Source organism: Capricornis sumatraensis, chromosome 15 (assembly GCF_032405125.1).
Source record: "Capricornis sumatraensis isolate serow.1 chromosome 15, serow.2, whole genome shotgun sequence".
Taxonomy (NCBI): domain Eukaryota; kingdom Metazoa; phylum Chordata; class Mammalia; order Artiodactyla; family Bovidae; genus Capricornis; species Capricornis sumatraensis.
The window spans coordinates 62,625,955-62,696,968 of record NC_091083.1 but is presented as its reverse complement, the minus strand read 5'-3'; the positions used below and the strand labels follow the sequence as shown (position 1 = coordinate 62,696,968).

At 45.5% G+C, this 71,014-nt stretch overlaps 3 protein-coding genes across 3 annotated transcripts; 2 read left to right on the top strand and 1 right to left on the bottom strand.

Moving 5' to 3' along the window:
• The first annotated feature begins 28,307 nt into the window (after window positions 1-28,307).
• FAM210B (family with sequence similarity 210 member B) lies at window positions 28,308-39,000 on the top strand. Its single transcript, XM_068987306.1, has 3 exons — window positions 28,308-28,493; window positions 36,262-36,437; window positions 36,662-39,000. The coding sequence occupies exons 1-3, from the start codon at window positions 28,308-28,310 to the stop codon at window positions 36,876-36,878; spliced, it is 579 nt and encodes a 192-aa protein (XP_068843407.1). The 3' UTR covers window positions 36,879-39,000.
• A 2,008-nt stretch (window positions 39,001-41,008) lies between these two features.
• On the bottom strand, window positions 41,009-58,596 carry AURKA (aurora kinase A). The gene is made up of 9 exons (XM_068987350.1): window positions 58,545-58,596; window positions 55,379-55,422; window positions 54,126-54,405; window positions 52,645-52,699; window positions 51,451-51,642; window positions 50,547-50,685; window positions 43,924-44,072; window positions 41,648-41,822; window positions 41,009-41,507 (listed from the first exon to the last, which is right to left on the bottom strand). The coding sequence occupies exons 2-9, from the start codon at window positions 55,415-55,417 to the stop codon at window positions 41,328-41,330; spliced, it is 1,209 nt and encodes a 402-aa protein (XP_068843451.1). The 5' UTR covers window positions 55,418-55,422; window positions 58,545-58,596; the 3' UTR covers window positions 41,009-41,327.
• A 463-nt stretch (window positions 58,597-59,059) lies between these two features.
• Window positions 59,060-69,553, top strand: CSTF1 (cleavage stimulation factor subunit 1). The gene is made up of 6 exons (XM_068987606.1): window positions 59,060-59,106; window positions 62,768-62,968; window positions 64,367-64,644; window positions 64,748-64,945; window positions 66,314-66,704; window positions 69,294-69,553. The coding sequence occupies exons 2-6, from the start codon at window positions 62,800-62,802 to the stop codon at window positions 69,551-69,553; spliced, it is 1,296 nt and encodes a 431-aa protein (XP_068843707.1). The 5' UTR covers window positions 59,060-59,106; window positions 62,768-62,799.
• Window positions 69,554-71,014: the final 1,461 nt, after the last annotated feature.

Sequence of the window (71,014 nt, the reverse complement as noted above, 5' to 3'; positions counted from 1 at the left end):
GGATGAATAAAATGGCACACTCGGGAGAGAACATTGAAGAGAATTTAATAAATGATCAACCTACAGGAGCATAGGCATAACTAAAAGAAATCAATAAGAAGAAGCTGGTAACTGCAGAAAGCAGTCATCAGCCCAGATCAGAGGGGCCAGGGGAGTGGGTGGGGGCCAGAATCCGGGGAGACCCCCAGCTGGAGGAGAGGACCACTTGCCAGGAACTGTGGCTTAGGTGAGGAACTCAGCCTCTGCGCTCCTTTGGCATTATGACTTAACCTTCAGTTCCCAATGGCTCCACTGGACAAACCCAGCTGGAATCTGGAGGACAAAGGAGCATGGTGGATACAGCTTCACAGACCATCCTGCCAGGGCACCAAGTGTGGTAAAGAAGACCTGAAGGGCACACAGAAAATCTAGCACAGCCCATCTGTACAACCAGGATAATAATTGCACTTTTGTTGCAGAACTATTTTGATGATTTTATATATGTATATATAAAACATACATGGACTTCCCTGGTGGTACAGTGGATAGGAATTTGCCTGCTAATACAGGGCACATGGATTCAGTCCTTGGTCCAGGAGGATTCCACAGCCTTAGAGCAATGAGCCTGTGAGCGACGACTAATGAGCCTACATGCTGCAGGTACTGAAATCCGTGTGCCTAGAGCCTGTGCTCCACAACGAGAGAAGCCCGGGCACCGCAGCTAGAGGGTGCTGCTTGCTCTCCGCCTCTAGAGAAAGTCCGTGTGCAGCAACAGAGACCCAGTGCAGCCAAAAATAAATAACAAATAAAATTTAAAAAAACATACAAAGGACAGTTTCTGGCACACGTAAAGGCTCCATAAATGTTACCTTATAGCAGGATTATGAATTACTCCATATAATCAAACTGCCCCTGAAGTACTGAATATGCCTACTGATGTAAAATAACTATAGGAGTGAATTCTTTCTGAAAACCCATCTTATCAGAGTCTGGCAGGTTTGCCTTCATTTATTTATATGTTTACTTGTCTACTTATGTAGTTGCAGCAAGAAATTTGCCAGAGAAGTCATTTCCAAGCTGAATGTTTTCACCACACACTCAAAAAGAAAATCTTTATTTGTATTCACAAGGTCTGTGCCCCTCAGGAAAAAAAAAAAAAAGCTCTTACAAAATGGAAATGATTTTTCTTCAAAGAAACAGCCACTCCAGATTAGTTGAAAGTGACTCAATATTCGATTCAATATTTATCCCCACACCTGTGTCAAAATCTGGTCAAAAGAGTTCAGATTTAACTATGGCCTGAGGAATGTGCTGCTGAGAAGCAATTCAGTATAAAGGATTCCTGCAGAAGTTTCACTCAGTCCTCTCCCCTTGAAAGCCAAGGATGAGTTTTCAAAAACCAAAATACTGATCAAAATCCAAACTCTAAAATCCAAAATGGAAGATTGCTATCAATACCAATATACTATGCTATATTATCTATAATATATAAAATCTATAATCCAGTATTTATTATATCTTGTTGTCTTAGTCGCTAAGTCATATCTGACTCTTTGTGACCCCGTGGACTGTGGCCCATCAGGCTTCTCCATCCATGGAATTTTTTTCCATGCAAGAATACTGGAGTGGATTGCCATTTCCTCCTCCAGGGAATCTTCCTGACCCAAAGATCGAACCCACATCTCCTGCACCGGGGCAGGCAGATTCTTTACCAACTGAGCCACTGGGGAAGCCCATATATAATACAAAATCCATTATTAAATACTGGAGGTTTTTCATTTCTTGTGGTCAGTACCTTTGTACTAGGGATAACCAGTGATTTGCGTAGTTCAGTTCAGTTCAGTCACTCAGTCGTGTCCGACTCTTTGCGACCCCATGAATCGCAGTACACCAGGCCTCTCTGTCCATCACCAACTCCTGGAGTTCACTCAGACTCATGTCCATCAAGTCAGTGATGCCATCCAGCCATCTCATCCTCTGTCGTCCCCTTCTCCTCCTGCCCCCAATCCCTCCCAGCTTCAAAGTCTTTTCCAATGAGTCAACTCTTCGCATGAGGTGGCCAAAGTACTGGAATAGTGATTTGTGTGAGACTTTGGCAGTTCTAGTTATACAGCAGGAGCGTGAGAGCAATTCTTAGCACTCAAACTCTAGTTGTATAACTTTCCTAAGTCTGTAGTTGTCCTTGGGCAGACCACCTTGACTCCCTCCAGATCAGGGGGCCCACTTCAAACTGTAGCTCTACCACTTATTAACTAAGTGACCTAGAAAATTATTTAGATTTGAAATGTGCATGAAAGAATTGGCAGGATTCTGGGGGCTTTGTCTTGAATAAGTAAAAGGATGGTGCTGCCCTTTCCTGGGTCAATGAGTCAGAGGCCTGTCCTTTTTTATTAGCTTACAGTGAAAAATTTCAAGCCTTGATCTGGACTCTCATCTAATGCCAAAGCCAGTGCACTTTGGTTCTTGATAGTCCAGTGGGGGCTTCAGTAGATGTGGTGGACAGGGTTAGTTGCCCTGCAGCTTGTGGAATCTTCCTGGACAAGGGATCAAACCCATGTCTCCTGCCTTGGCAGGTGGATTTTTAACCACTGGATCAGCAGGGAAGTCCAAAGGAATTTTTAATCTTTTCCCGTAAAGAAAACACTGCCCTGGATAACCTTGAGCATCCCTGTTTGTGCTCACTTCAGCGTATACCTGTAGTGAAAGCTATTGGAAGTGGGATTGAGAGCCCAAGGGCATGTGCATTATTACTTTACTAGATTTTCCAAGTTGCCCTCCAAAGGGATTTTACCAATTCAGTCTTACCCATCAAATCACCAAGTATTTTAATAACACTGCCACATTTTCCCCAGGACTGGAAGTATTAATTTTTCAATTTAAAAAGGAAATCCAGGACATGAGATGCTTCCTGGCTTCTCTTGAAGAGTTCAAGTTATTCCACAAATTATTGTCAAGAACAAAACAAATAATCTAACCCATATGTTCACATTTAGTTTAGGCCAAAAAGCAAAGGCAAGCCACAGATAAGCCTTCAGAGCCCTTACCTATTAATGTGGGACTCTTTTTTGATAACAACCCTTCCATCCCATAACTAGCAGATAGACAGAGCCGATGTCTTATCAGAATCAGTCTGTTTCAGCTCCAAAGGAAGCTCATATGAACAACTCAGAACAGAGTGAAAAGTTGAAAAGATCAAAATCCCCAGGGAAATTAAACAAAAAAAGTTCAAGGCCAGACTCCATTCTCATTTCAATTAGTTTCAGCAAAGAACGACTGAATCAGAGTTCCCAGCACTGAGAAGGAATTGCTCATTAAGGCAAATTGAGAGGAGGCTTAACCTTGCCTATTTCCCCTTCATTCCGAGCAGACTGTCCCCTGCTTTCAGAACTGGACACACGGTACCAACTACATTTAAAAATGAACAAGAAATTCTTTTAAAGTACAAGATGGGGGAAAAAATGAACTGGAAACTGAATATATGGGCCAAGATTCTGTCCATGAGGTGGAAGGGACTGAAGCATATACTGGAGAAAAAGTTTAAAAACTCAGAAAGAGAATGCAACTTTCAACCCTTCATTAAGGCCCTCTGACACTGCATTGTTCCCCAGTGGGGTTTATGACCTCCTGTCTTGTCACGAGTTTCCTTCCCTGGGATCCCTTCCCCTGGGTGCCAGCTTGGTGGGACACTTGCTCAGCTACCTTGTGCAGCCTCTTCTTGACCCACTGTCAATCTGCACTGAGTTCCTCCATGCTTAGCCAATACAGACATCTTCCTCAGCTGCCCTTTCTCCCCACCTCCCTGCCACTTGGAGTTGCTCTAGGCAGCCCCTGCCTTCAGGCTCCTCCAGACCAGCAAGGCACACCAGTCCACATATCCAAAAGCCCACATGACAAGCTCTCCCAAACTCTCAGTCATGTTCTGCTCCAGCAGCATTCTGGAAGTTGGGGGGAATGAGGGTGGTATACAGGTTTGATTTTCTTAGGCTCCAAAATTGCTGTGAACAGTGAGTGCAGTCCTGAAATTAAAAGATGCTTGCTCTCTGGAAGGAAATCTATGACAAAGCTAGGCAGTGTATTAAAAAGTAGATATATCACTTTGCCAACAAAGGTCTGTATAGTCAAAGCTATTGTTTTTTCCAGTAGTCATGTATGGATATGAAAGTTGGACCGTAAAGAAGGCTGAGCACTGAAGAATGGATGTTTTTGAACTGTGGTGTTGGAGAAGACTGTTGAGAGTCCCTTGGACAGCAAGGAGATGAAACCAGTCAATCCTAAAGGAAATCAACCCTGAACATTCACTGGAAGGCCTGATACTGAAGCTGAAGCCTGCATACTCTGGCCACCTGAAGTGAAGAGCCAACTCATTGGAAAAGACCCTGAAGGTGGCAAAGATTTAGGGCAGGAAGAGAAGAGTGTGACAGAGGATGAGATGGTTTGATGGCATTACTGACTCAATGGACATGAGTTTGAGCAAACTCTAGGACATAGTGAAGGACAAGGGAGCCTGGCATGCTGCAGTGGGTGAGGTCGCAGAGTCGGACATGACTTAGTAACTCAACGAAACAATAGGTTTGAAAGCTCAGCAAGCATCCAATGAAGATGAGATGCCTCCGGCTTCCCCCAGGATGCACCATTTGGCAGCTACGGTCAGTGTCTTGCATACTGCCACCCGCCCCAGCCTTCCCAGCTCTATGCTCTCTGGCATGACTTTCAATGACACACATGCAACTCTATTCTGTGGCTATCAGAGCTTGCTGAGCCTGCACGTGGCATGCTGGAAACTTATTGAAGAATTAACATCTCCAGCCTGGATCCAGGAAGGGAATTTGGCTTGGCACTGGGGCGGGGGGTAGGGTGGGGAGGCAGTGATGGGGCTAGACAGCATGAATGGAGACATGTATACGTATGGCTGAGTCCCTTTGCTGTCCATCTAAAACTATCACAACATTGTTAATTGGCTATACCTCAATATAAAATAAAAAGTTAAAAAAAAAAAAAAAGAATTAACACTCCCAGGAAGCAGACTCCAAACAATGACTGATAGGGGTTGGTGGATAAATACCGCAGTCCCCTCAACCCTTGGGTGCTTAACTGTGAGCTGCATAGTCTGGACTATCTTTCCCACACTGGCCCGGGGGGTGACCTGATTGATGATACACCCTGTGTTGACTGTCTTTTCTTCCTTGCTCTACCTCCCACCCCCCTACCAGTGTTTTCTGAAATCACTTCTCAAACAAACTACTTGCACTTGAATCTGTGCCTGGGGGTCTTCCTCTAGTAGAGCTGAAGCCAGGAAATAAAAACTTTCCCAGAAGACTTCATAGATAGAATTCTGCTGATAGTATCTGTGTGCTTACAGTAGCCAGTCCCTGCCCAGCCTGGGTGGAGGAGCAGAGGGTCAGAGAAATCTGGCTGGAAAAACCTGAGGAGGTTCCAACAGGCAGAGGAGTTCCCACCAAAGAAAAGTGCTCCCTGGAGACCGTGGGCTCCACACAGACACCAGCTTGGTCTTGTTCATGGCTGAGCCTTCAAACCTAAGAATAGCGCCTGATATGTGGTGAAAGTGTTAGTCGCTCAGTCGTGTCTGACTCTTTGCGACCTCATGGACGTTAGCCTGCCAGGCTCCTCAGTTCATGTTATTCTCCAGGCAAGAATAATGGAGCGGGTGGCCATTCCCTTCTCCAGGGCATCTTCCCGACTCAGGGATCAAACCCAGGTCTCCTGCACTGCAGGTGGATTCTTTACCGTCTGAGCCACCAGAGTATGTGGTGGACATTAAATAAACACAGTTGAAAGAATTTTAAATGCTGATTTCAAAATGTCATAGGAGTTCACAGATAGATACATAGCAAGGGTCTCAACTTGAGTTGAGCAGGCTTGACAAACATCTCAGCTGTGTCGGGGTTTCTCAACCTGGACACTGTGGGCATATGGATCATTGTCTGAAGTGGAGGCTGCCCTGTGCACTATAGGAAGCTGGCAGCATCCCTGGCCTCTATGTTAGAGGCCAGCATCCCTCCCCCATCTAGCTGTAACAACCACAATGTCTCCAGACGTTCCGAAACATCCCCTCAGTGGGCATAACCACCTTCCTAACTCATGAGAACCACTGAGTCATATGCAGCTGAGCCTAAGCCTTATTGAAATGTGGGCTCAGAATCTCAGAGGTTTTTGCCAGAACAAGAAAATAAGCTACCAGGGTGCTCAGCTTGCCTTTCTTTCTTGTGTAAAACTGACAAACTCTGTTACAGGAGAAATAAGGGGATGGAATTCAGAAGACCCTGCAGGTCACCATGAGGCAGTTCTGACTCCAGACACTGCTGGGACTGGTAGGGGGGCTTGGAGCTGCAATCACGTTGATTCCTGCAGAAGCTGCCAAGTTTAATTTTCCAAGTGTATGGCTAGGTAACATCTGGACTTGATGTGAAATGAGATTTAACTGCCTTCACTCACCTTGGGATTTTCAGCCCAAATTGGAGCATCTAACACTTCAAATGAGAGATTCTGGAACAAGAATGTCACACCACAACCACAAAAAGATACTGGGGTGGTAGTGGATTTTCCAGGCGGTCCAGTGGTTAAGACTCTGTGCTTCAATTCAGGGGGCACGGTTTGATCCCTGGTCAGGGAACTAAGGTCCCACATGCCACACAGTATGGCCAAAAAATTAAAAAATAAAATATGATGTAATTTTTAAAAGATACTGGGAGGGAGATACTTCCTCCATTGGAAATGCGGCTGAATTAAACAAAACTACAGATCACAGCCTCTCTTACTTTGGGTGTGCAATCTTTCTAGGAATAAGCAGTGCAGAAAACAGACATAAGTTAGAGAATTTTCCAAGTGGCACAATAAAAGGCCTATACACTAAGCATCTCATTCCCCCAAGAGTTTCTAATCTAAAATTTTAAATACACTAATCAGTCTAGCAGAACTGACACCACCTTCTTAGTGAGCCTTGAGTTACAGCACAGAATTTGAATCCCAGACAGACTTTCCCATCTGCCCTTCCTCTACTCTTTCAACACAAAGAGGAATGAAGATGTTTTCATCTTAAATGTCAGGCCTGCTCCATGGGGGCATCTCCTCGCAGGACATCTGGGGAAAGGCCAATCACAGAAGGGTTTTCTATTCCCTGCTGTGGAAGAAAAGTTCAGGTTGGAGTTCAGGGCTCATTTTGCTTAAATATGACCTATTACTTACAGATAAGGGAGCAAGTGGAGGTTAGAAGGCTCTAGAGTGATTTTTAAAATAGGCTTCTAATACCTGGAACATTTTCTTCTGGTAAAATCTTAAGGAGGTTCTTGATAAGAAGCAGATACAAGAGGAGACTTTGGGACTTCCTGGTGGTCCAGTGGTTAGGACTCCATGTTTCCAATACAGGGACCATGGGTCTGATCCCTGTTTGGGGAGGAAATGAGCCTTTTTCAGATAAATGAAAGGTTTAGAAATCCACCCAAGCAACACTCTGCCCTTGAAACTGCCCCAGAACCTCACCATGACCTGTCTAGACAACCTGGAGCTCTCTGCTCTAGGGGACTGGGCTTTCCCTTTGCTCCAAAAACTTCCACTGAACTCTCCTTGCAGCTTCTCTGTCCCCGTGCTTGGTCTCCTGGGAGGTGATTCGAGGGACTGGCTTCCCAAAGCCCCTTTGCTGTGGCCAATGGGAGCACCTATAGGAAGTCCAAGGGCAGGAGGAGCGAGCAGTCAGAACATTTCTTCACCATGGGCTCCCAGGATCGGTCAGCTAGGGCTGGGATCGAAGCCTAACTTTCTGAGTCTGTTTCCATTTCACACAGCCTGGTTCGGACTCAGGGCTGAGAAATGTGGTGCCTAATATGTGTGTGTGTGCCATGGACTGAAGCCTGCCAGGCTTCTCTGTCCATGGAATTTTCCAGCAAGAATACTGGAATGGATTGCCATTTCCTCCTCCAGGAGATCTTCCTGACTCAGGGATTGCAATTGCATCTCTTGTGTCTCCTGTATTGGAAGGTGAATTCTTTACTACTGCCCCACTCGGGATGCCCCTGATATAAAGGTCCCTGATACAAATGTGCCTTAAGTTCATTCCTTCCCTAAAGAACAGTCACATTTTTTTTTTAAACCAGGAAGTGGAGTCTAGTTTGTTGGTTGCCTGAGAGACAAAATGCACTGCTTTGTACCATTTAAATGTTAAGAGGGCTCAGATATTTTTCCGCAAAAAAGCCTGTTTAGCCGGCACTGAGTTCCCCGGTTCTCACGGTTTCACAGGTTAGGGAGTTCTCTTTCATTAGAAAGTTCTTTAGAAAATGTTAGGGTTCGATTTCATTTTTATCAATTTCTTGCTGTATTTTCTACTAAATTCCAAATTAATGCCAGCCCTGGGTTTAATAGATCAGATCCCCGAGGTCACTGTGACTTTATAGCCTACATTAAGCCTGAGTGCTATTAACTGAGCACTAGTTTTGTGTTAGGCATGTTCTGTTCATCATCTCTAATCCTCTTAAAGCCCCCAAGGTAAGCAGCATTCTTCTCAATGGAAAAACCGAGGCTTCGGAATAAGTGAAGTCACTTAGAAGAGCTAGAATTTGAACATTTATGGTCCCAGAGCCCAAACCTTCGTGCATCTGGAGAATGTCTGTAAAAGAGTATGAGGGTTCTTTAGAGGGTGATGAAAATTATCTGAAATCAGATCATGATAATGACTGTACAACTTTCTACATAGATGAAAACCACTGAATTATATACTTTAAAAGACTAAAGTTTATGGCATATGAATTATATCTGAAAAAATATTTTAAACAGCACTTAGAATAATGCTTGGCTAAGTGCTAAAGAGTGGTCATTAAACAAATTAAAATAAACTGAAAAGTAGTAAATTATTATGTCATATTTTTTCATCTTTATTCATCAAATCCTTTGGCCATCCCACCACATGAGCTTTTTCACAACCCTCTTCAATCCTGCAGAGCCCTCATCGTCTTCCCCAATTTTCCATATTTTCTCTTATCCCTCCCCTCCCAGTTGCCTCCTTTCCAATCCAAATTTCCCTCATTCTATTACATAAATAAATTCTCCTTTATGTAAGTTGGTGCAGCCACTGCGGAAAATAGTATGGATGTTCCTCAGGACTCTGATAGCAACAATACACGTCTTTTTCTTTTTTTCCTAAGAATTCAACTAGCCAATCTGATCACATGGACCACAGCCTTGTCTAACTCAGTGAAACTAAGCCATGCCATGTGGGACCACCCAAGACAGGTGGGTCATGGTGGAGAGGTCTGACAGAATGTGGTTCACTGGAGAAGGGAATGGCAAACCACTTCACTATTCTTGCCTTGAGAACCTCATGAACAGTATGAAAAATAAAAAAGATAGGACACTGAAAAATGAACTCCCCAGGTCGATAGGTGCCCAGTATGCTACTGGAGACCAGTGGAGAAATAACTTCAAATAGAAGGGAGGGATGGAGCCAAAGCAAAAACAACTCCCAGTTATGGATGAGACTGGTGATAGAAGCAAGGCTTGATGCTGTAAAGAGCAATATTGCATTAGAACCTGGAATGTTAGGTCCATGAATCAAGGTAAATTGGAAGTGGTCAAACAGGAGATGGCAAGAGTGAACATGGGCATTATAGGAATCAGTGAACTAAAATGGACTGGAATGGGTGAATTTAACTCAGATGACCATTATATCTACTACTGTGGGCAGGAATCCCTTAGAAGAAATAGAGTATCCATCATAGTCAACAAAAGAGTCTGAAATGTAGTACTTGGATACAATCTCAAAAACGACAGAATAATCTCTATTTGTTTCCAAGGCAAACCATTCAATATCACAGTAATCCAAGTCTATGCCCCAACCAGTAACACTGAAGAAGCTGAAGTTGAACAGTTCTATGAAGACCTACAAGACCTTCTAGAACTAATGCCCCCAAAAGAAGCCCTTTTCATTATAAGAGATTGGAATGCAAAAGTAGGAAGTCAAGAAACACCTCGAGTAACAGGCAAATTTGGCCTTGGAGTACAGAATGAAGCAGGACAAAGGCTAATAGAGTTCTGCCAAGAGAATGAACTGGTCATAGCAAACACCCTCTTCCAACAGCACAAGAGAAGACTCTACACACGGACATCACCAGATGGTTGACACCAAAATCAGATTGATTATATTCTTTGCACCAAAGATGGAGAAGCTCTATACAGTCAGCAAAAACAAAGACTGGGAGCTGACTGTGGCTCAGATCATGAACTTCTTATTGCCAAATTCAGACTGAAATTGAAGAAAGTGGAGAAAACTACTAGACCATTTAGGTATGATCTAAATCAAATCCTTTGTGTCTATACAGTGGAAGTGAGAAATAAATTTAAGGGACTAGATCTGATGGACAGAGTGCCTGATAAACTGTGGATGGAGGTTCGTGATACTGTACAGGAGACAAGAATCAAGACCATCCCCAAGAAAAAGAAATGCAAAAAAGCAAAATGGCTGTCTGAGGACGCCTTACAAATAGCTGTGAAAAGAAGAGAAGTGAAAAGCAAAGGAGAAAAGGAAAGATATACTCATTTGAATGCGGAGTTCCAAAGACTAGCAAGGAGAGACAAGAAAGCCTTCCTCAGTGATCAATGGAAAGAAATAGAGGTAAACAATAGAATGGTAAAGACTAGAGATTTCTTCAAGAAAATTAGAGATACCAAGGGAAATTTTCATGCAAAGATGGACACAATAAAGGACAGAAATGGTAGGGACCTAACAGAAGCAGAAGATATTAAGAAGAGGTGGCAAGGATACACAGAAGAACTGTACAGAAAAGATCTTCACGACCAAGATAACCATGATGGTGTGATCACTCATCTAGAGCCAAACATCCTGGAATGTGAAGTCAAGTGGGCCTTAGGAAGCATCACTACGAACAAAGCTAGTGGAGGTGATGGAATTTCAGTGGAGCTATTTCAAATCCTGAAAAGATGATGCTGTGAAAGTGCTGCACTCAATATGCCAGCAATTTTGGAAAACTCAGCAGTGGCCACAGGACTGGAAAAGGTCAGTTTTCATTCCAATCCCAAAGAAAGGCAATGCCAAAGAATGCTCAAACTCCCGCACAATTGGACTCATCTCACATGCTAGTAAAGTGATGCTTAAAATTCTCCAAGCCAGACTTCAGCAATACGTGAACTGTGAACTTCCAGATGTTCAAGCTGGTTTTAGAAAAGGCAGAGGAACCAGAGATCAGATTGCCAACATCCACTGGATCATGGAAAACACAAGAGAGTTCCAGAAAAACATCTATTTCTGCTTTATTGACTATGCCAAAGCCTTTGACTGTGTGGATCACAATAAACTGTGGAAAATTCTGAAGGAGATGGGAATACCAGACCACCTAACCTGCCTCTTGAGAAATCTGTATGCAGGTCAGGAAGCAACAGTTAGAACTGGACATGGAACAACAGACTGGTTCCAAATAGGAAAAGGAGTACGTCAAGGCTGTATATGGTCACTCTGCTTATGTAACTTCTATGCAGAGTACATCATGAGAAATGCTGGGCTAGAGGAAGCACAAGCTGGAATCAAGATTGCCGGGAGAAATATCAATAACCTCAGATATGCAGATGACACCACCCTTATGGCAGAAAGTGAAGAAGAACTAAATAGCCTCTTGATGAAAGTGAAAGAGGAGAGTGAAAAAGTTGGCTTAAAGCTCAACATTAAAGAAAACTAAGATCATGGCATCCAGTCCCATCACTTCATGACAAATAGATGGGGAAACAGTGGAAACAGTGGCTGACTTTATTTTTCTGGGCTCCAAAATCACTGCAGATGGTGATTGCAGCCATGAAATTAAATGATGCTTATTCCTTGGAAGGAAAGTTATGACCAACCTAGACAGCATATTCAAAAGCAGAGACATTACTTTGCCAACAAAGGTTCATCTAGTCAAGGCTATGGTTTTTCCAGTAGTCATGTATGGATGTGAGAGTTGGACAATAAAGAAGGCTGAGCACCGAAGAATTATGCTTTTGAACTGTGGTGTTGGAGAAGACTCTTGAGAGTCCCTTGGACTGCAAGGAGATCCAACCAGTCCATCATAAAGGAGATCAGTCCTGGGTGTTCGTTGGAGGGACTGATGTTGAAGCTGAAACTCCAATACTTAGGCCAGCTGATGTGAAGAGTTGACTCATTGGAAAAGACCCTGATGCTGGAAAAGATTGACGGCAGGGGGAGAAGGGGACGACAAAGGATGAGATGTTTGGATGGCATCACCAACTCAATGCACATTGGTTTGGGTGGACTCTGGGAGCTGGTGATTGTGGACAGGGAGGCCTGGCGTGCTACAGTTCATGGGGTTGCAAAGAGTTGGACATGACTGAGCAACTGAACTGAACTGAACCAAACTGAAGAATTCAGAGGATAGAGTAGTCAAGTTAAAAATTGGTCAGTAAGCCAACCCTATCTTTCCTCTCCATCAATGACAAATTTCAGAGACTTTGGCCTCAGGTCTTTGAATATACTCTACCCAGATCTGCATTACAGGTGAATTTTTTACCATCTGAGACACCAGGGAAGTCCCTGGTGTATATACTGTTCCCTTTAAATAGAATGGACTTCCCAGGTGGCATAGTGGTAAAGAATTCGCCTGCCAGTGCAGGAGACACAGGAGACCCAGGTTAGATCCTTGGGTCAAGATCCCCTGGAGAAGGAAATGGCAACCCATTTCAGTATTCTTGCCTGGAAAATCCCATGGACAGAGGAGCCTGGTGGGCTACAGTCCCTGGGACTGCAAAGAGTCAGACACGAGCACAGTCAGACACGGGAGTCAAGGCTCCCGTGCACAGGGCCTGTGCACAGAGCACATCCAATGTTCTACATAGAATGCTTTTCCAGAAGGAAGCCACCTGCTTCATTACCATACTTCACTCAGATCTCTGATCAAATGTCCCCACTTTGTGACATTCCCAGGGTTCCCTGACTCCCAAGTGTTACATTGCATCTCATCCCTGACTCCCATACTCCCTCTTACCTGCCTTCTTTCCTCTCCATATCTTGTATTATCATTTGTCCTCCCATATATTTCAGTATTTACTTGTCTAGGGTCTTCTCCCCACTAAAAATCAGCTCCGTCAAGGCAGTCTTTTGTCTTTCATATTCACAGCAGCATCCCCAGCACCTAGAACACTGTCTGGTACACAGCAAGATGCCCAGTAAATATTTGTTGGGTGAATGAATGAAGGAACAAATAACTGAACAACACAAGAAACTAATTTTCGGCAGGTGGTCTAGACAAGGGGTCATATTTTGCATAGATGACAGGTATTACTCTAATCTGGGTGGTATTCCAATTCATCTCTATTATTTCCTTGGGTACCATGGAGACTTCTAAGAAGCCATTGTTCTGAAATAAAATCACAGGAGAAAATTAGTCATTTAATTCAAAAGCATTCATGCTTCTGCATAATAGTTCGTTGTGAAAAGAAAGATGTGGAAAGATATTAGTCCCATTGTCAGCAGCCTTTTTTTCTTTTAGGTTTATAGAAATCAAGCCTCCTCTGTACTTGTCTTGTCACTTCATCCATCTGTTTGAGAATTTCCCAAGGAAAAGACCTAGGGGGCAAGGGGCTTCAGGACAATCCTGAATGTCTGGGGAGGGGGTGGATGTCAGGGTTCCCTGAGTTCTAGGAATTGTTCCAGCAGGTTGTCAAACCCTAGGTGGAGGTCACGGGAGCCTTGAATTATAGCTACTTGGTCAGAAGCACAAGTGACAACCTGGGTCTTGCGATTTGGCTTCTGAAGTAGGGTCAATCTTTTTTTAAAAAACTTTTTATTTTATATTGGAGTATAGGGGATTAACAATGTGATAGTTTCAGGTGGACAGCAAAGGGACTCAGCCATATGTACACATGTATCCATTCTCCCCCAAGTCCCCTCCTGATCAGGCTGCCACACAACATTGAACCTGGACCCCCTGCTTTGTAAGGTGCTCCTTAGCGCCCATCCTTTCCCCTCCCAGTCTCCTCCCTCCAATCTACTCCACAGCTTCTGCCCAAGACTCCTTTACTTGTTGTGTTTCTAGACAAATCTTATTTACAGTTCCTTCTGAACTTATAAGCTAAGTCTAAATATTGAACACTGGACTTCCCTGGTGGTCCAGTGGTTGAGAATCCATCTGCCAATGCAGGGGACACCAGTTCAGTTCCTGGTCGGGGAAGATCCCACATGCCACGGGGCAACTAAGCCCATGCAGCACGGTTACTGAGCCTGCACGCTCTAGAGCCCATGCTTCACAACAAGAGAAGCCACTGAAATGAAAAGTCTAAGCACAACTAGGGAACGGTCCCCGCTTGCCACAACTAGAGAACAGCCAAGCACAGCAACAAAGACCCAGAGCAGCCAAAAATAAGTAAATAAAAATTTAAATACTGAAAACCAATAAAAAGACTTTATATAGTACTATGAGATTATATATCTAAAGAGCATGGTACAGTGTTTAGCACAGAGTAAGCCCTCCAGCCATAGTTATTATTATTCTCATGGCAAATATGATTCCTGTCAGTAGCCAGCCTCCAAAGGGGTCCCCAATGAGTCTCACCTCCTGCTTTAATCGCCTCCTGCACTCAATAGGGCTGACCTGTTTGACAAATGGGATGTTGCAGAAGTGATAGCGTGGAGGACTTCCCTGGCGGTCCAATGGTTAAGAGTCCGCCTTGCAGTGCAGGGAATGGGGTTTTGGTCCCTGGTTGCGGAACTAAGATCTTACACGCTGTGGAGCAGCTAAACCTGTGTGCTGCAACTGGAGAGGCTGTGTGCCGCAACTAGGACCCAGTGAAGTCAAATGAATGAATATTTTTTTAAAAAAGAAGAGACTGGGTGTGATTTCCAAAGGCAGGCTGCAAAGAGTATCGTAACGCCTGCCTTGTTCTCCCAGGATTTCTTGGGCTGGGGAAAGCCAGCCATCATGTTGGGAGGACCCTCAAGCTGCTCTGTGGAGAAGCCCTGTGGAGAGGAACTGCCGGCTACATACAGCTGGGCTGCTGTGTGAGTGAGTTACTTCGGAAGTGGATCACCCAGTCCCAGTCAAATCTTCACATCCCGATAGCCCTGGCCCATATGTTGACAGTGACCTCATGCAAAATTTTAAGCCAGAACCACCCATTTATGAATTCCTAGTCCACAGAAACTGTAAATGATATTAAGAGTTTATTATTCTTTTAAGCCGCTAGGTGTCAGGGTCATTTGTTATGCAGTAACAGATAATTACTAAACTCTACAATGGTAGTCAGCCATTGTACTGAAGGACCACATTTCACAGTACATGACTAGTCCCAAAGGGCACTATCCTAACTCAGATAAAAAGACGGGTCTCTCTCAACCAGAGGTCATTCTTGTAGCCTATGCTAAGACATGGTTTTAATTATCTACAAAATTCTTCCTTGATTCTAGTGGCAAAAATCAAAGCCAGTTTTCTATTCTAAGCTACAGGTCAGCATCTCACTGAGGGCCTTCAGCTTTGATATTTTAACAAAGAGGAAGGCTGTGTAGAGCTCAGCCTTGCACCATACTCTAATGCTCCCTCCCATCTCCAATGCACTGCAGAAAATCACCTAAGCAGCTTGCTAAACTATAGATCCCTGGATCTCACCCCCAGGGATTCTGAATTAGTGGTTTTATTCTGGAGCCAGGAATCTGCTTTATAAGGAAGCCATTCCCAGGTAATCCCAATGCAGGTAGTCCCACATCTACACTTGGAAAAGAGATGCTCTAAAGTCTGGTGCCTCCTCTCCCGTCCCCTACTGCCCCAATCCATTAGCTGAGTGATCAGTTTATGCGATGGGAATTTGCCAGCATCATCGAGTCAGACCTTCTCCAAGTCTGAAGTTGGGGGACGGCAAGCTGAGCTTCATTGTGTAAAACATATACAATCACAATCCTTTCTCTGTCTCACAAAAAAAAATCTGCCAGTAAACAACTCAGAGAAAAATCCCTGTGAAAGAATCAGTGGCCATTCCTACCTCCCACAGGATTTTTATTTTCCTTCCCCGTTTTGCAAATCTGAAAGAACTACATCTGTTTCACTCTATCAGGTGTTCAGGACCAAGACTGCTTTTCAAGTGCTCCTTCGAGTCTCATGGATTTCCACGTAGGCAAAATGACTCAGAAACCTTGAGAATCTGACCTGTGAAAGAAGAGCGTTTCTTTCCTGCTCCCTCACTTACCTTTCTCAGGGATGTTGATTCAAAATAGTCGTTTCCTAGCCCTGGTCAATAGGCATTGATTATTCAGTGCTGCAGTTATTAGAGAAGCTTGATGTGCAGAAGCTAGAGCTCAGCTGGTGGCCAGGTTCACCACACAGGGTAATGAGATGAGGACTTTGTGCGCACCGAAGCGTAAAGATTCTATTTTTAAACAAGGCCAGAGATGATCTTGAACAAAGAAACCCATAGATACAACAGCTGAAAGTTCATACTCCAAGAGGCAAGCCCACAGAGATGCAGGTCCTTTGAGAGTTGTTGAAATAAATCATTATCTACATTCACCTTCAATCAGTATCTATAAATTCACTAAGATTTACATGTGCCAAGACTGCTTCAAACAGCAAAACAAGATTTGTTTCTATTCCATGGTCTTTATCGCGTTGTGTGCAAACTAGTGATTCCTAGGGCCCCGTCTGGAACTCAGAAATAATTGCCCACAACTGCAGAGGTTCTTTGTTGGTTTATTTGAATATAGTGTCAACATTTTCAGTTCAGTCACTCAGTTGTGTCTGACTCTTTGTGACCCCGTGGACTGCAAAATGCCAGGCTTCCCTGTCCATCTGCTGCTGCTGCTGTTAAGTCACTTCAGTCATGTCTGCCTCTGTGCGACCCTATAGACAGCAACCCATCAGGCTTCCCCGTCCCTGGGATTCTCCAGGCAAGAACACTGGAGTGGGTTGCCATTTCCTTCTCCAATGCATGAAAGTGAAAAGTGAAAGTGAAGTTGCTCAGCCGTGTCCGACCCTCAGCGACCCCATGGACTGCAGTCTTCCAGGCTCCTCTGTCTGTGGGATTTTCCAGGCAAGAGTACTGGAGTGGGGTGCCATTGCCTTCTCCGTCCCTGTCCATCACCAACTCCCAAAGCTTGCTAAAACTCATGTCCACCAAGTCGGTGATGACATCCTACCATCTCATCTTCTGTCGTCCCCTTCTCCTCCTGCCTTCAATTTTCCCCAACATCAGGGTCTTTTCCAGTGAGCCAGTTCTTCGCATCTGGTGGGCAAAGTAATGGAGTTTCAGCTTCAGCATCAGTCCTTCCAAAGAACATTCAGGACTGATTTCCTATAGGATTGACTGGTTGGATCTCCTTGCAATCCAAGGGACTCTTAAGAACCTTCTCCAATACCGCAATTCAGAAGTATCAGTTCTTCGGTGCTCAGCCTTCTTTATAGTCCAACTCTCACCTCCATACATGACCACTGGAAAAACCATAGCTTTGACTAGATGGACCTTTGTTGGCAAAATAATGTCTCTGCTTTTTAATATGCTATCTAGGTCGGTCATAGTTTTCATCCAAAGAACAAGTGTCTTTTGATTTCATGGCTTCAGTCAACATCTGCAGTGATTTTGGAGCCAAAGAAAATTAAGTCTGTCACTGTTTCTAATGTCTCCCCATCTATATGCCATGAAGTGATGGGACCAGATGCCATAATCTTAGCTTTCTGAATGTTGAGTTTTAAACCAACTTTTTCACTCTCCTCTTTCACTTTCAACAAGAGGCTCTTTAGTTCTTTGCTTTCTGCTATAAGGCTGGTGTCATCTGCGTATCTGAAGTTACTGATATTTCTCCCAGCAATCTTGATTCCAGCTTGTGCTTCATTCAGCCCAACATTTCACATGATGTACTCTGCATATAAGTTAAATAAGCAAGGTGACAATATATAGCCTTGACGTACTCCTTTCCCAATTTGAAACCAGTCCACTGTTCCATGTGCAGTTCTAACTGTTGCTTCCTGACCTGCATACAGATTTCTCAGGAAGCAGGTAAGGTGGTCTGGTATTCCCATCTCTTAAAGAATTCTCTACAGTTTGTTTTGATCCACACAGTCAAAGGCTTTGGCATAGTCAATAAAGCAGAAATAGATGCTTCTCTGGAACTCTCTTGCTTTTTCGATGATCCAGCAGATGCTGGCAATTTGATCTCTGGTTCCTCTGCCTTTTCTAAATCCAGCTTTAACATCTGGAAGTTCACAGATCATGTACTGTTGAAGCCTGACTTGGAGAATTTTGAGCATTACTTTGCTAGTGTGTGAGATGAGAGCAATTGTACGGTAGTTTGAACATTCTTTGGCACTGGAATGAAAACTGACCTTTTCCAGTCCTATGGCCACTGCTGAGTTTTCTAAATTTTCTGGCATATCGAGAGCAGCACTTTAACAGTATCATCTTTTAGGATTTGAAAAAGTCAACATTTTAAGTCAGGAGATTTCACATTCTTTCAATGCAGATGACAAGCTTTGGTCAGTTAGGATTTTCTGCATAGTACCATTGATGATCCTATGATTCTAGGGTTCAGAAACTTGGGCTGGGCTCAGCCAGGTGGCTCTCCTGGTCTGGGATGTCTTGGCTGATCTCTGTCCAGGCTTGTTCATGTGTTTGTGGTCAGCTGTTGGATCAGAGAGGGGCTAGCTGGTGGAGTGCAGCCTCAGCTGGGACAACAGACTCTGTTCCATCAGGTCTCCTCCCCTAGGAGGCTAGCCTGGGCTTGTTCACATGGGCTCTAAGAGCAAGAACAGAGTGTGCAAGACTTCTTGAAGCCTGGGCTCAAACTTACACACGCCATTACTTCTGCTGCATTCTAGTGGCCAAAGCAACTTCACAGACCGGCCTAGATTCAAGAGATAGAAAAAGATTTCATCTCTGGATAGGAGGGAAAGAATTTGGGGCCAATTTTGCAAATTTACAAACAGCTTATCTTAAAAAAAAGTCAGTAGGACTTCCCTGGTAGTCTAGTGGTTAAGAATCCACCTGCTAATGCAGGGGACGTGGGTTTTATCCTCAGACAGGGAACGAAGACCTCACATGCCACGGAGCAAGTGAGTCCAGGCACCACAACTACTGAGCCTGTGCTCTAGAGCCCGGGAGCCACAGCTGCTGAGCCCATGTGCCTCAACTACTGAAAGCTTGGGGGCAACTAAGCCCTTGTGCCCTCGAGCCCGAGCTCTGCAACAAGAGAAGCCATTGCTGTGATAAGCCCAAATACCGCAATGGAGATCAGCCCCCTCTTGCTGCAACTAGAGAAAGTCCGCACACAGCAACGAAGACCCAGCGAGCCATAAACAAATAAGTAAAACTTAGTTAATTAATTTTAAAAAGACATCAACAGATGTGAACACAGTGTTCTAGAGCCTAGAGGAAGCTTCTCCCTATGAGGGTGATGTCAGCACCCCTCTGCACAAGCTGTGCCCTTGGAATTCATTTACACAATCATCTAGCCCTGAGGACCCGGCAGGGTTTGCCATTCCTGATCCTGGAATAAGTTCTGAGCCGGTGTATCACAAAGCCCCATCCCAGCCATGACTGCTATCTCTGTCAGGAATCACTGGAATTATATACCAAACCCTGGGGTCATGTTTCACTTCTCAGGAACATCTCCTTTCAGTCCATCCTATCTCCCTCCCCCCAATAAATATCCCACTTCCTAATATGAGAATCAGTGAGGGAAGGAGCTGTGTACGGGGGAAGGAGATGACTCTTCAGCGGATGGAAGACCCAGGAAAGAGCAGCTTTGGAGCCAGTGGACTTGGGTTCTCCTCAAAGCTCAAGGATCCCCATTCATTTAGTCTCTCTAAGCCTGTTTCTCTTCTGTAAAACCGTACCTGCTATGTTTGCATACTTCTCCTTGAAAAGTAATTATGTTAAATGATCCAAACATTTTGCATAAATATGAACCTGTTTTTAGTGTAACAGAAAGTTAGCCCCCACCAAAAAAAGAAACATAAGTAATAACAACCCAGAAAAGCACTCAGAGAAATAAGTGGTTAAGGTCATTTTCCTGCTCAGCTGTGAGTTTACATCAGGCTCCCTACAACAACAATTCAAGACTCCGGTGCAGAAGTGATTTGCTGAAAGATCCGGAGACCCAAGGGCCCAGGGAGCTGTTTTAGGACCTTGAATTCAAAAACTGTAACTTGCCCCAAACCTCAGAAACAGCCGCAGTGCTTGCGGCGCCTCAGTTGGCCTTGGGAGAGCCTGCAGTGCCACCTGCTGGCCAAGCACACCAGAGACAGGGTTATCCGCCTTGTGCAGAGCAGGGTTACTGAGCTAAGTCCGGGACAAGATCTGCACCCTAAGGGACCTGCAAGCATCACTCAGAGGTAAGCCAGCAAAGCCGGGGTCCCCTAACATTCACTTCAGAGACCCAGCTCTGCAGCCTCTGCCCCTTCAGAGCCCCCTAACACCTTCTCCTTAACCTCTCTAACCCTCAGTTCCCTCGTTTGCAAAATGGAAATGATGTCGATCCCTGGAGGTGGCTGTTAGGGGCCAGCCTAACAGACCCAGAAGAAACACTCAAAGCCTAGCAGCAGAGTGTGCAACAAGAAGCAGCTATTGATGTTAGGCCTGAATTTCCACTGAATCAAATAATGGAACAGGAATAACCAATAGTGCCCCCCTCTCACCCCATCCACCAGGAGTGAGATACCCAGGAATTACCATCGGTCAGGCTCCAAGACACTTAGATGTACTGAACATTTTTAAACCTCATTCCCATAAAGGCACTTTAAAGGTGGTGCTAGCAGTAAAGAACCTTCCCGCAATGCAAGAGACATGAGACGTGGGCTTGATACCTGGGTCAGAAGATACCCTGGAGGAGAGTGTAGCAACCCACTCTAGTATTCTTGCCTAGAGAATCCCATGAACAGAGAAGGCTGGCAGGCTGTAAGTCCACAGGGTCCATAGGTAAAGAGTCAGACATGATGGAAGCAAATTAGCATGCATGTATGCATTTCCATAAAGTCAGTAACATTTCACAGATAAGGAAAGCTCAGGGAGGTTAAGTAACTTGGTCGAGGACAGCTAGAAGCAAGTAGCAAGACAAAAAATTCAAAAGCCAGCAACTTGTATCTAGAAGTAAGACAAATTTTCTTCCTGGATGGATATTGGCAGGTCAGATCTCCCTCATCCCCCAGCTTTTTTCCTGGATAATCTATTTAAAAGGGGAAACTAAGAGAATCAAAGAGTTGGATACGACTTAGCCACTGAACAACCACAACAGAGCAAATCAAATAGTTTTGTTTTCCCCCAAAGATCCTTCTCCACACTTTTACTGCCCAACAGGCTCCTCAGCTGCAGGGCCTGCACTCGGCTCTGGGGCTTAAAAGCATAGAGTTCCGGGGTGCGGTCCGAAACTGACCCATGTGAACTGGGCCAGGTGAGGCCCCAGAAAGAGGCATACCCTCCAGATGAGTGAGTGGAGCTTCCAAATGCAGGGAAACTATGCATGAGGCTTGTAAGATGTAACAAGCTGTTCTCCGCCCTGCGCCCAAGAATCTTAAAGGTTTATGCAGAGGCTTTAGAGGGGTTCAGTCATCCAGACAGCCTGGGACAACACATTGTTCTCAAGGGTACCTCCTTGAAATTGTTCTCACTGCCGTACGGTGGGCAGAAGGTACTTTTCCAGGACAGGGGAGGAGCCTCCAACTCTCAGGGCTTAGTTCCAGATTCCAACAGAGGTCAGAGCCTCTCCTCCTGGTCCCACCTCCAGGCTTCCCACTTCCCACATCTCCCAAGTCCGCCCACTCAGCCACCCCAGGCGCCCCCTCCTTCCCATTTGCCTCCTCCACCTGCACCTTCCTGCTCCACAGTTTAACATGGTTATCAGATTGTGTCGCTCCCTTCACTGAAGATGAAGACCCTTCAATGCTTACCCACCCCAGCTAGAATAAAATCGGCTCATCTGCGCAGCACCCCACCCCACCCCCATCCCCTGCAACTTTTTCCAGGCCCCTTCAAGCCCCTCACTCCTTGCAGTCCCAACCACTCGGGCCTCCTGAGTTTCCCGTCCCCAGTCCACCATTCACATTGCTCTCTTCCTCCTTGGGACCTGCACCCAGCCCTCCCTCGGCTTGATGCCTTCTCCCCAGAAGCTCTGTGTCTGCTCCTTGGCACCTTTCAGATGTCCGATGCCTCCTTCTCCCAGAAGCCATTCTGATCACCCCTTGCCCACCACAGATTCATGATGCTGGCTTCCACTGGAGACCTGTTCTCTGTCCATCAGCCCCACCCAACTCTAAGCCCCCTAAAGGTAGGAACCATTTCCAAGCCATTCACCTGCATAATCTGGCAAAGGAGCGGGCAGAAAAATATTTGAGGGAGGGAGGGAAGGAATGAGACGACAGAAACAGCCTTCATGGGTGATCAATCAGTGATTATTAATGTAATTTGTAATGGTAACAGCTGACACCAGGATGGGCCTGCTCTGAGCTCTGCACTGTTCAAACTTCACATGTCAATGCATTTAATCCTCACATTGCGTCCTCAGTATATTATCCCCATCTTACACATGCAGGAACTGAGGCTCAGGTTAGGTCGCCCAGTGTCTTCAGGAAGCAAGCAGTGTGCCTTGACCATGAACCTGGGCTTCCCTCCAGAATTAATGCTCTCAGCCCCCACAAAGGGGGCCCTAGATGTCCATCTCATGAGGAAAAGGACACCCCCCTTTGCAGGGAATACAAGGCAGATACTTAAAGATGGATTTTTGTGTTTACTGACATGGACATATCCTTGATGGGACAGTGGGTGAAAATAGCAAATGAAGAGCGTGAGAAATGGTATATTTCCTGCCAAACTGATGAATAAGAGATGTTACAATCATCAGGAATTACAACCACCACCGATGGTGAGCTGGTGAGCCCTGAAGGAGCTCAGAAATGAAAGAATACCTGCCATCTAGCACCATCAGATTGCAGCCACTCCCCACATTGAGCCCTGAGGAAATGCAGGATGTGAAAACACAGGATGCTGGCCCCAGAAAGTGGAGGTGCATATCAAAGGAATGAGTTCAGTGAGCCCGGTCTCTTCCATCTTCCCATACAAAGAAAAGTGCCCAACTCTTTGAGATAATCTGGTTTTCTTTAACAATAATCTTTTCACATTCAGACTATCTGCCCTTTGATGCAAAACTTCAGTATAACCTGGCTTTTCCCCTTGCCTCCTTGAAGCAATTCTCTCAAGATTTCTTGAGATGCTGCCTTCCAAGCTTGAAGTCCAAAAAATTCCTGCCAAATGAAACATAGCTCTCAACTTTTAGGTTGTGAATATTTTTTAAGTCAACCAACACATGTTATAATCCCTTTTTTTTTTTTTTTTTTTAGAACATCAAACAAAACAACCACCAGATGTGATTGTTCATACATAGTAAGGTGGCTGAAAGGACACGCAAACCTGGCCACTGCAGGGAGGGCATCCCCATTGTCTTGCTCCAGGCTCTGGGCACATGGAATTCTTTGAGACCTAGCAAGGCTGCCTTATCCAGTCACAGCACCCAACTCCCCAGCCCCTTACTTGACTGACACCATAGGGCTCACTTATTTGTTTAATGCCTGTCTCTGTAAAGACATTAAACAATTAAGAATAAATTGAAAAAAGTTGATTTTCCCTGGTGCAAAAGAAAAAAAGATGAGAGCCTTCTCATCACCACTCTCCTTTTCTTAGAGCAATTAACTCTTCCTCTGCCCCTTTGAGTTGTATGCAAATGTTTTAAAGGCAAACTAAGCCACTTGCCAGTTTTTATGACCCAGGAAAATGTTAGTTAAGAGTCTGAGAGCTGTCTCCTCGAAATGTGAACATCAAGGAAGACAGCAGCCTACCTCCTAGTCCAGGTGGGGGTTTAACTTCAGTGGCCAGCTCTCTGTTATCATTACAGGTTTGTCATAGAGATGGGAGAAGTGTCTATTCCTTTGGATAGACAATTAGCAAGGACATACGACCTCCCCAGTTACCAGTGGATTTGGGGTGAGCTATGTGTGACAAATGGTGCCGTCAAGTCCTCTTACCTGAGAACTAGTTATTTTTCGTCTTCAGATGAAGCATAGATTCAGCTGCATAAAAGGAGGAACTTCCCATCTTGCAGTCTCTAGTGAATTGCCTGCGATCTGCACCACATTCTATTATATTCTATCTATTCTATAATAGCTTGATGTTTATTCAATAATAAAACTCTTTTGCTTTTCTTACCCTTTTGTGGAAAGATTTTCTGGGTCGGCAGATTTTGTCTTGAATTCCTCCCACCACTCTTCCCTGCCTGGCATCTCTTCTCTTGTGGAACATAAGCTCCATGGGGCCTTGTCTTCCTACTTCACTGCCGTGTGCCCAGCACTTAGGAGGTGCTCAAAATGTGTTTATTGAATGAATAAATGATGTTGCTGGCTGTATCCTTTGAGCTTTATTTTTTACAATGAGCAAATGTTACCCATTACAATAACTAATGTATTCTTAATTATTATTTAATAATAAAGTATTCTTGCCTGGAAAATCCCATGGACAGAGGAGCCTGGTAGGCTACAGTCCATGGGGTCACAAAGAGTCAGACATGACTGAGCGACTTCATTTTCACTTTCTTTTCTTTACAATAATTAAAGCAAAAACAAACAATGGAGCCTTTAAAGACTCCATAGTTGCCCGTAGAACAGACAGCAGCTGGTTTGCTTTACGGATACTGATTTTATTTCCTGTTAATCCCCATGCTTCTCAGACATGAGTCAGTAATTTTTAAATCGTTCTAAGTACTTCAGACGTTCTTATGAGCAACCCTCCAGACATGGAACAAACAAAAAAGGATCTTCATGCATCATGGTTCCAACTAATTCAGACCTTTCCCGAGTACTGAGAAGTGATCATTTCTATCTTAAAGGCAGTAGAGGGGAGATTCCTAGAAAACCAGCAAGTTCATCCTCTACAAGCTATTGCTTTTCTCAGTGGTGGTTTTATAAGTCACATCTCTCTCCCTAGGTGGCCTCATTGGACTGGACAGCTCAGGTCCCACACCCTGTGCCCCCCACACACAGTCAAAGCCTTTAGTCGTGTCCAGCCCTCACCATTCATCCTCTTCTCAGAATGAATGAATGAAGAGAAACAGTAATAATAATAATGATGGCCACTGTGCTTACCACGATCAGCTTTCAGGAAGGCACTGTGCCAAGCACGCAACTACATGAAATTTCTCTTCTTCACAGCAGCTGTGTGATATGGTTGCTATTATTATTCCCATCTTACAGATAAGAAAACTGAGGTTCCGAGATGTTGAATGATTTAACCAGTTACATGGTCAGTGCACCGTAAAGGGGGGGGACACCCCCGCCAGGCAATCTGACCCCAAGGCCCCAGCTCTTGGCTCCAAACCATAAAATGCTATTCGTTTCAAAACAGATTTCTGGAGGCTGGAGGTCTGAGATCAGGATGGCAGCATGGTCAAGTTGTGCTGAGAATTCTCTTCCTGGCTTGTGGACTGCCTGGTGGCCCTTCCACTTCCTATAACGGCACGAATACCATTACATGGACCGAACCCTTACGACCTAACCTAACTGTATTTACCTTCCAAAGGCCCCATCTCCAAACAACGTTGTATTGAGGGTTAGTGCTTTAACATATGAATTTGGGGAAAGACCCCTTCAGTCTATAACATTTCTCACCAAGACACTGGATTAAATAAGTCATGGAGTATCTATAGAAAGAATGTTCTACAGCTTTTAAATAATATTCCACAATTATGGTTCCAACAGGAAAGACATTAGTGAGAGACTAAGTGAAAAAGTCATATTATGATGTATATATTCAGCATGACCCAATTTTGACTAGTACAAGGGGCAAGGATCTCAAATCCATCCCCTGACCAGAGGGCTACAGACCATTACGATTCATGCAAACTACAGTAGAGAGGGACAGGCATCTTCATTAGAAGGAGAGAGCTGGGTAGATAAAAAAAGAAAGACATGCCAGCCACATTTCCTTGTCCTGAGTCTTTACTGTGCCAGACTCAGTTCTGCAAGTACTGAAAGATATTATCTCCTTTAACCTTCGCAATAACCCTTTGAGATAGGTGTTATTACTCCCACTTCTTACAAGTGAGGAAACCACCAGCTTAGACAGTTGGAATCACCTAACAGAGATTCTAAACCAGGCCTACACCGCATCCAAGTTATGATGCTGACCACCAGCTCATGAAACAACAAAGTCTTATTTTCACTCTATTGCCGCTGCTGGCACATGGCAGGTGTTCAGAATAATGAATGCTGATTGGAAATGAACAGAGAGGAGGCATGAAGCCATACGTGGGAATGGGGAGTTTGGTTTGCTTTGGAAAATGGGACTGAAGCAGGAGGTGGAGAATGGTGGAGGGAAACAAGTAGGTGGGCTGCAGCCATCAGTTAAGACCCAGGCTTCCCCTGAGAGGTAGGAGGCAAGGGTGTGTGCCAAGAGGGAAGGCATCAGGGCAGGAGGGAGGACCCCAGGTGGGCAGAAAATGTTTAGAATAGGCACTGCAGAATCTGACAGAGAAAGAGAACCGGAATAAATACACAGGTACAATCAGAATATGTAATTGGAGAAAACGAGGCAATTTGTCCCAATTTGTCCCAAATTGTCCACTTTTTATTTTAACACAGTCTGTCTGCCAGATCTACCTTCCTGCATTCCTACAGAAATGAGCCACAGTGAGTAACTCTGAGGCCCTGGACCCCCAGGCAGATTCCCCTGGAAACTGGGGCAGAGTAATTCCTCCATCAGAAGGGGAAAATCCTTTCTTCTTCCTCCAGCATCCCAGCCCCCTTTCTGTTTCAACCCCCTCACATACACACTGACTTGTTCCCCTTCCCCCTGGTACACGTGCACTTCCCATGTGACACTCACCACCACACATGAGCACACAGCCCCATCCACTTTTTGGAATTACCATCCCATCCCCCCAGCCATCCTCCTCTACCTCCCTGCCAATAGAACCCCAACTGTGTTCAGGAGGACAGTGTGCCTGCTCTGATCTAAGCCAAGTCTGTTTCTTTGCAGGATCCTCAAATTCCAGCCTCCCCTACTGCTAACAGTATCATGTGACTCAGTTCTACCCAGTGAGACAAGGTGGGGGCAGGTTAGGGGGCGGTCTCGAGGTACTGAATTTGGGCACATGAATTCCCATCCCTTCGTTGTGCACCTTCTGGTCAGCATGGCTATAATTTCTCTTTGCAGCTAGGTTTCTGGGTACTAATTTCTTTCTGCCAACTGGATGCACTGATAAAATATTTTGAAGGCAGAGGCATCCTCCTGTGGCTTGGGTTGTTTGCTGCTGGTTAACAAGTTGGCAGAGATGTGGGGTTTTCTGCAGCAGAATCCAGGTGTCCAGTTGCCAGCCCACGAGTGTGGACAGTTAATGAGGACAGAAGCCGCAGCCTGACCCTGCCTTCTGGTATCCAGTGGCCTGTTTTGTGGAAGGCAGCTGCAGTGGCAGCTTTCTGATCCTGGGGTCACTGTCTCTGGCAGTGTGCTCCAAAATTCATTCTTTTCACTAGCTTGCCCCTTACACTCACCTTCCTGCTTTTGACTGAGGGGCCACTCCCCTTGCCCACCGGTGTTGCTCTAACCAGTCTTTCCTGGGAGCCCGGCCTAATGTCCACTCCTCTAGCTTTTCCAGTGGTTTTCCAAGCAACAATTCTCCATGCTATTTCCCGCCGCCCCCCCTCCCCCCCGACCTCTGCTTAAAAATAGCAAAGATCGAGAAACATTTTGGATCCTTAGTTTCAACCAAAAGTGCTACCAGGGGTCAGGCATGAGAAGAGGATGAGGATAAGAGGCCTTGGGGAAGGCTTCGTTTCTGTAAGCCTCAGCTTCTTCTGCAGAATGGAGACCAAAGATTAGTATCTTTATTGCAGTTAATAGTCGAATACTGTTGTAGATTGCAGTTCCTAAAGATGGTCACGACAATATTTCCCACTCCACAAGCCCTGCCACCGGTGACCTTGCCACTTCCCATCAAGTCGGAGGAATCTAACCCCTTCACTCTTGAATCTGGGCTGGGCTGGGCTGGCCTCCGCCTCGCTCGAAACCAACATAACATGATGAGTCAGGGTCCTTGGGGTGGAATTAACCTGGTGTCAGACAAAGCTCGCATCTCCAGCCCTCGCATTGGGCGCTGGGTTCCAGCTCCGGCCCCGCCCACTCCGCGCGCGGCTCCAGCTCCGCCCTCGCCGCTCTGGCTGCGGCGGGGGGCGGGGCCTAGGACGGGGCACGACTCTGGCCCCGCCCCGCCGCTCCGGGCTCGGGCTCCCGCGGGCCCCGCCCACCGCGCTGCTCCCCCTGCGGTCTGCTTGCTAGGGCGGCAGCGCCCGGCTCTGCCTACCATGGCCGGGCTGCTGGCGTTGCTGAGCCCCGCGGGTCGGGTGGGCGCCCGGGTTCGGTGCCGCGCCACCTGGCTCCTGGGCGCCGCCGCCCCCTGTGTCCCGCCGCCGGTGTTCCTGCCGCTGCTCGGGCCCGGGCCGGACGCCCAGCTGCTGCGCGCCGCCCGCGGGAACTACCAGGGCCGCCAGGTAAGCCTCCCCACCCCCACCCGGATCCCCGGGCGCCCGGATCGCTGGTCCACCTGCGCCGGAGGAGAGCTTTACACGCGCAGCTGCTGAGACCGAGCACCTTCAGGTCCCAGATCCCAAATCTCTTCAAGCCAAGGAAGCGATCTCCCAGTTGACAACCGGGGAAACTGAGGCTCGGGGGGCGTGCCGAATGGCCAAGGTCACAGCCTCCAGGGGATCCCAGGTGCCCAAAGCTGGGCCTGCGCTGTGGTGGCGGCCGAGAGTATTGGAGGTGGGGCTGGACTTGGTATCGACGTTGTCATCCGGTGCTTAGAGTTGTTCCCTTTGAAGTCACGCTGGGCTGAGGAGGAAGTCTCCGTGGGTGCTGCTGTCTCTAACACCACCAGCACCAGCACCACCACCTGCCCCCGCACCTCCCCCCACCCCCACTCCCACCGCCAGTTCTTGCTGCCACTCCCTTTTTATCTAACCGCGAGAGCAGGCCTCCCAGTCAGACTGCGGGCGAGACTGGCGCCTGAAACGCAGGGTTACTTCTTTGTGTATATCTTCACTTGCCTTCTATGCATGGTAAGTGAAAACTGGTTTTCATTCAGAATGCAAATGCAGACTGCTCCTTTCTGTAAATATGTTTCAGTTTGATTTTGAAGTGGGTCTCCTTAAAGAAAACAGGTGGTGAGCAATGCCTTCTGGAGATGCAGAACTCAGTTGGAAGGAGCAGTGCCTGGAGCTTTGCCGCTCTGGTCCAAACTGCCTGCGACCACTCACCAGGGTTGCTGTCTCACCCTGTCCTCAAGGTCTCTGAGGCCTGGTTGCTGACCTTTCAGGGGGCTAAAAATAACACCTTCCCAACAATAGTTTGGGGACCATTCCATGAGCTGATGCAGGCCTGAGCATGGTGTCACTGGGAGCCAGTGCTTCTTGAATGTTCCATAGGCCTTTGACCCATGACCTTACCATGCCTCCACCACAGATGGAGAAACTTCCTTCTCTGCCTTGTGCTGTGCCATCTGACAGGCAGTAGATCTTGTCTTTGGCTCCTGAGCCCAGCTTGGGGATCCTCACATGTCTAGCACCCTCCGCATACACCCAGCTGTCTCCTGGTGATTCTCCATACATCAGCCTAGCTGTCCCTTCCTCCTGGAAGCCTTCCCTGACCACCAGTGATGCCTTGGATGCCTCCACTGGCCTCTCCTCAGCCTCATGAGAGTACATCTTCTATGCTCTCCTCATATGGAATGTCCTGATTTGCTTGTCTGTCTTGTTAGCCTGGCACTGGCAGGTGTCTGTGTGTTTGCACTGGCAGGTGTGTGTGGGTGTGGGTGTGTGTCTGTGTCTGTTTGTGTGTGTTTGCTGCCCTCCCTCCACCAACCCCAGCCACCACTGCTGTATTTATTAAAGTAAGGAGGCTGTATGAGAAGAGTCAAGAAGTTTTGAGGAATGAGCCAAAAATCTTGCTTAAAAGGTCAGATTGTTAAGAGTGACACCTGTTTTCATTCATGCAGTAAATAATATTAATGATAAACACTATATTGTATTTACTTTGTAACAGGCACTGTTCTGAGTACTTTGAAAATATCAAATCATGTAATTCTCACAACAACCCTGAGACATAAGCAATACTATTATCTTCATGTAAGCCCAAAGAGGTTGAGTAACTCTCTGAGAAACACAGAGATTACCTGTCAGAACTGGGATCCAAACCAGTCTGGTTCCAAAGCTTTTGCTCTTAACAACTGTTCTTATTTGTGAGTGTCTGCGCTGGCTTGGCACTGCTTCGACTCACTGAAAGGCAGCATGTGAGGGAGAATTGGGAGATGAGGAGAACGCTGGGGCTCAGAGAGCCAAGCCATCCCCAAGTATATGAAAGCACTTTTATCTAAAAACAGACACCAGGGGAGGTACGAAGTTATCTGCAACCAGGGCAGCAACTAAGAATATATCACAGGTTTTTAAGGTGATATCTCACTAAGAAATGAATGTTTGAAAGATTCCTATTCCTTGCAGGTCAACTCTTCATAAATTCCTTTTATTTTAACCTCTTTCATCTCCTTCAGGCTTAGGAAGAAAAATAGATGACTCACAATGATTAAAGAGATTTTCAAAATAAAAGGAAGAAAATTGTCCATGTTTAAAAAAAAAAAACTAACTCTAGAAAGTTAAAAACTAACCTTGGCACCGGCTAACAGGAAATTGTCCATGTGTCTGAATATTTTGTCCCTCCCGTTGTCTGGCAATAGATACTTGTTATTCTGTAGCTGGAAGTCTGGCTGCCTTTTTATTTTTCTTTTTTAGCCAAAAGGCCATTTGCCAAAATTGAGGTTGCACAGAAGAGGGAGGGGGAGAGAGAGAGTGGCAGCTCCGCCCCGTCCTGTGAGTGGACAGATGGGGCGGAATGAGGTTCTGTCAGGCCAAGTGTCGGGGTGGGAGTGAAAAGGGCTTCCACCCATCGTCATCTGCCCCAGGACATGGTTTGCCTCTGGGAGCCATCCTATCAGCGCCCAGCAGCCCTCCCATCTGGGGCACTTCCTCCACAGCCAAAAGGCGGGTGGGGACCTGTTTATCAGAAAGAGCCTGAGCTCCCAGCAGCCATTCTGGCTGGTGGGCGTCAGAGAACTGGGAGCGTGGGTGCTTGCCCAACAAGGGAGGCTGAGGACAGTTTTCCTTCTCCCCTCCAGAGTCCTGAAGTTCTGAAACAGGCTCTTCCTCTAGGAATGTTCAACTCTTGGGGGACAAGAAGGGGAGTCTGTAGTGCAGAACCCAGTCTGGGCACTGCCAGCCAGCTCACAGCTTCACCCCAAAGCCCTGGTCTCCCATCTGTCAAAGTGGAAATGACAAAGGTACCCGTATCATGAGGTCGTGAGGGTTTTTATAAAACCTTTAAAGTGCTAAGCTTGGTGGCTGGCTCAACAGAAGTGCCCTCTCCTCAGGATACTCATGGTTTTCCTGCTGCTGCTAAGTCACTTCAAAACCTTTCAAAACATGATAGGCTTTCCTGTCTATCAGAATCAGTCTCTGGGACTCCATAAACGGATACTGGCTCAGTGATAAAGAATCTGCCTGCAATGGAGGAGACCATAGGAAACATGGATTTGATACCTAGGTCAGGATCTCCTGGAGAAGTAAATGACAACCCGCTCCAGTATTCTTGCCTGGAGAAACCCATGGACAGAGAAGCCTGGCGGGCTACAGTCCAGGGGGTCGCAAAAGTCAGACATAACTGAGCAACTAAACCACCCACCACCACCCCTTTTTTTAAGTGTTTGTTTTCATAAGTCTGAAAATACCCTGCAGAAGTCAGAGCTAAAGGCTGTGAGAAAATACAGTTCATCCTCACCTTTAAAGCCTTAACACTTAATTTCCAGGGACAGAACAGCCTTTAATCGTACTGAAATTTAATTCCAGGATGAAAGCTTCCAGGTGTTTGGAGGGGGCACGTGTGTGTGTGGTTTTTCAGTCCTAACTGCAGTTTGGGAACAAAAGAGATGCTCTTTCAATTGGGAGGTAATGAAAAGACTCTTAACTCATAAATCTGAGTTTTGTACCAGCTTTTGGGAGAAGAGGGGCAAATGAGTAGCTGTTGCGTATAATTATAAATCAAGGATGACTCTGGGCAAATTTTGTTTTCTTTTGGCCGCATAACTTGAAGGATCTTAGTTCCCTGACCAGGGATTAAGCCCTCCCCCTTAGCAGTGAAAGCAAGGTGTCCTAACCCCTGGGCCGCTACGGAAGTCCCAATTCTGAGCAGGTTTCAATCCAAGACTGAATTCCATCCCCTCATTGCCATGCCCTGGTCTCCCATGTTCTCCCAGTGAAGAACATGGCTCTTCACTGAGCCTTCCTCTGGGGACAATACGATGGTCTGCTTTTGTGCCTTACCTTCCACAAACGTGCAGCACGTACACTTTATCATTCCAGCAGCTGACTCAGAGCCAGGCCCTCCTGTCCTGCATGAAGCCAGGGTGAGAGCCTGCCCCAGAGGTTACCAGGCACAACAGTGCTCCCGTACACAGCAGACATTCTTTCTAGGGCAAAACTGTGCTATGGCTCCTAGCTTAGCCTGCAGGGTAAATTTTAGAATCCATACTTTGTATTTCAGTTGAATCAAATTCTACTTCATAAAAAGGAATGAAGTTGGACACCTGCTACAATGTGGATGACCTCTGAAAACATGATGATAAGTGGAAAAAGCTGCGGTAGTCTGTTAAGGCTGCTATAACAAAAATACCATAGACTGGGCGGCTTAAGGGCTTCCCAGGTGGTGCTAGTGGTAAAGAACCCGCCTGCCAGTGGAGGAGACATAAGAAATACGGGTTTGATCCCTGGGTTGGGAACATCCCCTGAAGAAGGGCATGGCAACCCACTCCAATATTCTTGCCTGGCGAATCCCATTGACAGTGGAACCTGGCAGGTTACAGACCATAGGGTCGCAAAGAATCAGACACGACTGAAATGACTGAGCATGCACGCACAGGTGGCTTAAACAGCCAACATTCATTTCTTACAGCCCAGGAGGCTGTAAGTCCAAGGTCAAGACACTGACAGATTCAGTGTCTGAGGGTCCGCTTCCTGGTTCATTGTCAGATGTCTTCTGTCCTCTTGGCGTGTCCTCACATGTTAGAAAGGACAAGGTAGCCCTCTGGGGTCTCTTTTATAAGAGCCCTGATTGCATTCATGAGGGCTTCACTCTCATGACCTAGTCACCTTCCACCTCCAAATACCATCAGGGTGAGTGAAGTGAGTGAAAGTCACTCAGTCGTGTCTGACTCTCTGCGACCCTGTAGACTATACAGTCCATAGAATTCTCCAGGCCAGAATACTAGAGTGGGTAGCCTTTCCCTTCTCCAGGGGATCTTCCCAACCCAGGGATCGAACCCAGGTCTCCCGCATTGCAGGCGGATTCAGGGTGGGGATTCGGTTTCATTGTATGAATTTGGGGAAGGGGAGACGAGTTCCACAAACATTCAGTCTGTAGCGGAAGCCAGTCACAAAAGGCCCCCTGTTGCATGACCCTATTCGTAATAAAAACATCCAGAATGGGCAAATCCATAGACAGAAAGGAGCTTGGTGTCTCCATTCCCCCCTGGCAAGATGAGGGAGAGGGGAATGGGAAGTAACTGCAGATCGAGTGGCGAAAATCTTCCCGAATTAGACCCTGGTGATGACTGCACAATGGCAGACACACGTGAACCATGCAACTGTATACTTTAAACGTTAAGGTGGACTTAACGATTTGTAATTTCTATGCGGGCAAAACCGTTTTCAAAGTGGATGGGCCCCTCCCTGGGGAGGAAGAGGAAATGCACGTGGGATGTTAGATGATGAAGTCAGGATGGAGGGAAACGCACAGGAACCACAGGGTGAGGGGCTCTTGGTTTTAAAGAGAGCAGTCCAGGAGGGCCTCCCTGCCGTGGTACTGGATAAAGATCTGGAGGCAGCACTATAAGGCCCTCTGGGGAAAAACTTCCTGGCAGATGGACCAGCAGATGCCAGGGCCTGTTGGGCCTGGCCTGTCCTTAAAGCAGCAAGGAAGCTGGGCGGCTGGAATGGGAAGCAGGAAGGAAAAGGGTGGTGAGGGGGTGGAGGTGGTGTCTGGAGAGCCAGGGGGGCTAGTGCACAGACTACTTTAGCTTCCAGGAGGCCTCTGAGTGGGGGCGGTGCTGTAATCCCACCTCGGATTTCACAGGCTGTCTCTGGCCACTCTGTTGAGGAGTCAAAGGTGGGATTGGGGGACAGCTAGGAGGAAGCCATCACAGTCACCCAGGAAAGAGGTGAGGAGCTTGGGCCAGGGTGACAGGATGTTGGGTGGGGAGGGGAGGGCCGTTGAGTTTGGACCTGGTGGGGTTGGCTGATGGCTGGTTGTGGGAGTCAGTGACTCGGGTTTCAGACAGAGCATCTGGGAGGATGAGGTTTGCCGAAACAGGGACAGCTGTGACCTGGAGAGGAGCGTGTGGGTGGGAGTGGGTCAGGAGCTCATCCAGACGTGCTGTGGATGTGTGACTGTGGACATCACAGCCAAGGCAGATGCGCCAGCTCAGAGTTCAGGGAGACGCGCATCTGGGTCACCACCCGCGGTGGGGTGTCAGCAGGGCCCAGCTAATGTCATGCGGGGGTTTGGACCAGTGCCCTCCCTTGGTGGACACACGGGGTGACTAGAGAGGAAACCCAGCGGCCACCTATGCCTCCAGAGCAGGGTGGGGCTGGGAGGACCGCTGCCTCGTTCGGTTTGGAGGCTGCTGCTCTGGATATCTGGGTATCATTTAATTTCATTCCTGGGATCTCCGTGGTGCATGTCATTGTCCCTACCCCCCAACCCCTGCCTTGCCAGCTTTTGAGGTATGCCTGTGCCCCCGCATGTTCTAAAAATATAAGGAAATGGCCTCCGCTTCAAAGTCTATAACCGGAGCTGGCTGACCCAGATCCTGTCCTTGAGATCTCTGTGAGGTCTGTCATGAGAGCTGAAGCAATCCTTTGATGAAAAATCACTCTCCACATGGAGGAGTTTTGTCTTTTTAATCCAATATTGTTGTTTTTGTTTCTCTCAAACATTCCAGGCCTTGTAGATGCTCAATAAATGTTAATGGAACACCCTACACAGTAAATAATTTCTCTGCAAACCCCCAATGCTGCATTTATGGCCTGGGAACTAGCCCTCCCCCTGTATCTGTTCAGATCTCAGGGATAAATCTTGATTCCAAAAGTAAATATATTACAGCTTCTGCTCCCATTTATTTCACACCCACTGTCTTATAGAGTCTAGCCTGGTTGTCATGTGCATAAGACAACACCCATTTGTTTTCTTACAGTCAAGGAGGTCAGAAGCCCATGAGGTCTCATAGGGGCTAACCTCAGTGCATCAGCAGGGCTGGGTCCTTCCAACTGCTCTGGTGGTGGTGGTTTACTTGTGTCTGACTCTTGTGACTCCCATGGACTCTATGTAGCCCACCAGGCTCCTCTCTGTCTATGAGATTTTCCGGGCAAGAATATTGGAGTGGGTTGCCATTTCCTTCTCCAGAGTATCTTCCTAGTAGCTCAGACGGTAAAGCGTCTGCCTACAATGAGGGAGACCCAGGTTTGATCCCTAGGTCAGAAAGATCCCCTGGAGAAGGAAATGGCAACCCACTCTAGTATCCTTGCCTGGAAAATCCCATGGTCCGAGGAGCCTGGTAAGCTAGAGTCGATGGGGTCGCAAAAAGTCGGACACGACTAAGCGACTTCACTTTCTGCATTGCAGGCAGATTCTTTACTATGAGTCGCCAGGAAAGCCATTTCCTGTCTTTTCCAGCTTCTAGAGGTGCCTGCATCCCTTGGCTTGCCCCTTTCCTCCATCTTCAGAGGGAGTAGCACCAGTCTCTGCAAATCTGACTCTGCTTCTGTCCTCATGTCAGCTTCTCTGACCCTGCTGTCTCCCTCCCTTCACTTACAAGGACGCTTGTGATCACACTAGTCCCACTCAGAAGATCCAGGATGATTTGCCCATCTTAGGATCCTTAACTGAATCCTACCTGCAAAACCCTTTTGTCACATAAGGTAACATATTCACAGGTTCCAGGGCCTAGGAACTAGACATCTTTGGGGCCATCGTTTTGCCCATCACATGTGGTAGCCACCCCTTCAGTGCACTCAGTGGCATAGCGGGCATTAGCCTCATCTCTCATTGGATGAGAGAGAGCAGAACATCATGTGATTCTGGAAGGTGGTAATGTGGTGATGACCACTCACATCCTTGCTCCTGCCCTCAAGTGTCTCCCTTTCTTTGGTTTGTGTGCAGGACCCCAGCAAAATCAATGTGACCACAGGCAGCAATATCAGGGGCACAGAGGAGAAAAAGCTAAGCAAGTCGCAGCAGCTGAAAAAGATTTTTCAAGAATATGGTGCCGTGGCAGTGTCACTGCACATTGGAATCTCATTAATCTCCTTGGGAATGTTTTACATGGTTATTTCAAGGTAAGATGGGGACAGTAATAGGTATTTGTTTTTTGCTATCATGTAAGAGTCTTTGGGAGTAAGAACTTTCTTCCTAAGACTTAGTATTCATCTAGCTACTTTTATTTACATTTTTAAAAAATACTGTAAATCTCATAGCCAAATTGAGTGCTTAACTTAGTCCCTTGCTGTAGTAAATATCTTTTGTGTTTCTGTGTTTGTCTGTCTGTCTCTCTCCCCTCCAGTGGTGTGGACATGTCAGCTGTCCTGCTTAAACTCGGCTTTAAAGAGTCACTGGTCCAGTCAAAAATGGCGGCCGGCACAAGCACCTTTGTGGTGGCCTACGCCATCCACAAGCTGTTCGCACCTGTAAGGATCAGTATTACCTTAGTTTCTGTGCCCTTAATTGTCAGATACTTTCGGAAAGTGGGAGTTTTTAAACCTCCAGCAGCAAAGCCTTGATGAACTCTTCAACTGTGGGCCTGAAAACCTATTTCTTTTAAATGACACATGCTAGATTGGTTTTAGGATGTAGGTTCTGTGGTGGGTGGGTAGCAGGGCTAACTGTTGCATTCTCATGAATAGGATTTACTTTTGCCAGCAAAAATTCAGGGTTTCACATCATTGTAGTTTTTCTGCTTTAAAGTTTGGGTAATGCTATTCATCACAGGGCTTGTCTGCCTCCTCTAAAAATGTCAGCAGAACACCGCCAATGAGTTGTCATCTCAGACAAAACTGTCAGCCAGGAAATGTTCCTTTAGAAGACCATTGGTGAGGGTCTGCCTGCAAGAGCCTCAGGGGTTCATCTTTGCTCAAATTCTTAAAGGGTAGTGATTCATTAAGCTGATTTTTAAATTCCCCTTCCTCCCATACTTGTCAGGGTGCCTGCAGTTTAATATGCAATATTGTGCAAAACAGAGTCCAGTGCTACAATTAATGAAGCAGAATTGAGGACTTCCCAATGTGTAATCAGGATCTATATTAGCATTAATACTCTGACATTCATTACACTTGTTTGGGCAAAAAGAACAAACAAGTATTTCTGGTATGTCTCATTGATTCCCAAACATCTTCAAATCTGGACATGCAGAGCCTGCCTCAGCTGGTTTTTCACAAATTTCATTAAAGTAGGTCAGAATCATTTGTCTCTTTAGGTAAAAAATGGAAACTTTGTCCAATAGTAATGGCATCAGTTGGCTCCACTGCGTGTATATGGAAAGCTGAGACAATCTTGGCCTAACTCACTCTGTCTCAGACTTCAGACATTCCAGAATCACTGTCACAATGTTTACACTGAGTTGCTACTTCTATTTTTTAATTGAGTTAAAATTATGTGTGTAAAAAAAGATTTTCTATCACTCTCTAAAAAAGGAAAGTTACTAGCAGTTGCTGTAAATAAGAGGCAACTACAAAATATATAATACAGTAATAATACAAGCCGGGGAGGGATGGAGCCAGTTTACCAGATAAAGAGGGTATGACCTGAGACCCCACGTTCCCTGTTAGGGACATTTAAGAATAGAAATCGAAGCACACACGCTCAGATTGAGACTTTCTCTGCGGAATAGTCAGAAGCAGGCAACAGAGAAGGAATGTCTCCTGGTAGGCTTCAGCATCATTGACAGCCACCCTGCCCCGGGCCAGGTTCCTGCAGGGCACCCGCTCCACACCCGGGAACCCCACTGTAACCCGTCTGCTTTTCTGCCATGGATGAGGGGTTGTGTTTCTCTTTCTGGCTCCCAGGTTTACTTTTTATTTTAGTTTTTTGGTTTGATTAACTCCACTTGTGACAATCAGAAAACTAAAGCAACTGTAAACTGATCGTCCTGGTTTTACTGAGCTCTGACTATTGACATTTTCCTAGTTAGACCTTAGTAATCCATGTCAATCAGTTATTTCAGTTAACTTTTAAAAGTATCTTCGTGGGACAGATTCTCCACTTGCAAGATCTTTAAAGTGCATCGGCTATTTTCTCCCCTTTTAAAGCAGTTAGCCCATTGCCAAAAAGTTTTAGCCGTTTAAAGTTGGAACTGTCTTTCTGGGGTCTAATTCCGAGGACCATGGACACAACAGAACAAGATGAAGACACCAGGGCTAGGTAATTCCTTGTGAGGGCAGGACCAGCACTTCTGTGTTGCTGTCCCTATGGGAACAGTTAGCTTTGGGCTCCTAACCACCTTCCACACCGGCCTCCCAACCCATTCACATCCTGAGTAATGCCTATGCAAAAAAGCCCACAGGGATTCCTCCAAGTTTAAGGGCTTAAATCTCAAACTTTGATTCTGTGTTTGGAGAAATGAGAGTGGACTGAAAGGGCAAGCAATAAATTATCATACCAAATAGCCATAGCGTTCGCTTCTAAGCCCCAACGCCACTCTACTCCTGTGGCCAGCGGTCAAAACAGAACAGAGTGACTAGAGAGGAGAGAAAGTCAAAGGATCAGGGAACTAGAGCATTATGTGAACTCACCAGCAAGACGTACAGATCGCTTGTATTTATCTTGTTTTTATGGAACTAGGGGAATAGAACTGATGATCTATTTTAGAAATGTAAGCCATTGTTCACATCTAATTTTTTAATCTGACAAAATGAGCAGCTTAAGTTCCATGAAACAAATAAACATCTTTGTAAAGCTTGTGAAGAACCTGTTATTCCTCTTGTGGTAAGCCATCACTGCTGCCAGTGACAAACCAGCCCTGCGTGTGACTAGTTTGCTAATGTGGCCCCGTTGCAGTGAGCTCTTTTCTGGGCCTGTGTGGGATTGTCTGGGGGAAATGTGGCTTAGCTAATGGCCCTGGTGGGGTAAGTCATGTCATGGTGACCACAGCTGGCGTAGATGGATGAACTACTACTTTGGGATATAAAGCTCAAGACTGTGGGAACTGGAAGTTCCTTTGTCCTAAGGCAATCGGACACTGCAGTTTTACCCACTTGTTTTGATGTTTCCATGACGACTTTGCCAACTCTGCCATGGAAGTGTATAGCACTTCTTTCTGTGTGGACATTTCTGATCTCTCGTACCTCTTGCGTTGAAAGTTGGCCGTGAAAACTTATTTCCTCTCCTCATTCTAAGTTCGACACTTCCACCTTTGTCTTCATCATGGTCAAGTTCACCATCTTGGTTGATGCACACGTGTTGGCAGCTAGAAATATGTAATTTTACGTGATAGGAGCACATGGAACCTGAGACCAAAAATGGGAGAGACCAGCTCCTCATGGCACCTCATTTCTAAGCCAAGACTCAACAGCTGGTGAAAAGAATTAGCTGTGGACTGCAAGCAGACTCATCTGTGGATTTGGCTTTCAAGTTGACACAGATGCCACAGCTCTAGGGTGTCCCATGGGGACCAGGTGACCAGGGTAAGGGAAGCCCCGGCCAGCTGTACCAAGGGGGCAGCAGTGTCCACTTGTATGAACCACTTTGAACACTGGCAGCACCCAGACTCTGGTTCAGCTGGGGAGGGAGTCTGGCTGGGTGAACACTTTGACCACATAATCAAGACCGAAGGCCAAACTGGGAAAATCAGGTTCCCAGGAGCTGGCTCACCCGACACGTGGAGCTCCTCACCATGCTGTCAAGAACATGGTCAGAGCCCAGAAGTGGGTGGGTGTGGACATGGATGGTTGACCCCTCCCCTCTGTCCAGCCAGACCACCCGCAGCTCTAGTGAACACCCAGCAGCCCCCAGCTTTTGCTGACTGGGCAGGTGACTCCTCAGGATGAGGACTCCAGCAGGCTGTGGTCATGCACAACGGTGAATGTCCACTGCCCAGGACAGGGACCAAGCCTCGGGGCCACGGGGGACAGTGGAGGGTGCTGGCTGCCCTCACACCCACTCCTGGTGTTCCCCGGCAGAGCACCCCACTTCCAGTTCCCCCCACCAGTGGGTCACATTTCCTGCAGGCCCCTCCTCAGGCTGCAAGGACCTCCACACCTGCCTCTAAACTTTAAATCCTGTCTTTCAAGTCCGACCAAGAGGCTTCTTCCCCAGGGCCCTGCTCCCGCTTTCTGTTACCTAACCCATCACAAGGTGCCTGCTGGTTGACTCTTCCTCCCTCCCCCACCCCCAGGAGTGTAGGACGAGGGATGAGGGAAGGAAGGGAATGAAGGAAGGCCCATATGTCCATGGGCCTGCCGACCTCCCCCTCCCCACCACCTAGTGACAGATATAACCCAGCGTTTCTCAAAGTGTCTGTCGAATGTGAACTCCTGAGAGATGCACTTTAATGTCAAGGTTACCCGTGTGAGAACTTTATAAAAACATCAACACCATGGGAGAAAATAAGTCTTTACCATTTAGAAAGGGCTGAGACACCCCTGTGCCCCAAGACTGAGGCGAGCCCATGCTCCTGCCTCAGTCTCACCAGGTGAGTGACTGAGGACCCACAAGCAGGCCAAGTGGGGGTGATGGACAGACACCGAACAGTCCTGAAGGGTATGGATACAAGTCTATACAAAAGTCTTTATTTTAACATTTAAAAGGAAGAATCACATGTTCATTCTGACAGCGTTACCAGACTGGGCCACCCGATAAGTTACACACACACAGGACTGGGAAGGTTATTGCACAGTGTTTCAAGGGTCAAGGCAGGACTAGGCATGACTCCCTTCCCCACAGCCAGGCTCTGAGTCCGTCTTCCACGAGGACGCCTTACTCCAAACAGGCTGCGGGGTGGCTGCCCTCAAACCTTGCCTCCAGATTGATACTATAACCAGTGAAGTTAACACGATTCTCACAGCTGCTCCCACTGCTGCAGAGTATCGTGTCTGAGGAAGTGGGACTCCGAGCACTGCCTGCTCGTCAGCAGCATGTCCTGTAGAGTCTCGATGGTGGGCAGGCCATGGGGAGACATGCCAGCACCCTGCTCCAGGACAAGGCAGCCCTGGCCTAAGGATCTCTGCCCCCAAAGATTAAGACTGTTTGCTAGTTGATTCTTTTTTCTGACAACTTGATGGTTTTGAGTTGGCTGTGATCCAGGGGTGTTCAAGTACTTCTTTGAGGGTGGGCCTCTGGCTGGGGTTGTGCTTCAATAGTCTTGAAATGAGGTCCCTGGCTCCCTCGGGCACGCAGTCAGGGAATGTGAATTCCACCTGGATGAGTACACAGTAAGTGACAAGAGTCACAACGTGGCTCAGAGAGAACACGAGAAATACTCGGATCATAGCCTCCTGTCAAGGCTGATAAGGAAGGAATTCTAACAACGACGGGTCCCTTTGTAGTGAGGCCTTACCCGTGATATTCTTCTGTAGGTCTCCTGGTATGTGTCTGCCTCAAAAGGAGGCTTCCCGACGAGGAACTCATAGCAAAGCACCCCAAGGCTCCAGAGGTCCACTTTCTCGTCGTGCATCCGGCCCTCAATCATCTCAGGGGGCAGGTAGTCCAGCGTGCCGCAGAGGGTGGTCCTCCTGAAAATACAGGCAGGCTCGGGTTGACGTGCTACTGTTTCTATTATCACGACAGCTGCTCAAAGGCACCAACCATTCCACTAACACTGAGCGCTTTTCCTAGGCTAGCTCCTGTGCTACAAAGCAGGTGCTATTATAAACCCATTTTTAGACGGGGTGCTGTACCAGACCTCACAGTTAGCAATCATGTGGCACCCCAAATATGTCTAATTCCAGAACTTCCTTATATGATATATAAGATTTAAAGTATCACCACTATAAAACTGTGTGAACAACTAGGGAAATTTGAACATGGACTAAATAGTAGATATTAACAAGACTAGGTTTCTTAGGTGTGATAATGGCTGTGATTATACAGGACAATGTCCTTAGCCTACTACTGAAGCACTCAAAGGATGAAGCATGCTGTCTGTCACTTATTTTTTGAAGGTTCACCAAAACGTAGACACACTCAATATGGTAAAATGTTAACAACTATTGGGAGTATAGGCACTGGATAGGCAGGTGATCAATTCAGCATGTCTGTTTTTATAACAGAGGTTGGAAACAGACATCAAAACAGGAGCGAAGGCTAGGCAGATTTTGCTGCCTTGTACCAGTTATTCTTTGGCGCCACTGGTGCCTGGCAAGCGCACAAATGTTCGCTCACCTAAAGGAGCTGCCACCGCAGACTCCTAGCCTCTCACCACTGGATTCGGGAGAAGGGCCAGATCAAGAGCCTTGGAAGACAGCACAGTAACCTGAGAGCTCTTACAGCGAACCAGCTATGGGAAGCTGGGCCAAGTGACCAACATTTTATATGGTTTCCTCTTTAGAAAAGGATCAGCCAGCTTTCCTGTCGTGAGGACACCACTGGGCGGGCCAAGGTCCAGCTTAGCCCTGTGATCATACAGCCATTGCTGTTTGCCTCATCAGAGGCCAACAGCTCCCACTTGTGACAACCAGATTTTTTTCTCCCCAAAACAAAAAGACTGCAACAGCAGATTCAGTGCCTTGCTGGAAACAATTAGGAGTGATCTCTATCAAAAACAAATCTCACACTCAACAGCATCCATTTTGGACTATACAGTTTTTTAAACTGGCTTTAAAGTAGTCTGATTACAATTTTTTAAAGACCTACCCCAAAGCTGACAAACTCTTAGCAGTAGATGTATGCTTTTAATTGCCCTACTTCACACATGGTTTCAAAAGCTCATTGAAACCCAGCCTAAAAACAGGAGAAAATGTTTTAGCTCTGTTTGCAAAGTTCACTTAAATTGTTTCATAGGTTGGTCTCTCTGCTTTAAGAGGAGATAGGAAAGGACTGCTCTGTTGACAGGAGCAGACCAAAGAATCTTTACCCACCAGTCTGAAAGCTCCATCCAAACTAGTTTGGTTCCTTTAAGCTCCCAGTTCTAGAGCTCTGCAGGTGCTGCCCTCAGAACTCATAGAACTCGTGTCTCCTGGCCCTGGAGGCAGTGGAGTTTCCCTCCCCGTCAGTCAGGTGTTGTTCCCCCTCTACACACTGCATTTCATTCTGTGATACACTTGTCATATCTTTTACCTATTTGTCCCCTTCACTGAACTCTAAGGATAGTATGCATCTTTAACCCCAGGTTGCTGCTGCCGCTAAGTTGCTTCAGTCGTGTCTGACTCTGTGCAACCCTATAGATGGCAGCCCACCAGCATTCTCCATCCCTGGGATTCTCCAGGCAAGAATACTGGAGTGGCTTGCCATTTCCTTCTCCAATGCATGAAAGTGAAAAGTCAAAGCAAAGTCGCTCAGTCAGGTCTGACTCTTAGCGACCTCATGGACTGCAGCCTACCAGGCTCCTCCGTCCATGGGATTTTCCAGGCAAGAGTACTGGAGTGGGGTGCCATTGCCTTCTCCGTAACCCCAGGATAAACATCCACAAATGGCTGCACAGTAAAAATATTCTTGAAGACACTAGTTTCCTGCCAGGCCTAAATTACTCCAAAGCATGTATGTCAGTTACCTGACCCAACCGCCCACAACATCTATGCTTACATTTACTTATAGTAAATATTTTACTATTTAGCTCATTAGCCCCTAGGCTTTTGCTAAACCAAACAAACAAGTTCCATCTCTGAAGTTATATACCTGGAGGATGGGGCATGTACCGACCACCCAAAATCGGCGATCTTAAGCTCTCCAGCTGATCCAAGGAGCAGGTTCTCTGGCTTAATGTCTCTGTGAATAACTCTCTTTGAATGACAGTAAGACAAGGCATTTGCCAATTCTGTGATATACTATTAAAACAAAAAGTATTGGAAATCCGTTTTAGATTTATATAACACAAGTTAATTTTAGACATCTCTTCAGAAAGGAAACTCAACATAGATTTTAACATGTTCTGTAGATTTGAAAGCAAAAACTAGAGACAGTGGATGACTCTAGAAGAAAACAAACCAATTTAGTGTTCAGTGTGAAGTACAAGTGACTCTGTGCTAGGTTATCTGCTCACACAGCAGGTGCGACGCCGAAAGACAGGAGGACACCAAGGTACCACTACATCCCCACCTGGCAAGTTATGGCCCAGAAGCCATGAATTATGACAATATTGAAAAACTGGTACAAATGAGGGAGTCGGGCCTGTAAACAATTTTTAACATTCTTAAAAAAGAAAAACTTTATAGTCCATCCCCATTTTTAAAACTAAGGCAAAATTACAACAGAAGGGTTTGTTTGAAGCTATAAACTTAAGCAAGCCCAGGATTTGCTTTAACATGTAAATGAGAATTGTTTTCTAATATATTGAGTATATTTAGTTCTGACTGACGTTTGAGAAGTGTTGGTTTCTCAAAAAGTAATTCTAAATAGGACTGAACATTATGTTATGCCAAAAAGGTTTACCAGATGAAGGGGTACAAACCAGATGTTATTATCAGAAAGGACATTTTTCATTGCTTTCAGCCAAAAGGCAGAGACCAAAATTTAGACCATAAACTTAAATAAACCATAAATAAACTGAAAGCAAAGGCAAAGAAAGCTCGTCTCCTGCACCAAAGTGGGTGATGCTCGAAGAGGATACGGTAGGATTCCAGACGACAATGGGCTGCCCCTGCTCCAACCCGGCAGGAACCAGCGCTCTCTGCATCCACCCCCTCCACACGCCCACATTAAGATTATGGATTATGTGTAAAGGTCCCTAACACTTCTCCAGAACTAGTTTTAATTAATTAGGAAAGAAAAACAGGTGTGTGTGTGTGTGTGTGTGTAAAAACAGGTGTGTGTGTGTGTAAACTACTAGGGAATCTAGAAAGAACCAATCTTTTACTTCCTTTCAAACAGCTATCCGTTTACACCAAAGTAAACTCCACTAGATTGAAGAAAACTGAGTACAAACATTACTTGCCAATTAAAGAAGAAACTACCTTGCCTAGTTAATATTTAAAAAGCAAATAAAATAGATTTCTACTTAACCAAAGGGCAAATATTTAAGTTGAAATAGTATGTCTTCACTGCACAGACAGAACCAGAGGGGTCATTCACCAACAGTGCTGTGATTTCAGTAGACGATAAAAGTAAAACCACTTGAATTTAATGCCATTTAGATCAATGCCAAAAAGATAAGTGTACATACTACCCAGAGACCTCCACCAAAAAACAGAACAAAGTAACCACCATTCTATAGGCCCTTCATCTGCTAATTCAACAAAAAACAGTCCAAATTAAGACAACGTCTTCAAACAGTTTTCACATTAATAAAGAAGAGTACAATCCATGAAAAAAAGAAAAAGGCAAAACAAAAACCTGATATGTTGGATTTTAAGATTAAAAATGTCTGCCCATGAAAGACACAGTTAAGCGAAGGAAAGCACAAGGCACAGAAGGGGAGAAAATGTTTGTAAAACACATGATAAAGGACTCATATCACAAATACATGCGGATTCTTAAAACTCAGTAAGACAACAAAAAAATTTTTAATGGGCCAAAGGGCTGAACCTGGGTTCGGTCCCCGGGTTGGGAAGATCCCTTGGAGAAGGGAAGGCTACCCACTCCAGTATCCTGGCCTGGTGAACTGTACAGTCCATGGAGTCACTAAGAGCTGGACATGACTGAGCAACTTCACTTTCAAAGGTCTGACCAGACCTCAAAGATGCTACAGAGATGGAAAATAAACACCTGAAAAGATGCTCAACCTTGTATGTTATTAGAGAACTGTGAATTAAAGCAATGAGACACTGCTGTACACTTACTGGGAAAACTGAAACTCAAAAAGCACGCCAGCACCACTTGCTGGTGGGGAGCCACAGGCATGCATGCGTGGGCAGGAATGCACAGATGGTAGGCAAATCCACTGCAGAAACTGCTGACAGTTTCCACAAAGCTAAACGCAGACTTAGGTACAAGCCAGCAAGCACCCTCCTAGGTATCTACCCAGCAGATATGAAAACTTGTGTCCCACAAAAAGCCACATGCAACTGTTTATGAAGACTAGAAGCAACCAAGATACCCTTCAACAAATGAAGCAATAAACCAAGGTAGAGCCCTATGATGGAGTATTATTCACCAATAAAGAGAAATGAACCATCAAACCCTGAGAGGATACAGACGAACCTCAATGCATACGGTTGTTTCCCACAAGGGTAACTGGTTAACAATTCTGACACCACTACACATGAACACTGGAATTGGATAAAAGGATGGCCGATGCTGGAATCCAAGTTTCTCAGTGTTGGAGTGGAGGCTATGATAAGCAAGGGAGGAGAGTAAAATGATCCATGTGATAAGGGACTCATGTTTACTATAGATACTATAGATATAGGTGGATAATTATGAATACTTTCATATACATGCAGATACCGAGATTACAATACACACCTCAATGCTCTCTTTCAGCTGAAAGCCCAGAAGTGGTAACAGTAGCAATGAGCATATCCAGCACCCAGATCAAGGCTTCTAATAACATTTTCCAATAAAAGGAAGCAAAGCTCCTTAGAGAAATAACGAATTCTAAGACTTAGAAAATGTGTAAGACGAAGCCAGAGCACCTTATGGCACCGACAAACAGAAAGTGCTTTTAAAAAAAACACAGGCCCAGACTCCCCACAATGATGGGGACAGGTCAGAAGGACACAGGCACTGTGTAAAAGAGCAGCCGGAGGCCAAATCTGGAACAAACAATGAGAGCAAAGTGCTATTAGATTATCCTCAAAGTATCAAGCGTCCATATTCATAAATATTTGAGGAAATCAATAAGGGAGAAAAGACAGCTCTGTAGTACAGAGTTCCAAGTAATACATGTCGATACCCTGCCCTGTAGGAGAAGAGCTGTTCCTCTGAAAAGGGAGAGAGAGTAACTCTACAGAGGAGAAGCCTGACAAACACTACCCCAGCCGGGTGGTCAAGACCAACACCTGGGGATGAGTCAGGTCAGTAGCTTGTATCCTCAGAGAATGCCTTTCACCTCTGACCTTCCTCCCAAAACCCATGACCCTAATCTAAAGTTATGACCAACCTAGATAGCATATTCAAAAGCAGAGACATTACTTTGCCAACAAAGGTCCGTCTAGACAAGGCTATGGTTTGTCCATTGGTCATGTGTGGATATGACAGTTGGACTATAAAGAAAGCTGAGCGCTGAAGAATTGATGCTTTTGAACTGTGGTGTTGGAGAAGACTCGAGTCCCTTGGAATGCAAGGAGATCCAACCAGTCCATCCTAAAGGAGATCAGTCCTAGGTGTTCATTGGAACGACTGATGTTGAAGCTGAAACCCCAATACTTTGGCCACCTGATGCACGAGCTGACTCATTGGAAAAGACCCTGATGCTGGGAAAGATTGAGGGCAGGAGGAGAAGGGGACGACAGAGGATGAGATGGTTGGATGGCATCATCAACTCGATGGACATGGGTTTGGGTGGACTCCAGGAGTTGGTGATGGACAGGGAGGCCTGGCGTGCTACAGTTCATGGGGTCACAAAGAGTCGAACACGACTGAGCGACTGAACTGAATCTAATCATGAGAAACAAAGGAAATCTGAATCTAAGTCTGAATTTCAGACAATAGTTATGTACTAGTGCGATGGCATCCCACTCCAGTACTCTCGCCTGGAAAATCCCATGGACGGAGGAGACTGGTAGGCTCCAGTCCACGGGGTCGCGAAGAGTCGGACACGACTGAGCGACCTCACTTTCACTTTTATGCATTGGAGAAGGAAATGGCAACCCACTCCACGGTTCTTGCCTGGAGAATCCCAGGGACGGAGGAGCCTGGTGGGCTGCTGTCTATGGGGACGCACAGAGTCGGACATGACTGAAGCAACTTAGCAGTAGCAGCGGTCCATTAGTTATAACAGTTGTACCACAGATATAAAATAGTAATAGAAGTCAGATGTGCAAGGAAAAAGTAAGTCTGCACTATCTTCAATTGTTCTGTAAATCTAAAACTAATCAAGAATACATTCTTCTCTTTTTTGAACAGGGTAACTATTTATATATATTTCCACAGAAACAGCTGTGGAAATGAACCACAAGATTTCATTTGGTATTTGATTTTACCTGTATATAAGGTACCTAAGCAAAATGGCTGTCTGGGGAGGCCTTACAAATAGCTGTGAAGAGAAGTGAAAAGCAAACGAGAAAAGGAAAGATATAAGCTTCTGAATGCAGAGTTCCAAAGAATAGCAAGAAGAGATAAGAAAGGCTTCCTCAGTGATCAATGCAAAGAAATAGAGGAAAACAACAGAATGGGAAAGACTAAAGATCTCTTCTTCAAGAAAATTAGAGATAACAAGAGAACATTTCATGCAAAGATGGGCTCAATAAAGGACAGAAATGGTATGGACCTAACAGAAGCAGAAGATATTAAGAAGAGGTGGCAAGGATACACAGAAGAACTGTACAGAAAAGATCTTCACGACCAAGATAATCACGATGGTGTGATCACTCACCTAGAGCCAGACATCCTGGAATGTGAAGTCAAGTGACCCTTAGAAAGCATCACGACGAACAAAGCTAGTGGAGGGGATGGAATTCCAGTGGAGCTATTTCAAATCCTGAAAAGATGATGCTGTGAAAGTGCTGCACTCAATATGCCAGCAAATTTGGAAAACTCAGCAGTGGCAACAGGACTGGAAAAGGTCAGTTTTCATTCCAATCCCAAAGAAGGGCAATGCCAAAGAATGCTCAACTACCGCACAATTGCACTCATCTCACACGCTAGTAAAGTAATGCTCAAAATTCTCCAAGCCAGGCTTCAGCAATACATGAACCGTGAACTTCCTGATGTTCCAGCTGGTTTTAGAGAAGGCAGAGGAACCAGAGATCAAATTGCCAACATCTGCTGGATCATGGAAAAAGAAAGAGTTCCAGAAAAACATCTATTTCTGCTTTATTGACTATGCCAAAGCCTTTGACTGTGCAGATCACAATAAACTGTGGAGAATTCTGAAAGAGATGGGAATACCAGACCACCTGACCTGCTTCTTGAGAAACCTATATGCAGGTCAGAAAGCAACAGTTAGAACTGGACATGGAACAACAGACTGGTTCCAAATAGGAAAAGGAGTACGTCAAAGCTGTATATTGTCACCCTGCTTATTTAACTTATATGCAGAGTACATCATGAGAAACACTGGGCTGGAAGAAACACAAGCTGGAATCAAGATTGCCGGGAGAAATATCAATAACCTCAGATATGCAGATGACACCACCCTTATGGCAGAAAGTGAAGAGGAACTAAAAAGCCTCTTTATGAAAGTGAAAGTAGAGAGTGAAAAAGTTGGCTTAAAGCTCAACATTCAGAAAATGAACATCATGGCATCTGGTCCCATCACTTCATGGGAAATAGATGGGGAAACAGTAGAAACAGTGTCAGACTTTATTTTTTTGGCTCCAAAATCACTGCAGATGGTGATTGCAGCCATGAAATTAAGAGACGCTTACTCCTTGGAAGGAAAGTTATGACCAACCTAGATAGCATATTCAAAAGCAGAGACAATACTTTGCCAACAAAGGTCCAACTAGTCAAGGTTATAGTTTTTCCAGTAGTCATGTATGGATGTGAGAGTTGGACTGTGAAGAAAGCTGAGTGCTGAAGAATTGATGCTTTTGAACTGTGGTGTTGGAGAAGACTCTTGAGAGTCCCTTGGACTGAAAGGAGATCCAACCAGTCCATTCTGAAAGAGATCAGTCCTGGGTGTTCATTGGAAGGAATGATGCTAAAGCTGAAACTCCAGTACTTTGGCCACCTCATGAGAAGAGTTGACTCATTGGAAAAGACTCTGATGCTGGGAGGGATTGGGGGCAGGAGGAGAAGGGGACGACCGAGGATGAGATGGCTGGATGGCATCACCGACTCGGACGTGGGTTTGGGTGAACTCTGGGAGTTGGTGATGGACAGGGAGGCCTGGCATGCTGCAATTCACTGGGGTCGCAAAGAGTCGGACATGACTGAGCAACTGAACTGAACCGAGCTGAAGCCAGTATTGGCACCAAGGACCAATTTTGTGGAAGATAATTTTTCCACAGACCTGGGGTAGGGCAGATGGTTTCGGGATGACTCAAGTGCATTACATTTATTGTGTGCTTCATTTCTATTATTATTACATCAGCCTGACCCCAGATCATCAGGCATTAGATCCCAGAGGTGAGGGACCCCTGTACTAAGCTAGCTTTCCATGAAACGAAACCCCCTCTATTCTATAATGAAAGGTACAGCACTGTGTAGGACAGGTATAGAGTAAACAGAATTAGTCTGGACAGTAAATGAAAACTCACCGTGGCAGTTCTCTGCTCATCAAACTTTGACAGTTTCTGAAGTTCTCTATAGACAGCTCCGAGGGGTGCGTATTCCAAAATTAAGTAGACTCTGGTAGCATCATGGAAATAACCATATAGTCTGAGGATGTTTGGATGCCTGCAATGAAAGATGGACACCTGGTATGGCGGGGCATCTGTACTGAGTATCAGATCCCTCATGTGAAACCAGTGGTGAGAACTGCTGCTGGTCACAGATCCCACCTTCCACTGCCCTTGAAAATATGAAGCTATGAACCCACTGTAAGAAAAATATGTACACTGCTATCAATTTACATGCATTTCAAGGTATTAAACCTGGACCTCAGGTTTAGTTAAGACTATTTCCTTCCTTTGAACCATCTATATTCTTAGGGGGAAAGAATTCAGCTAAATATTAAGTCTCCGCAAATTGAAAGAAAAAAAAAGACGTGCCATTCCCACAGTAGTTTGAAACTCAAATTCCATGAGACAGACAACACAGACCATGTTCAATAACGGCAGCAGACGTGCTGTGGAGGACTTTGGACAGCTGAGCACAGGCTAGCTGAGATTTTTTTTAATTCACTGAAAACAAAAAGATCCACTGGCTAAAGTCAACCTATAGGCTACCAGTGTGCAACCTGAACTCAAAATAAGAGGTATCATTCCTTTAATTATCCACCAAAACAGAACAAAACTCGTCCAGTAAATTACTCCATTAACAAGACAAACCTTCAAGCAATTTTTCCAAACCACAGCAGTTAAGTCTGGATAAGTCTTTGAAAAAATGATGAATTTAGTCATTCTTTGCAGTACTATGAAGCCAGCCTTCTACAAAGTAGTTCATAAACATTGAAGTCCAAGTTCTGTACGCCACTCTCCCGGACATCATCTGAAGACTTACCTGAGATGCGACTGTATTTCTACTTCTCTTCTCAGCTGATGCTCAACGCCGGCCTTCTCCAGCTGAGCTTTGAATAATACTTTAAGAGCCAGAATAAACTTGCTTTGTTTTTCTCTCGCCAAATAAACATTACCAAACTTTCCTTTACCCAGCGGGCGACCAATTTCAAAATCTTCCAAAGCCCATTGCCTTCTGGGGAAGAATTGAACATTTTAAAGTGTGAAGAAAACACATCCTTTCTAATGAGGTATATTAATGAGTAGCAGACATCCCAGTCCTATCAATAATTCTATACTCAAAGTGGTATTCAGCACGTATCCTCGGCAAGAACCAAACCATAGCCTCCTCTGAATGAGTCTGTGACAGGGAAAAATCTGGACTTCTGGAGCTGAGGCACTTGCTGGGAAGTGTTCTGAGACAGTACTATGCTCTCAGCACAGACCTATTAGCAACAATGCTAAGACCACAGGAGGATTGGATGAGGAACTGGAGAAGCAAGAAGGTTCCAGAAACAACTGGGAACCTCTTTCAAATGGCCTCCTCTCGCCGTGGAGACGCCACCACTCTCTGTGGTGGAGAACCACTCTGGGAAAGCAAACAGGATGGAGCCTACAGGACAGTGGGCTGGGAACCACTGGATGAGACTCAGAAAGTTTCTGGTAGGCAGATAGAGCAAAAAAGGCTGTGGCTAGCATCTAGACAGTTCAGAGACTGAGAGCAAGGGAAAATACAGCCAAGCTTTTTATGAAGAACAAATATAGTAAGTGCATCAATACTTTCAAAGTACTCTACAGTCAAGTATTTGTCCATAGGGCTGCAAGAGGACCGCATTTTGTTGTTTAACTGCCACCTCTTTATTAGAAGTAGCAGAGAAGCATACAGAAACTGTATGCAGTAGTTACTTCTGAGGGTCGAGAGGAAGTTTCACTTGATTTCTGTAACAGATTCTAGGTCAAATATAAGTCCTTTCTAAATGTGAAAAGCAGTAAGAAAAACTCGAGTCTCTCATAAACATCATTAAAATCCCTTCTCTCTTTGAAGATTTAGAAACTATAGATGTTCCAAATTTCCAAGTGAAAGTACAAAGGTCTATTTTTAACAGGTCTGTTCCTATAACTAAATTTGCAATTAAATGACATTAGTATGTTCTAGGAGAATGATGGTACAGAACTTTGGACATAAGATAAAACTTACTTTTTTGATTCTTCATTTTTTTGTTTTGATGCCACTTCCTTCTCAGGATTACTTCCTAAATAGAATAAGTTAACAGTCTTTGATTAGAGATGAATCAAAGAGTAGTCACCAAAATATCAGTGGTATGCCCAGAATGACAGATCTGGACTATTTTTGGTTTATTTTAAAAAGGAAAAAAAAAGACGACTACACTGTAACCTGACTCCTGCCATCTGAAGTCTGTATAAAGCTCTGAGAGTAAAAGATAAGCAGAGACATCATAGGCCCTCAGATAATCTAAAAACCCAAGGCTGTGTAGATTCTCCCTGGAGCCTCAGTTTCTAAATGAAGAGCTTCTAAACAGAGTTACCAGTCTTCCCATTCATAACAATTCATCACCTCTTACCCAGGAGGTGGGTCAGCATCAGACAATGTGCAACAAAACATAAGCCAACCACCACCCTCCTTCCACTGTGTTAGCAGCCAAGGGGAAATTACACTGGACATTTCTACTTGCGTATTTCCAGCACTTCAACCTCCAAGAGTAGCACAGTTTGCTCTGGTGAGATTTTTGAATTCAGGTCTAAACTGTAGTCTTTCCCTCCACAGTTCACGATCTCGGTTTAATGGTTTAATGCCACCGGTATAACCACCGTCCCCATGTCTGGCTTACTGCCCCATTCTGTCAAGCTGGCATCCTAAGTGAGCTCTCAAATCTGTCTGACTCACTCTGCCCTGGCTGTGTTGGAATAAGTTAATGCTTCGAAGTCTTAGCTTCCTCCTCCACAAAATCGAGGTAGAAACTACGCCTCTGTAGAGTGCTTACGAGGACATAATGACACAACATGCATGAAGAAAGCCTGCTATGGAGCACTCAACAATTGGGAAATAATAACTATTAACACCGACCCAGCTCAGGCCCCTGCAATACTGGAGACAAAACCCAATGGCCTCCCCCCTACCTGGTACCCCTGGGTCCAGCATGGCTACTCTTCAATTGATCCCACATATCCAGATAAGCTTTCTCTAAGAGGCAAGTCAGCCCCTTCTCTGCTCAAAAACCTTTCAGCAGCTTCCCAGTACATAGGGGACAGAGCCCTGCTGAGGCCGACAGTGCCCACCCTGACCTCGTCCTGCCTGCCTCAGTCCACTCACTCCCCCAACCCCCAGCACTTCCCTCCATGCTCCAGAACCCTGGAATTTTTCAGTTTCAAGTGTACTTGCTAAAAGAATCCCCTCTGCCCCAATAAGCAATCTAAAGAATACGGGGCTGCTGTTGTGTCTTCCCTGACTGCCCACCTCTTTCAGGAGGGTGGGGGTCAGGCCTGGCCCACAGTAGACTTGTTACTTCACCCCGACATCAGATGCTCTCCCCATCCTCAGTAGAAATGACGTAAAAGCTAGGGTTCCAAATAGTAAACACACATCTGTATATGTGGGAGTGTTTTTTTTTTTAGCAAATAAAAGAATGGCTCTCCAATGAGCCTAAGAAGACTGCTTACCAGGCGCTGGTGGCTGGGGTTGTTTGCTCTTCTGGGTGTTACTTGGCGGCCTGATGACAGGACGAGGGGCGCTGGCTGCCTGCGGTGGCTTCTGCTTCAGGGTCTGTACTGGTTTCTGGATGGAGACTAGCTTCTGTGCTTGTGAAGGAACACGCTGTGAGGAATTTGTGGGACACAGGACGCGCTGAGCCTGGCCACTGTTCACAGACACCGGATTCTGAGAGGGAAACTGCTGAGCCACTGGAACACGTTTTGGGCCATCACTAAGTGGAACTGCAGTCTAGATTGGGGAGGAAAAAGGAATGTGATGGTCTTCATGAAGGAAAGCTGAGTATCTTGAGAGTATTCCAAAGGTCTGTCTTCTAATATCACAATATGATGACTGTCACTGGAGAAGGAAATGGCAACCCATTCCAGTATTCTTGCCTGGAGAATCCCAGGGACGGAGGAGCCTGGTGGGCTGCCATCTATGGGGTCGCACAGAGTCAGACATGACTGAAGCGACTTAGCAGCAGCAGCAATGATAACAGATGGACAGGGAAACCGACTGGAATCAGCACTTGCAGACAATACAGTTAGTATAGGGTTGAAATACCTGAACGACACCTCCTACCCGCTCCCCAACACTCTACCCCTGAAAGTCATGTCCCCATTAAAAAAAATGTTCATTAACTAAACTTTTTTCTAAGAAGGGAGGCATTAAACACTTTCGAAGAATTCTCAGGGACTTGGGAATTATTCTTTAGCGAGAAGCTACAATTCAGAAACTTTATACTAAAATCCCAATTCCACTGAAATTTCAACAATATCTGTATTTTTTCAGTCTTTTCTCTAAACATATCAAATATTCAATAGTGATTATTTTTGTGTGAAGTTTTATATTTGCCACATGTTCCACAAAAAGCTCATTATGTAATTTTTTAAATAATGATGAACACAGTTTTAATAGTCCCCAAAGCTAATTACTATTGATTTACTAGTGTTTCAGTTTCCAAGTACTCACAAAACGGATCTGAGGCGAAAGAGGAAACAAACACAGGCTCTTCAGAAAGTTAGAGCGAAATAAAAGTTACACGGAGAGAAGCAGCAGAGCCTTGTTGAATGCTGAGAAAAGCAACGAGTTCCCACCCAGGGCCGCGGTGGAGGAACCGCAGTCACATCTCAAAGGAAAGGTGACAACAACTCTAGGCTTAAACCCAACTTCCCTTTGGGTCTTATAAAAGGGATCTGAGATTCCTGATTATTCAATTTACCTTAGGCCCTGAGATGCAGTTTTCTTTACATCTGTCCATGATGCCTGAAAAGAAAAAAAGAACCACCTTTAATTTGTAAAAATCCATCTGCTTCAAAGCGTCACACTGGATCAGGGTTAAAAATCCTGATGAGAACGCCTCAGCATCACACAGAATCTGACATGATTTGTTGTCCATGAAGGCTGATAAGGGAGCGGCATTTTCTCCTGTGACAGAGCACAAGTATGGGGTTTAGATCAGGTTCAGGTGTGGGGCCTTTCTTTCCCCTCACACACTGCATCCCATCCTCTCCCCTGCCTGGTACTCCAACCCCACTCCTGAACTGAGTTACCCCACTCTCTCATCATCTCTCTAATGAATCCCTTCCATCAGTCTACAGGCCGGCTTCCTTAAGTGCTGCCTTTAAATTAAAAAAAAAAGTCCTCTTTACCCTTAAATTGACTCAAACTATGACCACATCTCTGGCCTCCCCTTTCAGCAGCAGAACTGGGCAACAGTTGTCTCAATCACCTCCCTCACCGGGCTGCAGGCTCCCTCTCACAGGGTTTTCATCCCCACCAGGCTCCGGGCAGAGGGTGGGCAGAGGGCAGACGCGACTGTTGCCAGATCCAAAGGTCAAAGGTCAATTCTCAGCCTTCCCCTCAAGAGCATTCCTGGCATTCCAGGGGGTCCCCTGCACACTATTCCTGCACAGACTTGTCTACTAGCTGTCCCAAAGCAAACACCTTGGCTGATGAGCCTCACCTGTGCCACCAATCAGTGTCTAGGGTAACCGTGGAAGGGATTCCCCACTCTCTGTCTACACCTTCCTAGGGCCCCAGGGCTCTAAACATCTCTATTAGGAGATTGCAAATTGGTGCCTTCTGCCCTCTCCTCTCCTGCCAGGCTCTCTATCACCTGCTGAGCATGCCCCAGGAAAGCCTGCCAGGCATCTCAACCCAACACACCAAATGAAACCTCTTCTTCCCCAGCTTTTAATACCATCCACAGCCTGAGGACCCCCAAATTTCCATCTCAAGCCCAAAGCTCCCCTCTGAACTCCTACCACCTGGTAATCTGAGTGGCATCACAATCTTAACCTGTCCCCAACTGACGTCCTGCTTCCTCCCAATACTCATTCCCCTTAACCTGCTCTCTCCATCCTGCCAGTTGCTCAAGTCTAAAGTCTTATAATCTTTTACATGGTTCTCCCTCAAACCCTGTATCTAAGCCATCAGCGTATCCTACAGGCTCTATTTTGAAAATCACTGCTCACAACCTTTCCTACTCCCACCTGGTCAAACCACAATTTTCTCTCCCTTCAATTATTTGCAAAAAGCTCCCAGTGGTCACTCTGCTTTCAGCTTTGCCCCATTATGGTCCATTTGCAACACTGTGCCCAGTGATCCCTCTAACAAGTCAGATATATGGATCCTTGGGCCAGAGAAACTTTTATCCATTTCTCTTGCTCCCTAAATTCTAGAATCCAATCAGAAAGCACTCTTCAGACCCCCACTTTCACATCCACTTTATAAAGCAAACAAATAACTCCACCTGCAAGAGGAGACCAGACTAAAGAATCTGGAGTCCTTATATTAAACAGCCATTTGGAAATAGACAAGAAAAGGAAATACATTCTCATATCATGTGAACGGTAATTTCACCCATGCTGTGGTGCCTTCTTCACTCTCCCTGACAGTTACAAGCAGCTGACTCATGAGATCACATAGCTCTACAGACACTGGTTTTATAGAAGCTACCAATATTCATTCGCTCCAGGTAATACACTTTTCCTTCTCAGGAAGAATAATGAAACAGAATGGACTAAGTCTCTGCTTCAGAATTCCGCAGAGAGCCACAGAAGACAGTTTCTCAGGTGATTCTGGACTCCAGCCAAGTTCGAGAGTCTCTTGTCCAGGCGAGCTGCATAAGATCCCTCCACCTCAAACTGGAGATCCTACTAGTCTACATAGAAAAGCAGATTTAATAGCACTGTGGGTGGAGACTTCTCCTTCCTTCATCAAACCTACAAATTACCCGCACATATGAAGGAGAGTGGAGAGGAAATGAGTATGCTGCTGAAACACGTTTAATTCAAACAACACGGAAGGTTAAGGATGAGAAGAAAACATGAGTCAAAGTCAAGGATGGTAGCCACATGTACATCAGGAGGACAACTGTTAGAAACGGAGACTTTGGACCCCAACTCTAGACCTAACAAATTACGACCCTGCGTTTCAAAGACATCCCCAGATGACCAGTATACACCGGGCATACACTAGTTCTCAATAAAACATCAGAATCACTTGTAGAGCTTGATAAAAATACAAACACCTGAGCCCTACGCCCAAGCACTTCTGATCCCTTGTTTGCATGGGTCGAGTCTAACTCTGTGCAACTCTATGGACTCTAACCCACCAGACTTCTCTGTCTATGGGATTCTCCAGGCAAGAATACTGGAGCGGGTTGCCATGCCCTCCTCCAGGGAGGGCCAGGGATCGAAGCTGAGTTGCTTCATAGCGCCTCCTGGGAAGCCCCTCTGATCCCTTAGGTGGGTTCATATTTTTAACTAGAACGCTCAAGTAATCCCGATAAAGGGAGTCCAGGGTCTACGGTTTGAGAAGCACTGGCTTCCAGGTTTATCTATTCACCCACTCATCCATCCTGCCCGGACAAGGGCCTTTCCTGGCTAGTCTATTCAAACTAGCCCACTTCTAGTACTCATCCCTATCGGAAGCTATCTTGTTAGTTTATCGTCTGTCTCCTCACCCACCACCCCTAGAACGTAAATTCCAAGACGGCAAAAAAACATTTTGCATTCTTTCTTACCCAGGTGCTCACTTAACATGAGAACCCCATCAGAAAGCAACCCTCCCACCCCCACAACCCCATTCACTCCGGGTGTTCAATAAACACCAGGCGGCATGCTGTAGGGCATATCGATATCCAAGCACAGAAGGGAGGGTGCAGGGAAAGCGCGGGGGGCGGGGGAGGGGGCGCAGGGAGGAACGGGGCGGGGGGGACGGAAAAGGAAGCTCTGTCGCCCCGACCACCCCTCGTTGACCCAGCGATCCCCAAGACCACTTCCCTCCCACCAACCCGCAAAGGCCACCCTCGGTCCGCCCGCCCGCCCGCCTGCCAGCCAGCCCGCCCGCCCGCCCCAGAGAGATGTCCCAGGTCTACGCACCTGTGGACTCCCACCTCCGATCCAAAGAAACCAAGTCCTCCCGAGAGCTCAGCCGTTAAGATTCAAAGTCTTCATTTTAAATAGGAGTTAAACTCTCTATTCCGAATGCTGATTGGTCGGGGATAGAGAGGCGCTGCCTTTTCATTGGTTCAAAGCCAACTCTACAGCTTGTGTCACAGGCCGGCGGAGAAGGCGCGCAGGCGCATTTGCTCCGTAAAGCCCCGGAAGTGGTGGAGCCAACGGCCCGACACACCCGTGGCCGTTCTAGCGCCCGCGGTATTCTCTGGATCTGACATTTGTCCGTAAAGCAACAGTTCCTTGGCGTCAGGGTTGTCGCGGAGTAGATAAAGTTGAAGGAGGTGAGAGTCTTTCGGTCGTGCCCCTAAGTAAGATGGCGAGAAGGGCAGGAGCAAGTTGAGGGGTGCGGATCGATAGCGCAGCGTTCGGCGCGACGCCCTTTGCGCGTGCGCAATGAACGTGCGCACGGAGCGATTGATCGGGCAGGATTTGCGCCTCCATTTTTCCAGGAGAGAGCGGGAGACGGAGAGAGCGGGACCAGCGGGTATGGGGAGCCAGGGTTGCGTGGAGAGTGCTGGTGCGGTCGGCTGGGACCCTTGGGGAACCATCGGGAGGACCAGGGCGGGGCGGGAAGGGTCATTAGTGAGCGGGGTGGCGTGCGCCCTGAGTTGCTGGGCTCGGCCTGCACTGTCCCTCCTTTTCCTTAATGGCCTTGCTCACACTCTCCCTTCCATGCTTCGTTGGCCTCTAGGTCGGGGTCATAGCGGAGCGTTCGGTGAGAGGGCGTCTGTGTTCTCGCCTTGGTCCTTCCAGCTCCTGGTACAACTTGTCCTGCACTGGGCTCTTCCTCCCCTCGGGCTGTAGCCCCTTCATCTGCCAATTTGGGGATGGTAATTACCTGCTTACTAGCCCAGCGAGCGAACGTTCTATGGGAGTTAAGCGGAGTTCGTCCTCTCTTTTCTTTTTTAATCTCTTGGTACGCCGGTTGATGCGCCTAACATAAGAGACAGGATGACAAAGCCACATTATCCTTGCAGTGTTCACTGATTTCTTTGAGCGGCTTCATCTTCTCTATTCTGTCCTAGTGTTTACACAAGCATGGATTTACATGTATTTGCTCAACCTTCATCAGCGCAGCACAGTAAGAGCACAAGCTCTGGGTTAGGATCCAGGCTCCGCCGTTTACAACCTCTTGAATCCTGGGTGAGTTAACCTTTCTGGGCCTCCAGTTGCCCACCTCTAAAATGAGATTCCATTCATTCCAATCCCAAAGAAAGGCAGTGCCAAAGAATGCTCAAACTGCCGCACAATTGCACTCATCTCACATGCTAGTAAAGTAATGCTCAAAATTCTCCAAGCCAGGCTTCAGCAATACATGAACCGTGAACTTCCTGATGTTCAAGCTGGTTTTAGAAAAGGCAGAGGAACCAGAGATCAAATTGCCAACATCCACTGGATCATGGAAAACACAAGAGAGTTCCAGAAAAACATCTATTTCTGCTTTATTGACTATGACAAAGCCTTTGACTGTGCGGATCATAATAAACTGTGGAAAATTCTGAGAGAGGTGGGAATACCAGACCACCTAACCTGCCTCTTGAGAAATCTATATGCAGGTCAGGAAGCAACAGTTAGAACTGGACATGGAACAACAGATTGGTTCCAAATAGGAAAAGGAGTACGTCAAAGCTGTATATTGTCACCCTGCTTATTTAATGTATATGCAGAGTACATCATGAGAAACGCTGGACTGGAAGAAACAAGCTGGAATCAAGATTGCTGGGAGAAATATCAATAACCTCAGGTATGCAGATGACACCACCCTTATGGCAGAAAGTGAAGAGGAACTAAAAACCCTCTTGATGAAAGTAAAAGTGGAGAGTGAAAAAGTTGCCTTAAAGCTCAACATTCAGAAAATGAAGATCATGGCATCCGGTCCCATCACTTCATGGGAAATAGATGGGGAAACAGTAGAAACAGTGTCAGACTTTATTTTTGGGGGCTCCAAAATCACTGCAGATGGTGAGTGCAGCCATGAAATTAAAAGATGCTTACTCCTTGGAAGAAAAGTTATGACTAACCTAGACAGCATATTCAAAAGCAGAGACATTACTTTGCCGACTAAGGTCCATCTAGTCAAGGCTGTGGTTTTTCCAGTAGTCATGTATGGATGTGAGAGTTGGACTGTGAAGAAGGCTGAGCGCTGAAGAATTGATGCTTTTGCACTGTGGTGTTGGAGAAGACTCTTGAGAGTCCCTTGGACTGCAAGGAGATCCAACCAGTCCATTCTGAAGGAGATCAGCCCTGGGATTTCTTTGGAAGAAATGATGCTAAAGCTGAAACTCCAATACTTTGGCCACCTCATGCAAAGAATTGACTCATTGGAAAAGACCTTGATGCTGGGAGGGATTGGGGGCAGGAGGAGAAGAGGACGACAGAGGATGAGATGGCTGGATGGCATCACTGACTCGAATGTGAATCTGAGTGAACTCCGGGAGTTGGTGATGGACAGGAAGGTCTGGTGTGCTGCAATTCATGGGGTTGCAAAGAGTCGGACACGACTGAGTGTCTGAACTGAACTGAAAATGAGATTAAATGAGGGTTGAATGAGGTATGCATATTTGTTGCTTACACCATGTGTATTATGTACTGTGGCTTGGCGTGCATGCTCAGTCACGTCCGACTCTTGTGACTTCATGGACTGTAGCCTGCCAGGCTTCTCTGTCAGTGGGATTTCCCAGGCAGGAATACTGGAGTGGGTTGCCATTTCCTCTTCTAGGGGATCTTCCCGACTCCGGGATCCAACCTGGCAGGTGGGTTCCTTACTGCTGTGCCACCTCGTTATATGCTGTACTGAATGTCTAATGAATTTTAGCTAGCTTTATTAATATCATTAAGGTTTTAAGGAATTGTACCAGCAGTGATTAGTAACAACACAGTCTCTATAGAGTCAAACCACCTACATTCCAATCCTGATTCCTTCCAGTTCTGAGACCTTGGGCAGGTTATATCCCCTCCTCACCTGTAAACAAGATTACTGGACCTCTTTCACAGAATGTGGTCGAGGTTTGAGATGAAACCTGGTCAGCACCCAGTAAATGTTAACTGTTCTTATGATCAGTAGCCTCAGTAATTCTCCAGAGGGCATTGTGTACTTAAAGACATTGTTCCCCACCCCTTTACTACAATCTCCCACTTTCAGAATTACCCCTGTGTAGTGCGGCAGTACCAGGAGGTATTGGTGTTAATAGACCGCTGACCACCCTTCTTATATTCTCTCTCCTGTGGTCTTTCAGTTTTCTTCTCTGCCACAGCCACCTGTCTGCCGATGACTTATTCTTTATTGTTGTTTCCCATCTCTGGTGTCTGTACAGACCTACACATGTACAGACGTTGATTTTTGTAATCAGATTATCTAATCATGTTTACCAGTTGGAGTTCTGTTTTTTTTTCCCCCATAAACTCAAAAACCAACAATTATTTACAATTTTCTCTTTTGCTTTCTGAGATTGAGAACTTGTAAATCAGAGTGCACAGTCCTTCCAATTTTTCCATTTTTTAAAGCAGTTGTTTTCGTCATATCCTGTTCGCAAATATTTTATTAAGCAATGCTTTCCAAAGCATTCAACTTGACTTAGTTTTCATTACATGATAGCTTTTTTGCCCTTATGTTTTGATTTACTGTGTAATTAAATTATGTAACATAACAAGCTCCATTGTCTTAAAAGATGTTTTAAGAATAACCATAACTGACCTTAGTAAATGTAACAGCTTAGGCTGGTGGAAACAGTAATGTCTGGGCATCCTACAATAGCAGCTCTCTTAGCTATTACAACATTACCAGTGTTTTATTAGCAGAAGAAATGGAAAATTCTGGGGATTGCAGTGAAAAATTAAAGTCGCAGGTGGCTAATTTGGCAAAGAAACAATGATGAAGAGAGATTTAGTTGTAAATGTTGGCTGACATATTTTGAGCAGTTTGTATGCCACTGTACACAAAAGAATCTACATGCCCTATCGTGTTTAACCTTCGCTGCCTTTTGAGAGCTGAGGCCCCTGATCTCAGAGAAACATAGTTGCCAACCAAAGAGAATGCTGGTAGAGCTGGGATTTAAACCCTGAAAAGTCTGACCAGATTCCTGTGTTGCTTCTGTGGTTTACTCCTGCCTTTGCCGTTCATTGTCACCTGTTTTCTCTTCTTACAGCTGGCAGAAAAATTATCTTCCCCTTCTCCAAGATGTACAGAACCAAAGTGGGCTTGAAGGACCGCCAGCAGCTCTACAAGCTGATCATTAGCCAGCTGCTCTATGATGGCTATATCAGCATTGCCAATGGCCTCATCAATGAAATCAAGCCTCAGTCTGTGTGTGCACCCTCGGAGCAGCTCCTGCATCTCATCAAACTTGGTAACTTGTGAATGCAAGTTCTTCATTGAGCCCATGACAGTTTCAGATGTTTTTCAAGATGATTGCCCTTTCGTTTTAGTGCTAGTATGTATCAAGTACAGTGCTAGACACTGGAGGAGTAAACAAAGTCCAGATTGTGAAGGTTTTGAGCTGATTCATTCTAGGCTCTGGATTTTTATACAAATTATCTGGTGCTTTCTGCTGTTCTGTTTATTATTGCTTCAAATCTCAACTCAAATGTCATCTCAGAGTCTTCCTCATCTCTTCTAAAATAACTTGAACATCTTCCCCATATTTCCCCATTTGCTCTGAAACAACAGTCCTATTTCCCTCATTATAGGATCACTGTCTGAACTTCGCTTTATTGTTTAGAACTGTCGTTTCCCTCACAATCCTACCACCCACCAGCAAACTGAAAATTTAATAAAAACCTTGAACCTTGTCTTATTCAACAGGGTATCCTGGTGCTTGCCTGTGTCATAGGAAGCAATAAGAATTACCATACATGTTTGTACCTTTTGACTTGGCAATGTAAATTGTGAGATTAGCCTTGGGAAATAGAATGATTTCCACTGAAATGCCCAGCAGTATGGAATTGGTTATAAAGGTTCTTGGATCCATAAAATTGGGTCCAACAGTGTGATGTGGATGAACATTTATTACACTGACCAGGTGTTTGTTCTGTATGGTTAAATGACCAAGTAAGTTCCAACATGTTATATGGTGTGGTTTTATTTTTGTTTTAAGAAATGAAACAACTATGTGCATGGAGAAAGGCTCAGAAGAATTCATATCACCATGTTAGCAGTAATTATCTCTGGGTGATATGTCATACAAGATTATGTTTATTTTTTTGTTCATCTGCATTTCCGATTTTTTCTATACTAATCAACATTGTACAATGTCAAGTTATTTTTCAATTCAAAATGAATATTCTTGATTGACTTTATTCATAGCTTAACACTTTTTCAAAGATGTTTCACTAGTGCTACTACTAACACTATGTCTGACTTAATGAGCTTCAAAGCTGCTAATGATAGATCTCAACATTCAAAATATTAAAATTCAGAACAGGAAAAAGTGAGCGATTTAACTACAGAAGTGCTTTTTTTCAGCTTGTATAGTTGTGGTTAAAGTAGAACATTTCAGAGGCAAGTATCTGGGGAGAGGACTTCACCTAGTGGAGCCTAACTTCCCACAACCCATATTGCCTCACAGTCTTGTCACTGTGTGTGCCCCCAGCTCAACATACATAATTCTGTACAGTATTAAGTGTCATGTGGCTCGAAGAACTAATACATTGACATTGGCAAACAGCATTCCCAGTTTGGATCGAGAACTTTGCCTTGTCCTTTTAAAATAATGTTTTTCCATGCCCTTCGTTTTTACTGCTTTCAGGAATGGAAAATGACGACACTGCAGTTCAGTATGCAATTGGTCGGTCAGACACAGTTGCCCCTGGCACAGGAATTGACCTGGAGTTTGATGCAGATGTCCAGACTATGTCCCCAGAAGCATCAGAGTACGAAACCTGCTACGTCACGTCCCACAAAGGACCCTGTCGCGTAGCTACCTATAGTAGAGATGGGCAGCTAATAGCTACTGGATCTGCTGATGCATCCATAAAAATCCTAGACACAGAAAGAATGCTGGCCAAAAGTGCCATGCCGATCGAGGTGAAGATCCCAGTCACATCTTACTGTTTATCTTCTGTTGTCCCTTCTTGGAAGAACGAGAGTGAGTACACTTAGAGTTTCTCTTCTCTCCTTGTCGGCCTAGGTCATGATGAACGAGACTGCACAGCAGAACATGGAAAACCACCCAGTGATTCGAACTCTTTACGACCACGTGGATGAAGTCACGTGTCTCGCCTTCCACCCAACAGAACAGATCCTCGCCTCTGGTTCAAGGGATTATACTCTTAAATTATTTGATTATTCCAAACCGTCTGCAAAAAGAGCCTTCAAATACATCCAGGTGAGGAATGTTTGGAAAGGAGCTTCTTTTTTTTTTTTTCTTAAATACAGTGAGCGGATGTGTGACTCTTCTCTTTCTGAAAGTTGTCTCAGTGGTCCTCCTGTAAACAAAAAGGAGGATGCATTGCCTGCCCCAGGTGGCACGGCGCTCGTGCTGTCAGGCGCCAGCTTCCTCTCGCCACTCAGGACAGCTTGTGGTCAGAGAGATGGTTCAGAACTCACATCACTCTTTAAAGGTTGCAGATTCTTGCTTAAAGGCAAAACATAACCAACTTCTCTACAGTGTAGCATACGGGAATTACAAAATTATTTAGTTGAGACACTCAGGTATTTGCTGAAAAAGCAACATTTGGTTGCCTTATTCTGAATACGCAGTTCAGACCTTCTGGTGTTTTAGTAGTGGCTTCCACCTCAATATTTGGAGCCCTGGGACAAAGAAGCTATTCTTTGGGGGTGGATCTTAGTTCCCTGCTGCTGCTGCTAAGTCACTTCAGTCATGTCCGACTCTGTGCGACCCCATAGATGGCAGCCCACTAGGCTCCCCCGTCCCTGGGATTCTCCAGGCAAGAACACTGGAGTGGGTTGCCGTTTCCCTCTCCAATGCGTGAAAGTGAAGTCGCTCAGTTGTGTCCAACTCTTAGCGACCCCATGGACTGCAGCCTACCAGGCTCCTCCGTCTATGGGATTTTCCAGGCAAGAGTACTGGAGTGGGGTGCCATTGCCTTAGTTCCCTGACCAGGGATCAGATCTGTGCCCCCTGGAGTGGAAGCACAGAGTCTTAACCACTGGTCTGCTGGGGAAGTCCTAAGGAGCTATTCTTAAAGTACAGTTGTTTATTCACTAATTGCATATGAAGGTATCGTGTGTGTGTGTTAGTCTCTCAGTCACGTCCATTTCTTTGCAACCCCATGGATTGTAAATATAACCCATCAGGGTCCTCTGTCCATGGAATTCTCTAGGCAAGAGTGCTGGAGTAGGTTGCCATTCCCTTCTTTGGGAGATCTTCCGACCCAGGGATTGAACATGGGTCTCCCGCGTTGTAGGCAGATTCTTTATGGTCTCAGTCACCAGGGAAGCTCCACAAATGTATCATAGAATGATAATATTCCATTTTGAGTTCACCCATTGTTTATTTGAAAATAATGAAGCTCACTTCTGTGTTCTTTGGAATAATCTCACCAGTAAATAGTTTCGGAAATCTTTGTTTAAATGATTCTCTCACTAAGTTCGTTGTTCTTCTCATGCCTGTGTAATATCTGGTCATTGTTTTATGGATTCTCTGCATTGGCCAGATATTCTGTGCATTTCCCCTAGGTTTAATAGTGGTTTCTCTTCCCCCCACCCCGCCTCCCACCCCCACTCCTGACAGGAGGCTGAAATGTTACGCTCCATCTCCTTTCATCCTTCTGGAGACTTTATACTTGTGGGGACTCAGCATCCGACACTTCGACTTTACGACATCAACACATTTCAGTGCTTTGTCTCTTGCAACCCTCAAGATCAGCACACTGATGCCATATGTTCAGTGAATTACAATCCTAGTGCCAATATGTACGTGACTGGTAGCAAGGATGGCTGCATCAAATTATGGGATGGCGTCTCAAATCGGTGCATCACAACGTTCGAGAAAGCACATGATGGCGCGGAAGTTTGTTCTGCCATCTTTTCGAAAAATTCTAAATACATTCTGTCAAGTGGAAAAGACTCTGTAGCTAAACTTTGGGAAATATCAACAGGACGAACGCTGGTCAGATACACAGGTATGTAAGAGGTTGATATCAGTTCATGTTTCTGAGCTGTTTTAGTTTCCAGAACTCGAAACAGATCCACACAATAAATCCATGTGAATCAAACAAAAGGCAGAGTTGGAAGTAGAAGCCACGGTTTCTTAACTTGGCTCATCTCAGTGTGTTAACAGCTAAAATTAGATCTGATTCCATGCAAGTAACACTTGAGAGTTTGGAGGTTCATTTGTATACCCACGGCCTGCCTATTGCCCACAAAAACACGAACATAGTGCAGAGAAAACCCTCAATGAGTGAGAGAGAAGATCTTGCCTTGTGCCTGAAGAGAGGGAGCCCCTGGAAGAAACCCCAAGTGTTCTGCTAAGTCACTTCAGTCGTGTCCGACTCTGTGCGACCCCATAGACGGCAGCCCACCAGGCTCCCCCGTCCCTGGGATTCTCCAGGCAAGAACACTGGAGTGGGTTGCCATTTCCTTCTCCAATGCATGAAAGTGAAAAGTGAAAGTGAAGTTGCTCAGTCGTGTCTGACTCTTAGCGACCCCATGGACTGCAGCCTACCAGGCTCCTCCATCCATGGGATTTTCCAGGCAAGAGTACTGGAATGGAGTGCCATTGCCTTCTCCCCCAAGTGTTCTGGACCTATATAAATACGTGATGATGTTAGTCTGATTCTCTGATTAATTCTCATTGGTCTCTGGTTATAACAGTTGTGCCAGCGCTCTTTTTACGAGATCCATTTAAATGGATCCTATCCCTAACAGTCAGTGTTCAGATTTAATTACTTGATAGTAAGTGTTAAAATATTGTGTTTCATCCTTTTGATCCTCGTAGCATCAAAAGGCTGTTTGGTAGAAAACCAGCTAGTTTCCTCTGTTGTGAGCTGTTTGTGTCACACACTGAAACTACTGTGACCAGAACTTAAAACTCATAAGAAAAGGGATCTCCTGGGGTGCTAGTAAGTGGAGAAGATTGGAGAGTTAGTGACCTGGGAGCCGCTAGGGTGCAGCATAACCTACCTTAGGATTATCTCATGGTGACCAGAGTCAGCTTCCTCCTCGGCTTCCACTGTAGCTGGTGCAGCGCGGAGGAGTCATTTTTGTTTTAGGAATGTTTGGAACATTTTTGTGGTTATATGTGGTTGATTGGTTGGTTTTGCTAGAGAATTTGGATTTGGTTTTTAAATGAGATTATACTGAATTTATATGCAAATTCCCCTTTTTCCTCATTCACAGTTTAAGACCCCTTCATGTCAGCACTTTTGGATCTGTTTTTCCAGTTTTAATGTTTAGTTAGAATTCAAAGGGCTCTTGAAATAATGAAGGAGAAGGAAAAACTATCAAGTAAATATTAGACATTTTGATATTAGAAGTTAATTTAAAACACTGTAAACAAAATTAAAATGCTGGACTTCAGAGAAAATATCCATAGCGTAGGTAATAAACATGTCAGATATTGGTCAGTGAACCCAAGAAAAGATGGCCAACTTCACCAAAAACCTAAGAAACAAAAATGGAAGTATCCTTTTCTTGCTCATTAGATTTTAGAAATTTAAAAGATTGGTATTATCTAGTATCAGTAAACATTTTGGGAAATCACATACTGTTAGGAATATCGATTGGTAAAATATTTCTGAAGGGCAACTTGGTGTCATAGATCAAAATTTTAAATATACATATATTTTTGAGCTGCTATAACCACTGTTAGAAATTTAAGAAGAGTCTTGGGAAGCATGCACACACACTCATAGTAATGTTTGTTGAAGACTGAGCCTGCCAAGTGGACTGGACATCACACCTCCTTTTAATCCCCACAGCATCCTGAGGACAGGTACTCCGATTATCCCCACAGAACAGATGAGGCCTGGGGAATGTTAAGTCATTTGTTCAGGGTCATGTCCAGAATAAGTACTGAGTCCAGATCCAACACCACAGTGTGTATTTTTACCCATTGAGCTGTATTCCCCTCTTTGTAGGTCTCCGCCACATGTAGTAGGCTCTGACTACATAAATTAGAAATGAGTGTACAGTGCACAGAGATATTTAGAAAAGTTGCTTAACCCTGGGTGTAAGGTTATCAGATTTTGGGGGGCGGGGGGTAATAGTTCATGTAATATAAACATAAAATACGGTTTTTTATTCATGGTCATTAAAAAGCATAAAACTTCCTTCTGGAGAGTGGCTGCTCATACATCCCAGGGCTTCTAGTGCTGGGCATTTAATCCCAGAGAAATAATGTTTTCTCCACCAAGGATGTTTATCACAGTATCCCTATTGGATACAAACTAAATGCTTGGCAAGAAAAGGATCATTAGGTAATGGTGCTTCCAAACAGTGGGATACTTTGCAGCTAGGAAGAAAGCATGGAGAAGTAAGTGTACCCAACATGAAGTTAGATAATGTGGCACCACTCGTATATTCTTTTTCTTTTTAAGATGTATTTAAGAGTTTCCAAAATCGAACAATAAATGTGTATTACTTCAACAATTAATACTGTGTTTATATCAGTCCAGCTAATAACAAAAGTAGAACTGTTGTCTAAGTTCTAGATGTGAACTTGGAAAGCTGGCCTTGGCACCCAGGCCCCTAACCTCTCGGTCTCTGCACAGGCGCTGGCTTGAGTGGGCGGCAGGTGCACCGGACGCAGGCTGTCTTCAACCACACGGAGGACTACGTGCTGCTGCCCGACGAGAGGACCATCAGCCTGTGCTGCTGGGACTCGCGCACGGCCGAGCGCCGGAACCTGCTCTCGCTGGGCCACAACAACATCGTGCGCTGCATCGTGCACTCGCCCACCAACCCCGGCTTCATGACCTGCAGCGATGACTTCCGGGCACGGTTTTGGTACCGGCGGTCAACCACGGACTAGAGCGGCCTGCGCTCCACAGGGTTCTTTTCTGGAGGACTCTGCCCTCCTCTCCACCAACCCCCCTCCTTGTCCGTCACCAGCCTCCAGTAGTAAGTCATCGCTCCGTCTCCGGCAGTTGTGCTGCCACCTCTACATCCTTCTGGGATTTGTATGAAAGAATCTTTTTTTACCTTGATGGAGAATCATGGTGGAAAAAGTTGGGAACACAGATCTGTGCGGTTGTTCTGCACTCACTGATTATTACAGTGCGATTTTCATCAGTTTTGTAAATACAGGACTGGCTTTCTCTAGACTCTTGATCACTTGAAGGATAGGGTATTAAAGTGCTTTCTGGATCCCACGTGGATCTGTCATGAGGAGTGTGCATCCGGATATTTTTGTCAGCTTCTGTGCCTGTTCTGCATCCTCCTTGTAGATTTCCAGAATACATTTCGGCAGGTATATAGGCATACAGCTCTGAGAATTAAGAGTTTTATGCCATATTAAGTTCATTTTAGAAAATCTATCAGTTCTATCCTAAAATGATGTCATTCTGATAACAAAGCTCAGATCTGCAACTTTACTGTCAACACACGTTTCACTTCAGTGAAATGAGTGGCCAGCTTTTTCTGAAGGTTCATAGGAGGTGTGTGTCGCAGCACACTTCCCTCATAGTCCTATCACAACCTAAAATGCTTATCTTCAGTAAGATGACCTTGTTACCCTTTGATGGGAAACATTGACAGTGTAGTCGAGCTAATCAAAAGTAGGTGAACCGGCTACTGCTGTCAGCTGTTGCTCATCATCAGGAATGATCTCTATCAGTTGACTTTCTCCTCACGTGATTTTAAATCTCAGCTTTCAGTTCCCTGCAGCATGCACCATGACTGCTCATCTTGGATGCACCCATCAGCAGTGTTCTCAGAATTTTTTCCTTTTTTTTTTTTTTTTTGCAATTAACCAAATATTACAGGTTTTCTTATTAGAATTTTTTATATAGTGACAATACTTCTCTGGATTCAATTCTAGCCTCATCAGAGAGTGCTGAGCTCCTCTTATCAGATAGATATTCTGGTTTATCATTATCCCCCAATACAGATACCTCATGATCTGAGTAGGAGTACCTAGAAATACAATCTGGGATCATTTGATAAAGATACTAAATAGACTAATTGTTTTATGTTATAGAAATTAATTTATAGTCTTTTGAAGTTTACTGTTTAAAACTTCTGCTTTAGACATCATCCTTAAGGATCATTTTAACTCTTTGATTTATAAAACCATTTTCATGTTAAGTCACAGGTTATAGTTCAGGTTTCCAAAGAGCTATATTTTTGGGTCCATAGTTTAAATTTATTTTGTGTCTTGATTCTCCAACATTTGAGCTTGGCCATCTGTGGGTGCCGTTTTTATAAGACTGAAAGAAACCTGCTGAGTAGAATAAAGGATAACAAGTTCTACCCAAGAAATTACCAACCAAAA

Bases quoted from the DNA above. Each gene is read 5' to 3' on its own strand.
- AURKA (XM_068987350.1), bottom strand. From the start codon at position 55,417: ATGGACAGATGTAAAGAAAACTGCATCTCAGGGCCTAAG. The intron at 54,406-55,378 runs GTAAATTGAATA...TCCCCAATCTAG, and splicing joins ACTGCATCTCAGGGCCTAAG to ACTGCAGTTCCACTTAGTGA. The intron at 51,643-52,644 runs GTAAGTTTTATC...ATTCTTCCCCAG, and splicing joins AAAAATGAAGAATCAAAAAA to AAGGCAATGGGCTTTGGAAG.
- CSTF1 (XM_068987606.1), top strand. From the start codon at position 62,800: ATGTACAGAACCAAAGTGGGCTTGAAGGACCGCCAGCAGCTCTACAAG. The intron at 62,969-64,366 runs GTAACTTGTGAA...TACTGCTTTCAG, and splicing joins CCTGCATCTCATCAAACTTG to GAATGGAAAATGACGACACT. The intron at 64,946-66,313 runs GTGAGGAATGTT...CACTCCTGACAG, and splicing joins GAGCCTTCAAATACATCCAG to GAGGCTGAAATGTTACGCTC.
- FAM210B (XM_068987306.1), top strand. From the start codon at position 28,308: ATGGCCGGGCTGCTGGCGTTGCTGAGCCCCGCGGGTCGGGTGGGCGCC. The intron at 28,494-36,261 runs GTAAGCCTCCCC...GTTTGTGTGCAG, and splicing joins GGAACTACCAGGGCCGCCAG to GACCCCAGCAAAATCAATGT. The intron at 36,438-36,661 runs GTAAGATGGGGA...TCTCCCCTCCAG, and splicing joins TTTTACATGGTTATTTCAAG to TGGTGTGGACATGTCAGCTG.